The sequence below is a fragment of the Malania oleifera genome, chromosome 6, assembly GCF_029873635.1.
Source record: "Malania oleifera isolate guangnan ecotype guangnan chromosome 6, ASM2987363v1, whole genome shotgun sequence".
NCBI lineage: Eukaryota > Viridiplantae > Streptophyta > Magnoliopsida > Santalales > Ximeniaceae > Malania > Malania oleifera.
In genome coordinates, this window is record NC_080422.1 from 101,228,888 (window position 1) to 101,300,976 (window position 72,089).

Consider the following 72,089-nt stretch of genomic DNA (forward strand, 5'->3'; position numbering starts at 1 on the left):
AATGTAAATAATCAAGAATCCTAGATGTGCATAAATATTACAATCATAAATAATAAACAAAATCCCTAAATACCGTATGAACAATAAATATGACAAATATCCTAAATACATCAAAAAGCCTAAATAATGTCTACACGATAAAACATCCTAAATAATATGTAACAATAAAAATAAGTATATTACAATGATTACAAAACAAAAAAAAAGGAAAAAGAACCCCAAACATTAGATATTAGAACAAATAAAACAATAATAATACAATATATACACAAAATAACATTAAGAAGAAAAAAATATATATAAACAAATTACAAAAACATCACTCGTGCATGTGTGTGTTTGTGTGTGTGTGGACAAGTTGTCCAAGAGATGAAATTCAAAGAAATTAATAAAATCAGTAAATATTAACAAGGGAGAGTTAGAAACAACCGAGTAAGGTTTCAGATTGATCAGATAATAAATCGCCGCTCGATTGGCTTCATCTAGTTGAATGCGCATACACCGACGATTCCACTGCTGCGGCGGTGAGACAGCTGTGTAATAAATTAAAATGAAATTATAAAACTCAAAATAATAATCTGAATGGTGAGAATTAATATAAAAGGGTCAGAAACAACTTGATAAAATTTTGCATTGATCGGATAAGAAATCGCCACTCGATTGCCTTCATCTAGTTGAATGCGCAGACGCCGATAACTCCACTGCTGTGGCGGTGATACGACTTTGCAAGAAATTAACACAAAGGGAGAAAACTCAAAAGACGAATCTGAACGGTGAAAATTAAGAAAAAAGGGCTAGAAAAGACCTCGTAAAGTTTCACATTGATCAGATAAGAAATCACCGCTCGATTGGCTTCGTCTAGTTGAATGCGCAGATGCCGATGACTCCACTGCTGCGGCGGTGATACGGATGTGCAAGAAATTAACACGAAGGGAGAAAACTCAAAAAAAGAATCTGAACGGTGAAAATTAATAAGAAAGGGTTAGAAACGACCGTGTAAAATTTTGCATTGATCGGATAAGAAATCGCTGCTCGATTGGCTTCGTCCAGTTGGATGCGCAGACGCTAATGACTCCACTGCTGCGGCGGTGATACGGCTGTGCAAGACATTAACACAAAGGGAGAAAACGCAAAAGAAGAATCTGAACGGTGAAAAGTAAGATGAAAGGGTTAGGAAAGAGCTCATAAAGTTTCGCATTAATCGGATAAGAAATAGTTACTCGATTGGTTTCATCTAGTTGACTGCGCAAATGCCAACGACTCCATTGCCGCCGCACGAGACTGCAAGGTAAGGTTTTTCTTTCTTTGGTCTGTGCCTCCTCCTTTGGCTTGGCTATGCCCCCCTTTTATAAAAAAAAAAAATTCTGTAAACCCTAAAAAAAACTTCCTTTTTGATTTTATTTTTCTTTTTCTTTTCTTTTTTTTGCTTTTACTATTATGGTAATAATGAAAATAGTAATAGTAATAATAATTATTATAATAATAATAATAAAATCAATAAGGTAATAATAATAATAATAATAAATAATTGTAGTAAAAGTAAAAATAATAAAGATACTATCAATAAAATAATAATAATAAGACTAGTAATAATAATAATACTAATAGTAATAGTAAAAATGACAATAATAAAATAATAATAATAATAATTATAGCAAAAAATAAAAATAAAAATGAAGTAATAATAACAATGTAAATAATAATAATAATAATAATAATAATAATAATAATCATATCGGGCCTGGGTAAAAATGGGGTGTCTACATGGGGTAAGTTTGATAATTTAGGATTTTATTAGGCTATTTAGGGTATTCAAAACTTAGGGAAATTTTAAGGAAATTTGTTCTAGGAATTATGACAGATAATATGGTGAAATTTAAATTTCAAGATTTCAGGGATTTTTTAACGCCTGGGGAGTAGGCTGGGGTGTTAGCGGACTTTTTGCAGGAATCAGGTAAGGGGATAAACTAAGTTAATTTTGTTTTAGAAAATGCATGTAAATATATATCTAGCATCTGGTTTCAGGAAAAATAGATATATTTATATATACATGATTTATATTTGGAAAATACTATTTAAATAATGATATGTTAAATACGTGGAAAATATGTTCAGTGTGGCATGAGTATAAATGTAATGGAATACTATTTCTGGGAATGTGAATGATATGGATTTTTGTGATGGAAAACCGGCGTATGGGCCAAGATTTTTATATGATTTACTGGTGTACGGGCCGTGCTATGTGGATATGTTTGCCGGCGTACGGGCCGTGCTATGATAAGATGTGTCAGCGTACAGGTTATGCTATGTAAATGTGTAATACCGGTGTACGGGCCGATAATTTTTATGATACACGTATATATGCAAAATGATATGATTAATATGAAAATAAATGATATGAGATATCCATGTATCACGAATTTAGTATATGTATATGATATCAGAACCTGGTTGGCTTGGTCTAGGCTAGCACTTGCACGGTACCGTTGCTATGTGTCCATGGTCTTCGTGATCATGATATTTGTGTTAACGCCGCTGTACGAAGTGGTGTGAGATTGGATGGCTGATGTGGTTTATAAGAAGTGTGCTGATCGCCCCTAGTGTACAGACTAGGTCTGGTAGACCCATCAGACCTATAGACTACTATTTGACTTCGCAGTGGTCGGCCAACCATTGTCAGGTCCCGCCTTCGGGCTACACAACCCAGTCATGTGGGGGTAATACATGACAATAGCCAGTTAACCTACCAGGAATGTTTTATGTTATTATTATTATATGATATGAAATATGATTATGAAAAATGCAGTATGTTTTGCCATGTTTTGATGGTATATGTATGTTTTCCTAGATTTGATAAATAGTACTGAACATGTTATGTATGATATATGTTGAACATAGAATACTTATGTTGCCACACACTAGCATTAGTTTATTTTCCTTACTGAGAGGTGTCTCACCTCTAAATCTTATTAACTTTTCAGGAGCCCCAGATAGGAGAGCGGGAAAAGCCCTGCTGATCTAGTGCAGGTTAATTGCTTTTTTTTGAAGGGTAAGTTTTTGTAGGGACAGTTAGATTTTGGGAAAAATGTCCCTAGATAAGATTTTTGGAATGTATATACTGAGATACGGTAATTATAGTAACTCTGGTATATTGTGATATCTGGTATTGAGATGTATATATGATTGTATGTTTTCTGCTGCGTAGGCTTCTGTTTTGTGTTCTGATGTATCCCTGGTACCCACGGGTCCAGGTGGATTGTGATCTACTGAGCTGGAATGTATGATGATGATATTATTATATATATATATATATATATAAAATGAGAAAAATAAGCAGGTCATGACATTCAACCCGAAATTGAACTGAGAAGTCTTAGCCCTGTAAGTGAGATCAGTTCGGTTCAGCCCAAAAATTGAACTGGGGAGTCTCAGTCCCGTAAGTGAGACCAATTATGTTCATCCCAAAAATTGAATTAGGGAGTCTCAACCCCGTAAGTGAGACCGGTTCGGTTCAATCCAAAATTGAACTGGAATTTTCCTCGCCCCGTAAGGAGAGGATGTAAACGGCTTCTGCTCCGCCCGTTTAAGTGAGCAGTGTTAGTGTAATCTTGGGGGGTATGCTCAAGGCAGGGACGTAGGCTAGTTTGGCTAAACCTCGATAACAAACTGTGTGTCACTTTCTCTCTATCTTATTTAAATTTCTGTACTTTAATTTCAACATGTGTATGAATGTTTATTTGATGTCATAATTATTTGCATACACACATTTGATTTAAATAAGATATATTGCACACGTGAATGTCTTCATTTATCGTTTTATAGTTTTACATACACGCGTGTATATTGGATGGGATATGATTTGTGGTGAATCGACGAAGTGCTTAATTTAGCCAAAATGTTTTAAAACCCAATTCACCTCCTCTTGGGATCGCACCAATTCCAACAAGATTGCACCAATGAAAGGGGTGATGAGGTTTGGGAAGAAGTGTAAGCTGTGCCCTAAGTATATTGGACCGTTTGAGACACTGGAAAGAGTTAGTCCAATTACCTACAAGTTGGCATTACCTCCGGCTCTGTCTAGGATCCATGACGTATTTCATGTGTCCTTGTTGAGGAAGTACGTCACAGATCCTTCACACGTGATCAGATATGAATCACTAGAACTCAAAGATACCCTGACATATGAAGAAATGCCAGTTCAGATTCTGGACCAGAAGGAACAAGAATTATGCACTAAAAGGATCCCATTGGTAAAGGTAGTTTGATGCAATCACACAGTTGAGGAAGTTTCATGGGAGTTAGAAGAGAAAATGCATCAAAGATATCCACAATTGTTCAGTGGAGCTCAGTAATGAACAGGTTAAGATAAAGATAAATAATTGTTTTTGACTATTACCTTGTATAGTGTAGGGTAGTTAGTTATAAGTTAGTGTTTTTGGTTTAGGTTGTGAATGGTTTTGGGAGCGTTTTCTTTTTATATGATTGATTGTAATCTCCCAGTGTAAAGACCTGAAAATTTAAAATGATTAAAATAATTTAGAAAAAAAAATATAATGGATAAAATAACAAATAAATAAATAAAAGGAATGGCATAGGAAAAAGAAAAAAAATTTTAAAAATTAAATTAATTAAAATTAAAGAAATTAAATTAAATTAAGATAAATTAAATAATTAAATAATTAGTAAGTAAATTAAATATTTTTACATTGGATTAAAAAAAAAAAACTAAAAACTAATTGAAATAAGTATATCTATATATATACATCTGTAAAGTTAAAGTAAAAGAAGAAGAAAGAAGAAGAAGAAGGAGAAGTCAGACACGGCCCTCCCCCCCCACCTCTGCAAATTTCCTACAGCCAGCTCGCTCTGTCTCCGTCTCTATCCTTCTCTCAATTTCTCGACGAGTTTGCGGCAGATCGGGAAACGGAAGGTGCCGTTAGATTCCTGGTTCCGCTGCTGACATTTCTACTGGAGCAAATTTTTCATGAGAACGGCTTAGGCACTGCTCCTAGGGAAAGGTAATTTTTCCCCATTTTCTCAATTTCGCTGTTAATATGCGGTTAAATCGATGATCGGGTACCACCACGTAGTCCTAGTCGTCGTCGTCGTCATTTTGGCGTAGGTAATTTTTCAATTGGGATCTTCTAGGCCTTACTCCAAAGCGAGAGTGGGATTTGGAAAATTTGGTAATTTTGCTAAATTTAAAGGTATAATTATTTATTGGGTATCTAAGGGCCTAGGAAGTATTAAAATAATATTTTATTTAGGGTTAATTTAATGAAATTAGGATTTTTGATTCAGGGTCCGGGTGAGTGCCGCAAGTATTTTTTAGGATCCCTATTGGTGTAGTTCAAGAAACCAGGTAAGGGGAAAAATATATATTAAATTAGAATTTTTATGAATTTAATGGAAAAATAAACTGTGTTATATGTACGTATATATCTTTCAATATGGGTAAAATGACAACTATTTAAATTGTATTTTTTTCAAGTTTAGGGCTGTTTATTAGATATGTATATGTGAAAATGAACAAATGAAAGTGGAAAGAATTTTCTGATGAATTAAATATGAAATGAAATGTATTTTGAGCATATAAATGTTAAATGTGGGTTGGCTTACTTTATGAGATATATGTATGAATTTTACTACTAAATTGTATGGCATGAGAATTTGCGCAAATTATATGTTAAATATATGAGATGCAGGCTAAGTAAGTAAGACATTATGAATAAAATGTGACATGGACTATGTTGCTTGTGTGTGTTAATGCAACCATGTAAACAACTGAAAGATACTGGGTAAAACAGTTGAAAGATACTGGGTAAATGTACGACAGCTGAAAGCCGGGTTAGTAGATCTAGCTCATTTCTATATGGACTAACTGTTAGCAGATTCTAGCGCATTTCTATGTGGACTAACTGATGACAGTTAAAGAGTGGTTGTAGTACAAATGAACGAAATGAAAATATTATGAAATGAAATGACAATGAATGACAATGCAATGAAATGAAATGTGAAACGTGAATGATACAAATGGGAAAGAGTCACTTAAAGTGAAATGTAAAGAAATGTTAAGTTATGAACACGAAAGAATGTGAATGATTGAATAACGATGGAAATAATGATGTATTATGATATTAGAAGTTTCTATGTATGTAGAACATGATGTGATTGGGCGAGGCATACTCTTCGCCTGAGGGTTTGCTAAGCAAGGCGAGTGTACTAATAGCTACAGACGTGGCAGTTGCCGCATAACGTACTAGGGAAAAGGGAACCTACTTGTATAGGCGGGTAGATTTCCCTATCCTTAGGGACTTCGCCGATAAACTTTTATATGAACTGTGTGATTACAAGATCAATTTATCACTTGAGGGCTTACTGAATAAGGTAAGTGCCCTGGTATGCTTTAACTGCGACCTTTGGGTTGCCTAAATATCAGAGCATAGGGGTGCTACTTGTATAGGCGGGTAATCACCCCTATCCTCATGTAATCTTATGGGTTAAACATTTGCATGTGTTTGATTAGGTTCAGGGAATAATTTCAGAAATTATGTTAATGATTTTCAAATGTTAAATAATATGTCATATATAAACTCATGTTGGCCACACACTATTTTAATATATTGTTTCTTCCCTTACGGAGATGTGTCTCACCCGAATATGAAATTATCTTTTTCAAGATTTCCTCAAGATTTTATAGCATTATTGGTAAATAGAAAGAGAAAATAGTATATTTTTATGTTAATTTTGATATGTATATTTTATGTTTTATGTTTTATGATTTATGTTTTAAGTTTTATAAGATATGGATGATTGTGAAATATACTGGTATTGGTGGATAATGTTTTGGAGACACGTATATATTTGAATACAGGTGGATGATTAATTTATTATGGTTGGTAGTTAGAATTAGTAAACTCTGGTATTATGTTATATGAAGATTATGGTTATGTTTTCCGCTACGTATATATTGATTTATGGATTATCGGGTATAACGCGCCGGACTCGGGTTTAAGGGTTCAGGGCGTTACACCCAGGACCCTCTATTGTAACCACAGTATTCCTCTACCATAAATAAGGGTAATTAAAAAAATCAGCGATTCTCCTCAAATGTTAATACAAGCGCTAGGTAGCAGATTTCGAGGAAGAAACTTTTATAAGGTGGGGAGGTTGTAGAGACATGGAAAATAGAAGTAATAAAAATAATTAATATAAGAGGAAATCGATTCAGTGCAGGACCAAACCATCAACAGTTTGGTGAGCTCTAAGAAAATCGTCGACGGTTTTGAGTTATCGTGGCCCAGTAAAGGTAAAACAGTAAAAATCAGTTTCGTTAAAAACCAAACTGTCGATGGTTCCAGGAAAACCGTCGACGATTTTATCTGAGCAGCAGCTTATATAAAAGGGTTTAAGTCATTTTTGTTTTGGGTAAATTAAAACACTCTTCCTTTCTCTCTCTCTCTATCTCTCTCTCTCTCTCTCTCTCTCTAGGGCTGCGGCTCTCCTACTTTCTCTCTTCAATTTTCTCCCCAAGTTTAGCCCAAATCATAAGAGAAACATTATTTTGGGATCCCAACGTCAATTCTCTATAATGTAATCGGAGCAAATCAGCTATTTGGGGATCCTAGACACCATTCCATGGTTGAGGTAAGGAAGATGAATTTGTCAGTTGTTTATAGAATTTAACCGATTAAGTGTGTGAGCCTAGGGATGTTAGAATAGTTGTTATTTTAGGATTTAGCTAATTAAATTAAATATGTGACTGCAAGATTTTGTGCTCCGAACGCCATAAGCATTGGTTTAGGATTCTTACAGACACTTTCTTAGTAAACAGGTAAGGGGAATTGGTTATGTCAGCCAATTTCAAAAATTCAACCGAATAATGTTAAGCATATGTTTACAGAAATATTATATATGTTTTTCTGAATATTCAGGCATGTGAAAATGGAAATTCAGTATTATTATATGTTTATTTTTTAGAAAAACCTGGTGTTTGAAATTAAGAAAAACCCTAGAGATAATTATACTTCATTACAGCAAAATTTATATTTTCCTTAGCAGTTATAATGTTATAATTTATCAGTCAAAAATTGTGTGGCAAGAGGATGATTTTTATAGCTTGGTTAAATATGATGATTTTTCTATTTATGATATGACGGTTATATTGCCAAGCTATAATATGTTGTTTTATACTAAGACAGAAAATGACGGTTTTATACCGGGATTTGATTTGCCTGGCTTCATACAGATTTATGAAAATGAGGTTATAATACTGTTTGTTGTGAAAATCGCAATGTAACGTTGGCAGGATATGAGGAGGTCGTTATATTGTTGGTTATGAAAATTTCAATATAACGTTTGCAGGTTATGAGGAGATCGTTATATTGTTCATTATATAAATACCAATATATATAACGTTGGCAGGATATGAGGAGTTCGTTATATTATTATTATATAATACTATGTAAATTGCAATAAATATGAATTAAGAACCCTGGTGGACCAATTATGTATAGAGCACAGTACCGTCGCTACAGTGAAATAGTTGAGAGTGCAACCACATTGGTATGTTATGACAGTGTTGGTGGTAGACATATGATTTGGCTTATGGAGTGTTTTGGACCGCCCCTGGAGTCTGGACCAAGATGCGGTAGGCAAATCATACTACAGACATATGTTGAAGTTGACTTAGCCTGGTGGTAGGCCAGCCATGGTTAATTCTAGTCTTCGGACTGCATAACCCGGCATAGGGGGAAGCATGTCGTTAGCCAGTTAGCCCTATAGGGGAGGTTCTTATATCTATATATGTTGATTTATTTACACAAAGAAAATTTGTTAAGATAGAGCGCATTTTAAGAAAAGTATGTATTACCAAAAATATCTACATATATATATATATATATATATATATATATATATATATATGTATGCGTGAGTACAGTTTCCATATATGATTTCTCAGTTGAATTTTATGATTTAATGGGTGAGATTTTGATACACTAAAACTCATGTTGCCACACACTAATAATAACTTATTTCGTCTTACTGAGAGGTGTCTCACCCCAACAAACATTTTAACATTTCAGGACCTCGTGGGGATCGAGTTTAGCGCTTCAAAGTAGGGTATATATAGTGTTATTGAAAGTAAGTACTGGTGAGAATTGTTATGTATATAGCTAGACATGTTTTTGTGTAGTAAGATTGTAATAAGGTTTTAGGAATTTTATGGAAATATGATGGTATTAGAACTTTGGTATTGTATTCGGGATTTTTATGTTTATGATTCTGCTGCTTGGTTATGAAAATGAGATTTGGACAGGTAAACTCGGTACCCCTGATGTGGTATGATCGTACAGTTATGGCATCAGAGATTGAAAATAAATGGTAGAAATTTTGGGTCATTACATCATAATTCAAAAGATTGAAGGAAAAGAACATACAGTAGATCCGTTCACTAAGGTGCTTGGTGCCAAGGAATTTGACAAGCACAAGTGGAAATTGGGAATGAAATAGATGACCGATTGGTTCTAGTGCAAGTGGGAGATTGTTAGGGATAGAATTCATGTGCCCAAGATCCAATCTCGCATAATTTGAACACATTTTTTATTAACAGTTTTGGTTAATAAATGCCATTAGTAGTTTTATTATTTAATTATTAATTAACTAAATAAAGATCCTTGATTAAATTTATAGGCTTGTCATCATGATGGAGATTGTGATAATGAGAGTTATGTCTTTTGCTATTTAATCTAAATTATTCTTGGTCATAGGATCATTAATATTAGGACATTAATGATCCTGTTAGATCAATATATATATATATATATGGTGGTCTCTATAAGATAGAGATTAGTTGATCTCGTTAACTAAATTACATATATAGATGGTGTATATGAAGATATGATCATTGAACTAACTCGATTGAAAATTTCTAATCATTAGAATTACCATCAAATTGTCAATAGGATATTTTCTTGAGGAATATAATGAAAGAATTTTCTTTGACTTGAGATCTTCATAGTAATTAACACGTTATTTATCGTACTTTGATTCTGGACACCTATTGCCTTAGGGTGATAATTGAAAGGATATTGGGTTTGATTTAATACTTGTAGAATTAATAATTAATCAAGATGGAATCTGTCAACGCTTGGCAATGAGTTTGAACACTATCTTGTCATTAATTATAACGACAAAATTAAGACCTTGGCCAAGGTAATTGAATAAAAGAAGAAAAAGAGTTTCTTATGTCATTCATTAGTTAGTTATAATAGACATGGAACATAATAGGTTACCTATTAGGATTTGACAGTTGGACCATATCCTAGGGTATACCTGAAGCTGTAATGACAAAAGAAAGTATTGCATTATTCTTCTACGGGTTCTTGAACATAATTGTGTACTCCATGCTATCTGGTTATTAAGGAGTGTTGCTAGACGCCAACCTTGATTAGTAAATTGGTTTGACCAACTTACTACCAGTTTAGTACTGAACCTATGGGGTCGCGCACTAACGAGTATTCTAATCTTTGTTAGTGGATTATCTATTTATTATTTGATAATTAAATTGAAGAATTTAATTTAGTCAAATAAATAAAATTTTTAGTTCAAATGGAATATTATTATATTTTTTGCTAACAACGAGAATATAATTAATATTAGAGACAAACTGATGATTTCCTATTTAGAATAGAAAATTGATAACATCTCTTGGTTATTTCATGGACAAAAATAATTTATCGATAATATAGAAAATCCAACAACCACCTACTCTATTAATGGTGGAGTGTGTTGTGTGTGAATGCATGTTGGCCACATTATTGCAATATGATTGCTATAAAAATCCCTCCCCACATTAGTATACGAAGAAAAATAAAAAGGCTCCTCCCACTAGAGAACGAGGAGACGCAGAGAAATAGGGAAAGGAAAAGAGAAGAGAAGGTAGTTGCGCTTGCAGCAAGTAATTCTTTTACAAAGCCAATAGATATAGCACAGAGATATTTCAATTTGTCTACTGTTTCCATTTATCAAAGAGTTGATTACAAAGGTTATTTTCGATATGGATATGCATAGAATCTTCATGCTATCGAAGAATTTTTGTAGCTAATATTCGTTTCCAGGTATATTGTTTCAACATTTAGAATAATTTTTAAATACAAATAGATCCATCCTGGATTGTTTTAATCTTCTGCTGCGTGTTTTGAATACTAAATAATTCAACATCTACTTGAAAAAAGCAAATAACATATGAAATGGATCTATAGACTCTATTTCTCTCATTGTGATTTTCTATCACTTGAACTCGTAATGTCACTGACCCGTGATTAATTTGTGTAGGTTTGTTTGTGGGGGCTTTTTGACAAAATGACCCTCATGAGAGAGAGAGAGAGAGAGAGAGAGAGAGAGAGAGAGAGAGAGAGAGAGAGAGAGAGAGAGAGAGAGGGGTCCATAAGCTACAGCTAGCTATGCATGAGAAGTCACTTGAATATGAAAAAGCTAGTCATTAAACCTAGTTTTGGTCCCCAAGGATGTACATATTGATGATCAGTGAGATCATGAGAGTGATATGAATGTATGAGATCAAAATACAATTTTATTTCACTTTTATTTCTGAGTATATATAGTGGGATGTTGTACAAGTTTCAAGCTCAAATTTTGAAAAGGGCAAAAAAAGGGGAGTGGGGGAGGGGGAGGAGAGAGATTTCACTATTTAAGGACTTAAATTTAGTTTGCTACGTCTGTGGTGCCTAAATGAGGGGCAAAAAACTTCTAAAAAATAAATTTAGGAATATGTGTTATATTATTTGGGATTGATTAAAAAAAAAAAAAAAAGTTAAGGTCTGCTCAATTCTATTTTTTAATTTTATTTTTAAAAAATTACAAAAAAAATATCTCTTTATTTCTCAATTTTCTAACAGTTGTATTAAAAAAATTGGAAAACTACTTCTTATTGTTTTCCACCTTTCTATACAAATATTTAAAAATTAAAAATTAATTTGACATTTTTATAACTATTTGCAAACTAAAAAGTAGAAAATAAGAAATCTTTCCACAACTAAACAATCACTAATTTTAAGAAGTAACGAACAATTTTATAATATTTGAAATAAAAACAAATGATCCTCGTGAAATAAGATAATTTATTTTTAAAATTTTAATTTTAAGTTTTAAAAAGTTTCAATTCTAAACTTTTAAAAGCTCCCTACGAAAAACTAAGAGTCAACTTTTTAAAAGTTAAAACAAAAATTTACTAATTAGAAGAATGAGCTCATCTAAAAAAAACCTACAACCTTCTTAACTAAAGAACTGAAAAAAAAAAAAAAACAAATTGAAATTATTATACAATTTAAATTTATTTGAAAGCAGTTGCAAATGAATTTCAATATATTGATTTAAACAAAAAACCAAATAATGCAAATAAGAAAAAGTATATCTATAATCCTCTATTCAGTGGTTGAAACTTGACACTTTTATGTTCCAAGTCTCGACTTTGATATCTGTGAGGAGAGATGGCTATCTCTTGTTATGGGCTTAGGTTTTCCCATCAACAAAAAAAAAAAAAAATAGAAAGTAAAAAATATCCCCATGATCTTTTGGAGTCAAGCCCAAACTCAATGGCATGCATGAAAGCATTGATTTGGTCTAGTCATCTTCATAGGACCAAATGACTATTAGTAAGCGAGGGAGGTCCCATGCCTTTTCTTCTTTCTTTAATTCTTTCCTTTTGATAGTAAAATGACATTTTTAAATGAAAACGTAAGGTGAAATTGATTGATAGGCATTGGTGGGAATAGGGCATATTGGTTTTGGTTGGAGGGTTAAGAAGCAAGCAATGAACCAAGTTGGTCATTCATAAGAGCCCGGATATTAATAAAATGACAAAGGACAATCATGCCCCAATTGGTGAGAGTGTTAGGGCACCTCATGTGTTCTAGTGACAATTGAGGTCTCTCCCCCATACACATAAGTTAGGACCAATATTTGATGAGACTTGTCCCTCCTAACCCACTGAAAGTTGCATGTGAGAAGGACCTCTCTCTCTCTCTCTCTCTCTCTCTCTACTAAAAAAAATACCATCTTTCCTCAAACTTTAAATTATCACTAAAACAAGAGTTCTTCAGGACTTCAATGTTGGGATCGTGGATGAACCAAAACCAAATTAGGTTAAATTTTTTTTTTTTTTTTCAAAACCTCAAAAGCTCTCTCAAATTATTTGTCTAGAAACTCAATAGTAGGATTGTAATTTCACCCCAAAATTCTATCATTTTTGTTTGGTTATTGGTTAGCCAGCTCTTTTGCTAGGAGAAGCCACTGGCAATCCCATTCTAGAGCATCATGAATATGAATTACATCAAGGGAGTTGATAAACAACCTCCATGGTTCCTCCTGCCTCATGCTTTGCAACCAAAAAAAAAAAAACTCTTTTTAATGACATGGAATCTCTCTCCCCTCGCGGCAAGACATGAAATTGTTTGAAATTTTTCAAATTCTGAAAGATAGTATTTTGGAAGTATTAGTTTTATGGCCTCGATTTAGATTTGTGTGCATTAAAATAAATTAGATATAATTTCACATTACGTTTTATATAAAGACATCCAAAAGTCAAATTTTATACTTCAAAACATAAAAAAAAAAAAAAAAAAAAAAAAATTAAAATAAAATAAAATACAGTTAAGTCACTCAGAATTGTTGTGCATAAAACTCAATCCAAAAAATCTCAACACAATGAAAATGTGTGTGTATGTATGTGAACTAGATACTCCTAAAAAGCATGTCAACTATTCTCACACAACTTTACTCTTGAATTTGTAAAAAATTGCAAACCTGTCATTATTTTCAATTGAAACATTTATTTAGAATAATTCTTTTGTCTTCGGCTTGAGTTGAAAGGAAAAAATTTTGAATAATTCTAATTATGGTTTCAATTTTTAAAAAATTTTAGTGATATTTTAGTACTCACTTTATTTTTTGTAAAAAATTGTAAACATAAGGATTGATTGACAAAAACAAATTTTAAATATAAAAGTATTATAACAAGTTAACCCAACAACTAAAAATTTTCACCAAAAAAGAAAAATACCAACAAAAAGAAACATATTGTAAAAAGAAATAAAAAAAATGTTGCAGAACAGAAAATACTTCAAAGCACATTACAGTGTCGTTTTCTTTAAAATGTTATTTGCCCCCACTGGATCGGTCTGTATTGAATCAGAAAATACGTTTCCAGAATACAATGAAGTTCAAAATATAATCCAATATCAGTTTGCGTTATATACAAACGAAAAACTGATCACAAACACCCTTAGAAGAATCTGAACAAAAATTTGGAATTCTATTTTTGTAGAAAACAAAACCCAGAATTGAAGAAGATATAATTTGTGAAAGCCTTATGAAAGAAAGAAAATGAGAGAATGATTGAAAATTCTTGTAGGATTCTTGGAGCTAATTATGTCTTTAAATAGGCAAAATTATGTGTATTTCCAACAATTACATCTGTTCAAATTTAACATCTGACCGTTAGATTATTTATATGGTTCAGATCGCACCACTTGATCTTATAAAAAATATAAGATTAATTTTAAGTCATTTGCATGTGATGATGCGAAACACTGTCTTAAAATGTACTAGAGTACACACTAATACTATCTCTTAAACAACTTTAAGAGCATATTTTACCTTATCATTTATTAATAAATTTTCTTTTTTGACTCTTTCCAACGTGAGACAAACCTATAAACATTAAATGCTCATTATAAATACTTTAGAAAATATAAAAATGGAAGACTTTGAAAATCTATAAAATTGATTATTTTAGAAAATATTTCAACACATATTGTCTACACCTGTTTTTTTTTTTTTTTTAAACTTACATTGAAAGTTAAAAAAAAAAAAAAAACTATAGCTAATAACCCCTTAAATTCACAATATCAAATGACAATTTTATCAATATTTCATTTAGGAACATAATATTGGAAATTCAGGTTTTAAAATTTTGTAAAACTCAGCAAAACTCATTGAAATTTTAATATTGAGTTTTATATAATTTCAAGTAGCTTCGAGCTTATAAAAACCCAATTTATGTTCTCAAATACAAGCATAAGCATTAGAATATTTTTCCAAAGGGGACAGGTACTTCATATAAAAACAAAAATAAAAGTACAGATCAAGATTGGAGTTTGGATCACAAAGAGACATGAAAGCTCATCCACACATCAACCCTCCACAAACCTAAACCTAGACCCTCATAAGAGCCCACCTAGCCATAGGATGGACCAAAAAATTGTCTCCTCTATGAACAAGGAAAACAGTGACCATTAGCCCTAAAATAAAAAATGCTCTCTCTCTGGGGGGGCATCATCACATGGGAGCTCCCAATCATGAACATGTGTAAATGAGACATAGCCCGGGGATCTGGGTGGAACCACATAAATGAATGTACAACCCATTTGTAGGTTTCCCATCTGAAGGTGTTTGAAGAGCAGGGGACCTAATCCCTGTCAATAAACAAAAACAAAAGCACACCCAGATGCTCCTTTCACTTAAAATTTTAGCATATGCTGAGCACCACACAACTGTGTACATGAGTCCGCAGACAACAACTCCAGAGGCACTGCTCTAGTCCCTTTCAGTAAGAACAGGGGAAGAAGAAAAACACCACTTGGCACAAAGTTCAGCAGTTTCAAGTGAAAGTGTGAAACCCATAATGTCATTCTAAATCCAAAACATTCTTAATAAGAGCAGTCCCAAATTATTACTGATTAAGATATAATAAATATTTACTCTTAGGTCTCTTGGTTTGAGAAATGGAGTAGAACCAAATGAAATTTGAACAGAGAACATGAAAATAAAGACACCAAAAAAAAATGATGCATTTGATTCCACTCACTAGGTTCAACCTCATTCCTATGTACCAAGCATACAAATTGGGGATTTGGTAAACCAAAAGAGAGGGTTTTGCAGTTTGAATACTGCAGTTCTTGTGCGAAAATAACCCACCAAGGCAGTGTTTTGGCCTTTCACAGATTATACAAAGCATCACAAAAATGCCTTGGGTTTATATTGAGGTAGTGTTTAAGAGCATGGACAGTCTTAAATTTAAATTTGTGTAGATTTTTATGAATTTCAATACAATTTATTTTACATTTTGTTCAAATCTATACAAATCTAAATCCAAGATATAAAACCAAGCTCCCAAATGCAAAATGAATTCGCATCATGCATCCGCATGTTCACATTCAACACTTGAAATTGTGCACAAATTGAGATGGCAAAATATTGCCCGTACATCCACCATGATTCGGCTAGTTTCTTTTACATCTGCAGAGTTTGATGGGGTAAAAAAATGAAAATCTGGTTGAAATTCATTCACAAAGAAGAGGCTCAACACAAAAGGTCAGAAAGAGAGAACAGAAACTGACGATGTTTTATTAACCAAGACGAACATTTTTTCCTCAGCTTTGTTATACTTGGGGTGTCAGGTGACATGTTTGCAACTCTGAAAGATCCCCATAAGTCATAAGTCATTAAATTTCCAGTGCTAAATCAATTATGATGGGTTTTCAAAAAGGAATAATAATAAAATATCACAATTTTTCTTTCTTTGTCCTTTTATGTTTCCCTTTTTTCTTTTCTTTTTTTGGGTATGGCGGGAGGGGGGAATGGGGAAGTGGATGGTGTCAACCAGTCATGCATTCACAGCCTTCAGATCAGCTCCACGGGCAACTTTGAAATCAAGCCATAAATTGGCATTTTCCAACAAATATCTGCAGCAAAACACAAGCACATCACATAAGCATACACTAAATCTCTCTCATATGTAACGGTATGACACATTTCAATTGCAAGCAGGAATGAAAACATGAGATGTTCCAATTGTAACTCAAGAAGCAAATGAACGATGAGGAATACCCTTGTACCTTGAATATTCTGCATTGCACCATGTCCGTATGTGTAGCTGCAATGTATTCCAATTTGACATACCCAGCCTGTAGGGGAAAGAAAGAAGCGGGAGTATGGCAGAAAGCTCTCCCTACAAAGGATTACGGTAACAGCACCATTACCATGGTTGGCTATCATCTGCAAACCATCCAGGCACTGATCATGCAAGAAAATCACTAAAATTTTGGAGACAAACATTAATCAAGAAAACAATGATAATCAAAATATCACAAACATGCTTTTAATTCCTAGCAAAATTCTTCACTCATTCAACAGCATCAATCGGCAGCCAGTAGAGTTACGAGCTGTATCATCAGTTTGGTGAATAAACACAGATACGAAGCTTATCAACACATTTATCAATACATACACACAGCGCACACAAGAAAAATTCAGTAAGTTCATGTATATATTCATGTTACTTCATTAAAAACTTTTTCCACCATTTAAGTCTTACCTCTGAGCTTATGGATCTTATTGTTCAGAATTTGCCTTACCAAATTAGGAAGTGACAATATGATTGAGTTGAATCCCCGCCCCAACCCCGCCCCCCCCCCCCCCCCCCCCAAAAAAAAAAATATTTGCAATAGGAGTGCAAATAATCACAAGCTACACAGTGCTCAGCTCAAAAATTAAAAGCATTAAATTCAAAGCAATTTGTTCTGCGTAATGATCATCTTTAAAGAAAATCCTATAATAAAAGTCATTTCCATCAAAAATTTCTGCTAATAAAAAACATTAAATTTAATATAAGGCACAAAATGAAGAAATCCAACAAACGTAAAAATGATTAACTTTTTAAAAGAATCTACCTGAATCACGTATTGCATTGTTTTTTTCTTGTAAAGAAGAATATAAATTAAAGCTGAATATAATTACACCCCTTTTATGGTCAAACAAATATAACAGGGAACTACAGCATACAGCACCCCAAATTCTCTCGAATAACTCTACATACAGTACAAGGAAATCGCTCATGTATCGGCCCAACTAGTAACTTTGGCCGGCTAATATATCCACCATTCTATTTGCTTCTGTACAAACATGTCCAATAGATACATGATCAAATCTATCAAAAAACATGATTGATATCCTATGGCACCATAGAATCTGCTTCAATTTCTATCTTTTCCATTCCCTTCCTCCATGCTGCAAAGACACCTCTCATAAATCTTTACCTACTGAAAAGGATCTGAGGTTCTACTTAAATTTATAGCCTTTCTTTTCACCAGTATATCTTTATTATCTCTAATAATAAAATCCACTACTGCTATATCCCCATTCTCTCAAACAATGCCAACAAAGTTCAGAATTTAATCTGGATCAATTATGGAATTTTAGCATCCACTTGCAAAATACTAAACATGTTTTAGTTGAACACAATCAATTTTTGTTAGAGAACAGCACTGCCAATGGCAGTTACTACAACATTCATCTCCCAAATACAAATATCAGCAGCTAATGTTGATTCAGAGAGAGAGAGAGAGAGAGTTTTATTTGAGCTAAGGCTAGGTTTCAGTCATGTTTTTATTTATCCCCATTGTTTTTATGTCTCCCTTCCTTTCTCCATCCTATGCAAGGTTTCATATAACATGAATTAATATTTCTTCTAAATATGCGGAGTGTATCTGTTTCTTGTTAATTACTGTAATTGAGCAATAGCATTGGCAATAACAGCATCCTGAAATGTTAAAGGGAGCTCCTACACAAATGACCTAGAATACCTCCACTTAGCCTGCAAAAACATGGGAGAAACAATGGATAGGAGAAAATCATGTGCCAAGATACCCAGGCACTTGCCTTGGTGAGAATATGGAACACACTTCCAATGCCCTCGTTTTAATAAAACTTCATCAACTTCCTTTGTCACAATTTGCTGCAGTAGGAAAAACTTATACCTATGAGCATTTTTTTTCTTTGAGAGAGAATCAGAATTAATCTGCCCTAAGAAATCCTAAATAGCAGCAATCTTTTAGACATGAACCCCTTGTCAGAATGAACAAAAACCTACTACATCATGGTGCTATGTTGTTGCACCCTCTCTTAACATACAGCAAATCCTTCCACAGCACACAGAAAGAGAGCTTCCAGATATCATCTAACAGAATTGAGAATACCCAGGTCCAGCCTGAGGAACAATTCAATTTTGTCGAATAGCTTAATATACATTGTTGGCCCGCCACTAACAGTGGTGACTTAACATGATATTAAAGCTCCAGGAAACAATTCGAACTCCAGGAAACATGGTATTAGAGCCCAAGTCTTTTTATCTGCATTTTTCCCTGTTTCATCTATACAGTGTGTGCTTTGTTCTGTTTGTGTTTGTGCACCCATCCAAGTTCAATCTTTTTACCTTTTCACATGCAAGATGGAGTGACATGTTAGGGGGAGTGCTGGAAAGCTTGATATAATTGTTAGCCCACCACTCAACAGCTTAAGCCTTTAGATAAAGTGGTGAGAGAGCAAAATTTAACCTCAGACAATGTTCCAAGCATTATTTTCAACCAACCATGATTCAGCACAACTTGCAAACCAAAGTCCGAAGCCTTCAATGCCAATCAGAAATTACATCCTATAGATTTACTTGTGTATCACTAGGTCTCCTGAAGGTCTTCTGATTTCTTCTTCTTAGTTTGTGCATGCATGTGTGCATGGAAGGGGGGGAAGGGGCATCAATTCTCCAGTTATTGTTTCCAAGAATCTTCCCTGGATCCAAATACCAAACTTCTAAAATCTGTAGGGTCAAAGAGTGTCCTATATTTTCTAGCATACCATCAATCTGGACACGATGAAGATCATGCTATTTTACTAGTTGGATCGATTTTTTCTATCAATTCAATTGAAGAAGTCATGACTGGAAGAAACTGGAATGCACGAAAGGGAAGCCAAATTGACATATGCCCTATCCAAAAGAACTCAAATAAAAATAAATTTGCACCTTAATAAGAACCTCATAGTACCAGAAACAATGATATCTGAATACAACACCCCACCCCACATCCCCCACCTCACCTCCCAAAAAAGAAAATGCATTACCACCAACATAAATTTTTAACTTCATATTATTTTGCAGTATTTGTGACTAATGTTAAGTTATCGTCACAACCATAAAATGCTTCCATAGACATACTAATAAAAAATGTCACTTTTGACATGAATCAAAAGGTTAAATTGGAAAAAAGAAAATTGTTCCTAGAACTTGTAAAGAAAATACTCAAAACATGCTTGATGTTGTTGAATAGTAGTCACCTTTCAAATAGTTTATTTCCATGTACTTCAATGCTGTTAATATACAAATAGTCTTTTAACAAACTTTCAAGTTGCTTAAAATTTTCTATAACATCATTTCTACACTAAAGTCCTCTTCATTTTTATCATCATACATGACATATTCCTAAATGTACTGTTAGCAATAATGCCAGCATTGTTAATGATATCTAGAAATGATACATTCAATGGGCCAAGGGACACTGTCTGGATGCTTAGGCCAGGGTCAACCCAGGGCCATTCCCCAAGTCTTCTTAGGCTTTTTGACAATGATGATTTGCAAAAAACTGAAGGATTGAGGGTTCATAGAAGAACAAAAACAGTCAAGCTGTACACATCTTCACCAAAGTTCCTCATGCAACTAAACACAACATTCTCCATTCACTTGCAAACAACTAGTTTTCTGCACAGCTTAATCCTGAAATTCTTAAATTGTTTGACCAATGTCGAAAAGCAGAATTACTAACAGTCTGATTCCCTTCTGCCGCAAAATCTGCAAGGTTCACAGTGACCAAACATTTCCCAGTGTCACGGGCCAAGTATTTCATACCTTTGTGAAAGGACCGTGCGGCGCTAGCTAAAGCCCTCTTGTTTAACTAGACAGTCTATCATTTACCACAATTCACCCACAAAACACTTTCATTGTCATTCAATCAAATATAAGCGGAAGCAATAAGCAAGTTATGAAAGTAGTGGCACGCAAGCAGTAAACATTGAAGCAACGTAATTCATTAACACAACCTCCGATAGCATTGTGTGTCTAGCGAGGGAAGCAAGTAGGCAATGAGTTTTACAAGTTGATGAACTCTCATGCTCCCCTAAAGAGCTTTCTATGTTATTCTCACTCTGGCACTAGGAAACATCAAAGTAATTGAGGAGTCAAAATGCCTTTTTTTAGCATTGGGAGAAACTACTACTGGAAAATAAACCTACACTAGTATTTACATGATGGAAACTCATCCCAAACGCACGAGAGAAGCGGTCACAGGAAAGTATAATGCCCTGAACAAGCTCGGCTAATGACGCTCCCCAACTTATGCGGTCGACGTCCTCGTAGACCTTGATGCTACGTACACTTCAACTTTGTCCACGAATGGTTGCATCTTTTTTGCAGAAACCCAGCTAATTTCTTCGTCACAAGGTCTTTCCATTTCACTAAGAACTCTTGCCGCTTCTTCCTTAAGGATGTAAACTCTCTTTCTGCAAGGATGTCTTCAACTTCACATCTATCAGGTTGCACTGTCTTCAATTTTGGTATGGTTGACTGACTTCTACTTCGATCTTCGGTGTTGGCGTTGAACGACTTGAGGCAGCTGACGTGAAACACATGATGCACTTTCATCCAAGCCGGAGGGTCAATTCTGTAAGAGGCCTTCCCAACTTTGGCCAAGATGAGGACTGGTCCTTCATATTTACGAAGTAGTCTCTTATCTCGTCCCCGTAGTGACTTGATCTGTTCAGGATTAAGCTTAACAAGCACCAAGTCACCTACGTTAAAGTGTTGCGGTCTTCTCCCCAGATTTGCCCCCTTCTTTATCCGCTTAAAAGTTTTCTCTAGGTAGGCTCGGGCAATCTCTACATTCTATCTCCATTCTCTGGTGAAGATGTACGCCCTAAGACTCTTTCCTCTGTTTGGCTCGTCCACTGTGTGAGGTAACAATAGCTGCTAGCCTGTAACAAGCTTAAAAAAGCTCTTGTTGGTTGTTGAGCTCCTTTGGGCATTGAAACAGAACTGAGCCACATCAACTAGTTGCACCCAATTCTTCTAGTTGGCGTTGATGAAATGGTGTAAGTACTCTTCCAGTTGCTACTTCTTCATCCGCTTAAAAGCTTTCTCTAGGTAGGCTAGGGCAATCTCTGCATTCTGTATCCATTCTCTGGTGAAGATGCATGCCCTAGGACTCTTTCCTCTGTATGGCTCGTCCACTGTGTAAGGTAACAACAGCTACTGGCCTATAACAAGCTCAAAAGGGCTCTTATTCGTTGTTGAGCTCCTTTGAGCATTGAAACATAACTGAACCACATCAACTAATTGCCAATTCTTCTGGTTGACATTGACGAAATGGCGCAAGTACTCTTCCAGTAGCCCATTGAATCTCTCCGTCCGCTCGTCTGTCTATGGATGGTAGCTCGAAGAGATGTCAAGATGTGAACTGAGGATTCTGAAAAGTTTTGTTCAGAAGTTGCCAGTGAATGTTGAGTCTTAATCACTAACAATATCTTGGGGAACACCCCAATACTTCACAACATTCTTGAAGAATAATTGTGTTGTCTCCTTTACTAAACAGTACTTTGGTGCGGGTATAAATGTACCATACTTCGAAAACTTGTCTATAACCACAAGTAGAAACCCTACGTCTCCCACTCTGGGCATGTTGGCGATGAAGCCCAATGAGACACGTTCCCATGGTTTGGATGGTACTGGTAGGGGGTCCAACAGCCTTGCAATCTTCTTCTGCTCCACCTTGTCTCGTTGGCAAGTGAGACAAGTCCGAGTATAATTAACCACATCATCACGCATGTACGGAAAATAATACCTTTGCTTCAGTAAATCGAAAGTGCAATGCCATCCTGGATGTCCTGCCCACATGGTATCATGACACCCTCTCAACAGTGTCTTCCTCAGATCTCCAGCTCATGGCACAAAGAGCTGGATACCATTGGTCATCAGCAATCCATCTTTCATCCAAAACTCACGTACTTTCCGCTCTTTGGTCAGCTTCATAAGATTCTGCGCAATAGGATCTTTGGCTAAATTCTCTTTTATGCGCTCCCGCATCATTGTGGTAATAGTACTCATAGTTAAGTGTGTTACCATCTGCAAGGCCTCCAGCTCAGCCTTCCTACTCGGTGCATCAGAAACTTGGTTCAAGCGCCCCGCCTTGTGCTCAAAGAAGAGATCAAATTCTGCCAAGAATTCCTGCCATCGGCCTTGCTTAGGTGTCAACTTCAACTGTGTGAAGAAGTGGCTAACATCCGAGTTATCCGTTTTCACCACAAAACTTGACCTAAGTAACTAATGTCGCCACACGCAGAGACAATGTATCACTGCTAGCATCTCCTTCTCTTGAGCTATGTACTTCCATTCCGCTTCACTAAGCTTACAGCTCTTGTAAGCAACAGGATGTCCCTCCTGTAACAAGATGACTCCAAGGGCGAAGTCTGATACATATGTTTGCACCTCGAAGGGTTTCATGACATCTGAAAGAGTAAGTATCGGATCTCTCATCATGGCATCCTTCAAGTCATCAAAGGCTTTCTGACACTTCTCTGTCCAGTTCCACCCTTGACCCTTCGTTAGTTGTTTTATCATAAAGAGCAATTCTCCATGAGTACCCCTCTATGAACTTCCTATAATAGTTGGTGAGACCAAGAAACAAATGCAACTCCTTCACTATAGTTGGGATCTTCCATTCTTGAATCACTCTCACCTTCTCCATATCCATCTTGATATGACCTTACTCAATCACATGACCAAGGAATTTGATACTCCGCTGAGCGAAAGAGCACTTCTCTTTCTTCACATGCAAAATGTTCCCCTTCAGCATGTCGAAGACCTTCCGTAGAAGCTCTTTATGTTCCTCCAGAGTGGAGCTATAGACAACAATATTATCCAAATACACCACGACAAACTTGTCAAGATACTCTCGAAATACTTGGTTCATCAAGGTACAGAATGTCGCAGATGCTTTCGTCAACCCGAATGGCATCACCAAGAATTCATATGCCCCATATCATGTCGCACAAGTTGTCTTCGGCTCATCACCATCAGCAATCCTTGCCTGATGGTAACCTGATCTCAAGTCAAGTTTAGTGAAGTACTTGGCATGAATCAACTGATCCAACAGATCGGCAATCAACGGAATATGATACTTGTTGCGCACTGTCACCTTGTTGAGCGCACAGTAGTCTAGCTCCCATCATGTTTCCTCTAAAACAACATTGGTGCTCCAAACGGTGCTTTAGAAGGGCGAATATATCCCGCTTCCAACAACTCATCACATTGTTTTCTTAACTCTACTACCTCTGGAGGCGTCATTCGATATGGCCCCTTAACAGGTGGTTTTACTCCAAGCAACAACTCGATCTCATGCTCCACACCCCATCGTGGAGGCAAGTTATGAGGCAACTTATCCGACATCGCCTCCTTGTACTCATCTAACATAGCTTGGGTGGTCGAAAGCACCAGCTCTTGGCCTATTTCTTCATCTACCACCACCATGACTAGATATGTCTACTCACCCCTTCTCAACCTCTTTTCGAGTTGCATGGCCAAAAGGAACTTCTCATTGTCCCCTTTCTTTGCAAGGGCTGCCACCCTACAAAGGTGATCTCCCATCCGACATGGGGAACCAACAATAGGCATCAGCACTACCTTAGTCTCCCTTAGGAATTCCATTCCCAAAATGGCTTGTAAGTCATCCAATTGCACTGCTACGAAATTCGCATGACTTGCCCACTGCCAAGCTTCACAGTCACTTGTTTGGCTACTCCCAAAGTAGGATGGGCTACAGAATTTACCGCTTTCATGCATCCTGAATCCTTCTCCAAGGATATGTTGAGACTCCTCGCTTCTGCCTGTGAAACAAAATTATAAGTAGCCTCGGTATCCACCATAGCGCAGGTACTCTTCTCATTGATCCTCAAGTCCACAAACATTAGTCCTTTTGCTTGTGTAACTTTTAGTGTTTTCACATGCTTTTCCAATGCGTTCATCAGCCGCATTGCACCCATCCTCAGGGTATCCTCCTCTTCCCCATCACTTTCCACTACTTGCTCCGTAGTGGAAGCTTGTAAGGCATTAAGTGTTGCCCTGTGAGGGCTCTCAACAACTCTGTGAGGTCCTTGACACAAGTAGCATGAGATTTTAATCTTTCCAGTGGGTATGTTGAACCCTCGAGACGATGAAGCTTCTTTTGAAGTTGATTTTTTATAGTCGGCTCCCTAGCTTTTGGGTTTGCCCTTCTTGAAAGACTTTCCGTTGTTTCCCCCTATGCCAAACTCTTTGGACGAAGAGGTAGTATCACCAGCGTAGTCAGTCAAGTGTTCTGTGGTAGCTTGTGCGGTAGACAAGTCTTGAACTCTTTGCCTATGAAGTTCTGTTCTTGCCCATAGTTTCAACCCCTCAAAAAAATAGAATAGTTTATCCTTTTCCGACATGTTCCTGATACCCAACATCAAAGCAGAAAATTGTTTCACGTATTCCTTGATTGACCCAGTATACTTGAGGTCTCTCAGCTTCTTCCTAGCATTGTACTCAACATTCTCAAGAAAGAATTGGGCCTTGAGCTCTCTCTTCAAGTCTGCCCAACAATCCACAACACAACATTCATTTTCAATTTCATTGTACTTAATACGCCACCACAGTTTGGCGCCACCAACCAAGTACATTGTCGCAATGTCCACTTTCACATGTTCTGAGTTCGTCCTCAAAGCGCGAAAGTACTGCTCCATATCAAACAAGAAGTTCTCTAACTCCTTGGTATCATCAGCACCCTCATACATCCTGGGTTCTGGTACCTTGGTCTTGCTAAAAAGTTTCCCATAGCAAGAACCACCAAATTCACCTTTGCAGTCAAATCAACTATCTAAGCTTGCAAGGTTTCCACAGTATGGTGAAAGTCATCTAACATTTCACTTATCAAACTTTGTTAATGCTTTTGTGATCCCACCACTTCATCAACACATTCCGTCAGTCGGGCCATCTCTATGGCCACATTGTTGGTTGTCCTCTCAGCCTGTGCTTCCAAAGCACTAATTCTCTTATCATTGGTTGGCGGCATGGTCATTTACTAAAGCTTTACCAATCCCACAACGAAGGCAACTGAATTCACATAGTAATTAATCGAGCTTTGAAACCTGGTGTCACGAGTCGAGTATTTCACACCTTTGTGAAAGGACCGTGTAGCGCTAGCTAAAGCCCTCTTGTTTAACTAGCCAACCTATCGTTTACCACAATTCACCTACAAAACACTTCCATTGTCATTCAATCAAAAATAAGCACAAGCAGTAAGCAAGTTATGAAAGCAGTGGCACACAAGCAGTAAACATTGAAGCAACATAATTCATTAACAACACCTCCATTAGCATTGTGTGTCTAGCGAGGGAGGCAAGTAGGCTAAACACGTTGACAATAACTAGTAAATTTTACAAGTTGATGAACACTCACCCTCCCCTAAAGAGCTTTCAATGTCATCCTCACTCTGACACTAGAAAAGTTCAAAGTGACCGAGGAGTCATACTGCCTTTTTTAGCATAAGGAAAAACTACTACTAGAAAATAAACTTATTTACATGATGGAAACTCATCCCAAACGCACGAGACAAGCGGTCACAGGCAAGCATAATGCCTTGAACAAGCTCGGCTCATGACAAATACATACTAGAATCCAACAAAAGCAGATGCATTCCATTACTTCTGGGAAAAAGAGACCAGTTTCTTTTCTTTTCTTTTTCTTTTTCTTTTTCTTTTTTTTTTTCTTTTTTTTTTTTTTTGCTTTTTTTACTTTCTTTTCTTTCAACAACAAATAATTATTGAAGTAAAGTGCCAATGTGAGATAAGAAAATGAACACAAACCCACCTTCACAAATCTCACTCCTGCCTTTTGCATTGAACTAAATCCTGGTAAGAACAATGAATTGACATCAAAGCAAACAATTTAAGGTGACACTGCTAAAGTGAATCAGTGTTAGTTCCTTAACATTAATATGTGTGCATACACACAAAAATCATTCAGAATATAATGATATATGGGACATGACTCAAACAAACTTCATCATTTTTTTAACACATAATTTTTAGTTCATAAAGATCCTCCAATCCCTTCAGGTTTCATCACAAATACATATCATAAGCATGTTAACAAAGAAGAGATGGCATCAAGATATGAAGTTGTGAACAAAAAAAGGATGGTCGCACCATTACCAAAGTTTGTCTTAATCTCAAAAACAAGGACAAAAAACTATAATTTCATCAATTTCCTTTTCAGAATAAATATGCCTTCCAATTTGATGAAAAAGTTTGCTCACTTATCTTTTTAGCACATTTTTCACAAATTTTATTTTCTTCTAGGCTTCTTAAAGAAATTGCCAATTTGCCATACACCCAAAGGTTCATGTTTATTCAATTTAACATTTCAAGCCTCATTAACAAACTATGTATGTTTACGCCATATGTCCATTAATGTATTGTCTAATCTTAATAGTGCATTTGCCCTCAAGCCTGAGGATTACATGCCATTCACCATGCACTCTTCAAAGAATTACATTTCATATTTGCAGCATCCTCAGTCACATAATTTCCAATTTTTCAGGTTTGAACACTTCAAAGAAAAACGTGGCATTTAAAATTAAGAGCATTATGTTAAAAAAAACTCTGAAAATAATGGGAGAGAGAAGAATTTTTTTCCATGTGATGGAGAAATTTGCAGCAAATGTAAACTAGAACTTGTATATGGTAGGCTGAGCTACAGGTTCGAAATAAAACCTTTCAAGCATCCACATATCAGGACATCCCGTGGCAGCCACAAATCCTTGGACAAGGCAGACATATAAGGCTCATAGGTGGCCCAAATAAATTGAAGAATGCAGCAGCAGATAAATTAATAATACGAACTGCTCATCATAAGCTGTCCAATTTGTAGCCAAGTTGATGCCGATATTGCCCCACATCTACACGATGAAAAAGGTGGCAAACCCCAGCATCATCTTTAGGCATTTGGAAGCAAGATCTACAAGCCCCCTACTTTGGCCCTGGAAAATGTAGGGGAAGCATCAATAATGTCCTCAAATGATACTGCTTATGCTGCCAAATGTTATGGGGAATACTTGAACCATCACATATTCATAACAAAAAATAGAGAGCATGAAATGGCTATTTATAGCCCAAGGGATTCCAAAACAATGGAATTTTATGAATTCTGCTAATACAAACAAAATGAGAGAAGACACATGATGCATATGAGGAGAGCCACCATAACTTCCAGAGGCTAATTGTGACACAAAATTTTCAATATCACGAAGGTTCAAAATTTTCAGCAGTGTATTCAATGCATCCAATCTGGGTACAATTCATAAAAGACAACCTCACTCTTTGATATCTGCCAATGATTTGCAAATTTATGGTGTACCATGTATTTGACAAATTTTTTTATAACAGAAAAAGCATCCATATTAATGACAGAGATGTCTAAACAATAGAACTAAAGAAGTCCACAATGGACAATTAAAAAAAAGAAGAGAGTAGATACATGAAAATGAGCTGAGAATATTCATTGCTTGACAAGAGTTTTTGATACAGATATTTTAAACTACACGACCATAAATTGTTCAACCAAAATAGGCACAATGGAAACATCATTTCATCCAGCCTTTATAATTGTGCAAGGCAATTTGATCAATTGAAAGCGGTCCTATAGAAGAAAAAGAAAAGACAAAAAATCCTAAAGCCTTCCTTCCTATCATCTAATTGGAATGCTGCTATCTGTACAACCCAAGTTTCTAAGCTCCATCAAATGTTCATCATTTGATATATGGAGCGAAAGACGAAGGTTTGTCACCAATGTTTCTTGTTCCCAACTTAGAGGTCCCAATGCATGCAATGCCACCATAGTGCAATGGTAGGCATGCAACTCTAACCTATGAATTTCTGCCGCCAATTCCTCTTCTGTGGGAAGGAAAAACTCCCCTTCCTCATTCCCCCAACGACAAAAAGATTCAGCATCACTAAAATTACCATCAATATCTTCTTCAGGACCCATGAAAGAATGAGAAGGCAACTCATAGGGAATGTTACTAGAAGTACTACAACTACCAACAGAGCATGTAACACTATCAGCATCATTAAGCTCTAAGCTTATTGCAAATGAACTCCCCACAGCACCATTTGGTTTCAACCTCTCCACATCCATTTCAGAAAACCCAGTTCTGTTGTTAAAAGAAGCATTTTTTTGTTTTTCAGCCAGCATTTCTCGTGTGGAAGCAACAGCATCTACCTTTTCAGGTAATGAGGTTGGATATGCAGCAATTACTCGAAGCCGCCTACCGTCTCTCTCTGTGACTCTAAACTTCTGGGCAGCTCCTGCATATGGCTCAATCGGAGAATCATAATCTGGCATCCTTCTCTTCAGAGTTCGCATATAAACAGTTTGCATCTCCTGGGCATACATCTTGTTCTTAACAGAAACACAATCGCCTTTTGCACGAGGATTCATCACTGCTTCAATTAGTTGAACTTGGGAGCTCTTACTATACTTTGGAGTAGACTTCTTAGTCTGTTTGCCATCTTGAAAATTTCTAGAACCCTGTGTTCACAAGCAAAATATTTTAAATAAAAAATTAGGAAACTTCACAGAAACTGTTGACTTGCATATTACTGTATGTATGAATGTTGAACAAAAGAAACTAAACATTGCTAGATCCATAGAATGGATTAACTGCTTCAATTATCATGAATTATATATCTACACAAAATCAACTGTTATGACTCGAGTGCCATAGAATGGATCAATTGCTTCAGATATCAAGAATTATAAATCTAAACAAAATTGAGTGCTAAGATTCCACATGTTCAAAGAACTTTCTGAAAATATTATGAATTTATGATTGGATGAAAAAATCAGCAGCAAAAGTGCAGCTGACTTAATTACTTGTGAAATTTCAAATGAAATGCTCATGAACATCATCATGCACACGCAAAACAGGAAAAAGATTGAAATAATAATTAAAGGAAATCATGGAAAAAATTCACACAAGTAAAATCCAGGCTGCAAAAGTAGCAACAAAATCAAATGAAACTACCTTCCCAATCACGACCCATTTGTCATCTTGCCATGACAATCTTGCCCTGATGTAAACCTTCTTGACTTTAAATTCCCAGACGGATCCAAGCAGCCTAACCAAATAGAATTTCCTATCTAAAACCTTTGAAATTGTCGCCATTTTCCAGGAGAAATTGTCAAACACCTCCACAATGTCACCAGGAACCCAATTCTCTGAAAATTCCTTAGGCGGGGGAAAAGGCCTGATGGACTTCCTCGATACCCTTTCGACAACTGCCTCATCAGTTGAGCCCACATGGGCATCATATCTAACAGCGTAGGTGTGTCCATTACCGCTGATTATTTCAGCACTGCGCCAAGATCCGGATGGCACATCCTTCTGTGTTAATACCTCCACTTTAATACCTCTCTTGTATCTCATGATTGCAGCAAAATTATCCCTGAATCCCAATGCACAAGACCTATAGATGCAAAATGTCAGATAGAAATACAAAACAAAAAGTTCAAAAACTAAACCGTGAACTTATAAGGAGATCAAGAGCGACCCAGAATAACAATATTAAGAAAAATGCAAATCAAAAAAACAAAAAAAATTATGCATAGATGTTCTACATAATAAGTCATCACAACAAATATGTTGTTTGATATTGCGGGTAGAAACAAATGTGATCATATGAAACGTGAAATAGACATCATCAAACAAATTAAACATAAGCATCTGGCATCCAGAACATAACCCTAGCCCCAAAATCACCCAAATTATTCACCACAAAAGCAATAGTCCTCACAAGAATTCCCTTTGGCGGCTGACAAAATGTGAGGAAAAAAATCTCAACCCTCGACTCAACTCGACTCAGTTGAGCTGGGTCCGCTCTTCCATCATCAAAAATGAGAACACCAACTCAGAAACATCCCTTTCTTTTGTTTGGTTTTCCTTTCAACCGCTCTCTCAGGAACGGAAAATTATGAACTCAAAATCATCAAAGAAAGAAAGAAAGAAAGAAAGAAAAACATTTTCAGCACCCCAAAAAAAAAAAAAAATTTTCGAAAACACAAAAACAAAAACTACTCAACAGGTATTGATTTGCCAAACCAGAAGCATTTTTTTTTCTCCGAACAAGAGAAAACAAAAAAACAGGAAATTTGGGAACAGGAACAGATTCAAATTAGCGGAACAGAGATCGAATTCAAGAGATTTGACTGACCTTCGCCTTCCGATAAGGCGATGAGCGTTACCACAAGCTAATGCCAGTCTCTCTATTGTATTGTTGATTGATGATGATGTTAATGTTGTTGTGGTGGTTGTTTTTGTTTTCTTTGCTTCTGCTTAGGGGTTTTTTTTCTTCTTTAAATTTTATTTTGGGATTTCAAAGGGAAAATTCAGCTTTAAATTTCAATTAACAAAAACAAAAACAAAAGAATATGGTAAAGCTTCCCATGTTGAGTTGCCAACCGCCTAAGAATAGCTTGTTGAGGTTGGATTAACGGTTCGGTCTTATCCTGCGCCGGGTGCGCAGTGCGCATCCCTCACCCCTCCCCTCTTCCCTAACCTACACATCACCTTAAAATTCTGATTTTCTATTTTCAGTTTTTTTGTTTGTGTTTTTTTTTTTAATTTTCGAATGTATTTATCAGTATGTAATTTTATTCAAGAATTCATATTTTTTTTATATTTCTAAATTTACTATTTTTAGCAAATAATGAGAGGCGTAAAGATGAAAAGCTTTAATATTTCTCGCATTTTTAAATTCACTATCTTTTGGAAATAATGAATAGTTAAAAAAATAATTCAAACTATAAAAAAAATAATTCATTAAATTACTTTTAAATTTATAAACATAGTGATTATAAAATAATTTTTGAACCAAAGATATTTTTGCAAAGATGATCTAAAAAAAGAAGGACAATCAAAAAAATTACATAGACTCTCTTAATCAATATTATATATAATTAAGTTTGATAACAATTGGATTTTTTACCCTTTGGCTTTTTGGATGATTCGAACATATTTAAGTAATTACTCTATATGAAACTATATTGAAAATACCGCTTTTTTTTTCTAAGCAAAAATAATGTTGAGATCATTTTTTAAAACATAATTCATTTTTCAAATGAATTTTGTTATAATATGTGACTCATATCGAGTGCATATTGAGTGGAACATATGTATAGAGATAGCAGGTTGAAAAAAAAAAAAAAAACAGAAGAAACTTATCTGAAGAAAAATTGTCAATGATTTTCATAAACACATCGACGATTACATTAACGATTTCAACTAGAAGCCATATAGAAAGAAAAATGTCGATAGTTTGACATAGGTACATTGACAACTCCATAATTTTTTATTAGATCATCTTGGAAATACCCTAAAATAGCGAATTTTTTTAATTGATGTCTCAATAACTCGATATAAAGATTCATTACTTTTTATTTTTTATTTTAGGATTTATTTAGAACTTTAAAAATATAAAAAAAAAAATGAAAGAATTCACTTTTTTACTTTATTATTAAGAAAAATTTTTAAAATAAAAATATGGCAAATCAATGAGCAAAGGTTTTATGTGCTATTAAGTTTTGAATTTTTTAAATTTTTAATAATAATTTAATATATTTTTATTCCTAATTATGCTTGAGGTAACAAAATAATATATAAAAAAAAAAACCCTTTCATATCGCAAAATCATTATTCCTAACATAACTTTTGCGCTCAAAAAGAAAAAGGAAGTTCGATTAAATAGTTCGATTGGTGCCCCATAATTTTAGGGATCAAAAGAAAAGGAGAAGTTCAATTAACTAGTTTAATTGGTCCCTAGTAGAAGATAACTCAGTAGTTAAAACTTGTAACTTAATTCTTTGTTGAAGGCGTCGGATTTGAATATTGTAAGGGGTGAAAAAAGGTACAAAATAAAAGATAGTTGACACGTGTAGTCCTGGCTCGGAGTGAATGTTCAATGAATCAAAAGTAATAATTTGAATGGTTAAAATACATTGTAATATTTTCATGATACAAAATAGCTAGTTACAAATATCAATCTTCCCATTGATTGATCTTACTATGGCAATGTCTTAAATTTTATGAAGGAAAATAATGACTATCAAAAAAATTACAAAAAAACTGAACTTTCATTGTTTGATTTTTGGTCATTAGGAAATCGTATTCAATGCAGTCATTCAATAAAATGTGGACGAATAAATTTTGAGAAGTAACCATGTGATTCATGTACCCTTAAACGCATCATTAGTCGTGGTTAAAATTTAAAACTTTTAAAGGTTTCGTATTCCAATTTTAGAGAGAATGAAAAGGAGTATGAGATGGAAGATATATAGGTTACCTCCCGTTATGCAATCAAGTATGCATAGAACCTTTTTTTTTTTTTTTTTGTATTTTTGGATTCACGTGAAGCTGACATTATTTTGAACACCGCTTTTTTTTTTTCTAAGCAATAATAATGTTGAGAACATTTTTTAGAACGTAATTCATTTTTCAAATAAATTTTGTTATAGTATGTGGCTCATATTGAGTGGAACATATGTATAGAGATAGCAAGATGAAAACAAAAAAAACAAATAAAGGAAACTGTTATCACGCCTCGAACCCAACAATGGGATCCAAGGGTGAAAAAGTAACTTAACCTGTTCCTATATCATACAATACCAAGATACAGTACAATGGATAAGGGTATGACCCTGTGGGGTTTCTAAGCACCCTAAACATAGCCATACATATCACCAATATACAGCGGAAGACAAATCTTTTATACACCTTCTATACCATACCAGAATCTATACAAAGGAGTCAAACTCTACAAAATATAGCACAAACCCAGGTGGCAGCCAGGACTCCCAAAATACCGCCCAGCACAAGCTTAGGAGTTACCCAGGTACTTCCCGTAGTACACCAACACTACGCTCCTACACCAGGTAGCTAGTTCCGGTTACCCAAAAGACCTGAAAAATATGTACATACAGTAGGGGTGAGACACCTCTCAGTAAGGCAAATACATGTTATATCGGCGTGTGGCATTTGAGTGTTATCATGACATCAAAACATATACAGTTAAATGCAGTTCCAGTACTTTCATAAAACAATTTCAAAACAGTGCATACACACACACACACATATGATCAAGTAACCCGATGTCGTCACACCCTTCAGCCTGAAGCCGGCTCGCGATACCCGACGTTGGCCCGGAACCAGCCCGTGATACACAGCGTCCCTAGCACACAGCAAACCCCAAGCTCCCATGGCATCGTATCGGTACAAACTGGTGGATCTACACCCTTCGGTGATCGGCCAATAAGGCTAACGCTCTCAGATATAGAGCCGGACACTCTTTCCAAACATGGTAGGTGATAAGCACACGCCCTTGGATATAGAGTCAGACACTCTTTAGTACCTGGAATAACTTGGAACCTAGTTCCTATTGCATTTCATCAAAAACACAACCATGCATGCTCTATAACCAAACAACCCACACCCATTTGATGATTTATAAATCATGATTTTCCAAATGTACACAGTTTAATAAAGTCAAGGCACGATCATCCTCAACACAATACATAACACAGTATACCAAAAGTTTTCCAACAAAACCAAGGAATACAGCCCAATACCCCATTTTTCCCAAAAATTGTTATATGAAAAAACCCACAATTTTACCCGTTAGATTTCCCCAAATGAGTAACCAAAACGCACGCAAGACTGTGAACCATAGTTCTACCTAGCGATTTCAAAAATAACTGACATAAACTGAACCCCTTACCTTTTCCCGAATGACAAATCCCGAACTCCAAGGCCCCTAACCCGCGAATCGAGATCCAAAACCTACAATCCATAGTACAAAACTTGCTCACAACTCTGTTACCTACAAGACTATTGAATCAGAATTGAAAACCGAGCATTACCTCTATTTTGGGCCAAAACCCAATAATGCCCGAAACGAAAATCCAATCCGTAGAACTTGTAGAGAATCATTGCCTGATCCTCGTAGTAACATCGTATCTATGATTCCCGCTACATACGGCAAAGAAATCTAGAGAGATAGAGAGTAGGTTGAGTTTCTAGAGAGATAGACAGAGAATTTGAGTTTCCTTAACTGAAAAGTAATGAAAATATCTATTTATAATCCTTTTCTTAATTAATTAATTCCATATATCACAATTCGGGTTCTTACAACTGATTTTCAGAAAAATCGTTGACGATTTTTATAAACACATCGATGGTTACATCAACAGATTTAGCCAGAAGCCATATAGGAAGAAAACCATCGACAGTTTGACATAGGTACATCGACAATTCCATAATTTTTTATTAGATCATCTTAGAAGCACCCCAAAGTAGCGAATTTTTTTAATTGATGTCTCAAGAACTTGATATAAAGATTCATTACTTTTTTATTTCTTATTTTAGGAATTATTTAGAACTTTAAAAATATTTAAAAAAATGAAAGAATTCACTTTTCTATTTTATTATTAAGAAAAATTTTTAAAAATAAAATATGGCAAATCAATGAGCAAAGGTTTTATGAGCTATTAAGTTTTGAATTTTTAAAATTTTTAAAATAATTTAACATCTTTTTATTCCTAATTATGCTTGAGGTAACAAAATAATATATATATATATATATATATATATATAACCTTTCATGTCGCATAATCATTATTCCTAACATAACTTTTGCGCTCAAAAAGAAAAAGGAAGTTCGATTAAATAGTTCGATTGGTGCCCCATAATTTTAGGGATCAAAAGAAAAGGAGAAGTTCAATTAACTAGTTTAATTGGTCCCTAGTAGCAGATAACTCAGTAGTTAAAACTTGTAACTTAATTCTTTGTTGAAGGCGTCGGATTTGAATATTGTAAGGGGTGAAAAAAGGTACAAAATAAAAGATAGTTGACTCGTGTAGTCCTGGCTCGGAGTGAATGTTCAATGAATCAAAAGTAATAATTTGAATGGTTAAAATACATTGTAATATTATCATGATACAAAATAGCTAGTTACAAATATCAATCTTCCCATTGATTGATCTTACTATGGCAATGTCTTAAATTTTATGAAGGAAAATAATGACTATCAAAAAAATTACAAAAAAACTGAACTTTCATTGTTTGATTTTTGGTCATTAGGAAATCGTATTCAATGCAGTCATTCAATAAAATGTGGACGAATAAATTTTGAGAAGTAACAATGTGATTCATGTACCCTTAAACGCATCATTAGTCGTGGTTAAAATTTAAAACTTTTAAAGGTTTCGTGTTCCAATTTTAGAGAGAATGAGAAGGAGTATGAGATGGAAGATATATAGGTTACCTCCTGTTATGCAATCAAGTATGCATAGAACCTACCCTCAGGGTGAGGTTCAGGTGGTAGTGCGGGCTGCGGGAGTGCTTCTCACGTCAGGTGTTCAAACCGTCTCGACCTCGTTTCCGCCCCTGGACTCCTGAATTTACCCTCTCTTTGAAGTTTTGGGGTCGGCTTCAAGGGGCGCGGATTAGTCATGTGGACCGTAAAACGGACACGTGGAAATCCGGTGCGTAATCCAAAAAAAAAAAAAGTATGCATAGAACCTTTTTTTTTTTTGTATTTTTGGATTCACGTGAAGCTGACATTATTTTGAACTATACGTAAGAACTTTTATTTAACTATATTTAATAAAAGGATACACATGGAAACTATTGGAAACGCATTGAATTAGATAAGTTTTTCTTTTACTCCAAAACATCCATATCGCTACTTTCAACCATTCAATTTGTCATCGAGGTTGTTGTAGTTCCTTTTTATTGAGATTGAGATTGCTGTAGTTTTGTTGTCATGGAAAATAAAACCCATTTTGATATAATCTTGGGAATAAATTTTGATACATTTTTGTATTTTTTTAATTTAAAATTTTCTAGAAAAAACATACTCAATAGTTTGCAAAATCCCTTCAAAATTTCCAATATAAAGTGGTAGAATCAAATTTTTAATCGAATTCACTGATTTAAAACTTAATTCAAAGTTCAAAACTTCGCACTTCTTCTACCAAAACTTTAATTCAATGTTTAAGAGTTGAATTTTGATTTGTGCGAATTTGGATAAAACATCGTGATATAAAATTGTATTGAATTTCTTTCAAATTCATATAAAGTTTAATATTAAGTCTTGAAATTTATACTCTCAAACACTGCCAAAATTCAAAAAAGGGGGTTAAAAAACCTTCAAAACTAGTTATGCTCTCTTATGACGAATGTATTTTGCATTGAGTTCGCTTTAGTTTTGTTAGTTTGGCTTTTGTTTCCTTTCTTTATAATTTTTAATTAGATTTTTGTGCGACCAATTTATTCTACATTGTATTTAGTTTCATGGATTTTAATCTTTGATTTTAGTTGACTTGACAAAAGATCTATGGTTTAGCTCATGTTTGGGAGTTTGGAATTCGTGCTTTATATTTGGATTCTTGTGAAATTTTTTATAAAAAAAAATAATACAATTTTATACTACATAAAAAAATAAAATATATTTTCCTTTACATAACAATGCTAAAAAAAAAACACATTTGTAATTGAATATTAAGTATTATGCACTTAAATTTATTATTGATTTTTTATTTACTATTCATTTATTAAATATCGGTGTTCACATTTTATTTTTAAAATACTTATAGATAAATATTGTTGAAGAATACAAAATCTAAAAATAATGTCACAAGAAAAAAAATTAGGTAATTCATAAATAATGGATTAAAGTTTACACATAAATATGTTTTAACTAATTGATAAATAGTTTATATATATTTTTTGGTATCTATTTTTACATATTTCAATAAATTATAAATTTTAATAAAAAAATAAATTAGAGCATATTTTGTCTTAAAAATTCATGATTTGCTTAGTACACAAGAATCGAATGAAGTAGAATTAAAATTTATAAAAAATGTATACTATCGAATGAAGTAGAATTAAAATTTATAAAAAATGTATACTAACATTTTGAAAAAAAAAAATAATTCCTATTTTATTGTAGATAATATAACTATTCTAGTCTAATATAAAATAAAATAAAATATTATATTTAGCAGTTATGAATAATCAAATGCAAATACTATATTTATGAGCATACATATGCCTCGAGTCATAAAATCATCCCAATTAATGATCCTAATTTTCTTAGAGATTATCAAATTCATTTCTATAAGGACGAGTAAAGATAAAATATCATCAACCCGAATCATTTTACTTTCCCAATTATTAAGATGAGGTGATACGTGTGTACATTTATCTCCATCTCTATCTCACACCACATCAAATACCAACCACCACTAAATTTAGAAAAACTCAATCATCAAATTATCTTACATTTCCTATATTAGCAAAGACTGAGAAAGAAGTGGATGGTAGAAGACTACAAAAATGAAAATAAAAATTTTAATTAATATTTTAATTAATTATCTCAATTATTAATTAAGAAAAAGAAAAAGAACAATTAGCAACCTGTATTTCTTTCTTTCATTTTTCCTAAAAATATGGATTTTTTGCAAGTTTAAATTTTAAGAAAAAAACGTATTAATTAATGAATAATTTTTTATAAAATTAACCATTGAACTGTCTTTATTCTGATTTTTTTATTTATAATTTTTGCAAAAACCTTAAATTTAGGATGGGTTAAAAAAATTAAAATAAAAATAAAAACAAAATATTAGTGGGGTACGTGTGTAAAGGACTTCCTCCAAAACGCAACACGGTCAAAGTAGGGTACATTCAAAATTTGAATGGCAGCTAAGCTAGCTGGCTAACGGACCGTTAAAATTCTCTCTCGCAAATCAAAATGGAGAAGAGAAAAGTCTTCCATGGACAACAAACTTCAAGGAACTAGGAAGCATGGCTCTTCCATCCCATTCCAAGTCTTCTCAATGGAACAATTTTGACCCCATCAACTTTTGTTATTTCATTTATATATATACATACATATTGATTTCTCTTCTCATAGATTTTGTATTGAAAATTCATTTAATGTTTACTATCACAAAGTGACGATGTAAGAGGGCAAGAAGGATAATTAAAGAACCAGTATATATATATATATTTATTACATAGGAACTCCAGCCACTAACAGAAACCTACGGATCAGCGTCCTCCCCTAGGCTTCGCTGATCAAGTAAAATCCGGAATGCGGACACGACTTCCGTGCATCAGTTGGATGTTCGATCAACCCGACCCCCAGGACACATTTCCATTACCATCCACGATCCCCGCTATCTCACAGAAAACTCTCACCATCCATGGTTCCCGTTGGCTCATAGAGCGAACTCTTACCATCCACGGTCCCTGCTGGCTCACAAAGTAAATTCTCACCATCCACAGGTACCGCTGGTTCTGCGAGTGTATCTACCTAGAATTGAACCATCGATGCTCCTTCTTACGTGCTAATGTCTTTCCACCGCGTCATGCCTGAATTTTGAGTGAATTATACATTATTATGTTGTTGGTTGAATAATATGAATAGTCGCTTTTATATGTGTGTATTGTGGGCTTAAATGTTTATTGTGGGTGCTGTTACACAATGAATGTTTGTTATGTTTGACTCTTACCCATATGAATTCGTGGTTGCATATTATATTAATCCCGTAGTTACCGTTGTAGTCTAGGTGACTTATGTGATGTTTGTGCTTATAGAGTTTTTTCCCGGTTTAACGTTTTTTTTATAAAAAATATATTAAATAATACCCTATTCTCGGAAGTATTTTCCAAAATGACTCTGACGTAATCTCGCTACTTGGAGTGGCGAGATTTTCCTGGGAAAGATGGACGCATGGCAAATCTCGATAGTTCATCCAGCGAGATTTGCTTCGGAATAATAATGGCTCTCCATCTGCCGTTGGACGCGTGGCAAATCTCGTTGGTTCATGCAGTGAGATTTGTTCGTCCCTTACACAGCCATTTCTTCTTTCTTCTGTGTGCGAACATAGAGGCTGACATTACAGAGAGATGGAGAGGAGGACGAGGAGGTGCAGGTGACCGTTGCGTTGTTGAGGCAAAGGGCAGAGGCCGGACGCATTGTAGGTGACCGTTGTCGAAGTGAGTCTGCTTACGGAGTTCCTATATAAACAGAGGATGGGGTAAGATTTCCACCCATAAATATTTGTTTACAAAATTAAATTTAAATTTGCTGGGCATTGATAGTGAAGCCCTAGGAGAGAGACAAAAATATAGAGAGAGAGAGAGAGAGGGCTCAATTTTTGCTTCAGTTGCATTGCATTCAATGGCAATGATCTTCAAGGTTTTCTTGTCTTCTCGAACAAATTAGCTTATTAAGCTTTTGTTTTGTCAATGTGAAAATTTTTTTTTTCTCTCAGATTTTGTTTGTATTTGTGTTTGCCTTGCACTGCTTGGTTTGCTGCTTAAATGTCCACTGATTTGTTTGGTTGCTGAGAAAATGTGCAAAAGAAAAGTGGCTTATCTTGGTTCATTGTTGTTTTAGAAAATAGGCTAATAATACTATGAGCTGAAACACAAATATAATCTCATTAAATTAGTTTATTTCTGGAATAAAAGATTTGGAGGCTCTGTCAATCTCATTTCCAATATTTCAATTTTATATACTAATTTCAAATTTTTTATGTTATCACCGATTTACAAATGAAATCTTTAAAGTTAGTATTAGTATTATTGTTATTATCAATTTTGGCATATCCAAATTAAAACGCTTGAAATTTTTGATAGATGAAATTTTGTAATTTTGATCTTAAAAATAGTGAAAATAACAAATTTAGTCTTGTATGTCAATTATTATTATTTTATTCATTCAAAAAACTGCAAATGCAATTATTAGTTGAATATGACAAATAACACAATTGACAGAAATAATTAATATAATGTTGAACTTTTTTTTTTGGGTATAAATAATTGCGGGTTCCAATTAATTAATGGATCTGAATTTGTATTCAATTTAGATAAAAAGTATTATAAAATTATATTAAAATTTATCTAAATCCAATACCTGAAATTTATCATCCCAAATGCAGCATATATGTATGTTTAGCATATAAAAATTAACTCTTGAATTCGAATCCACAAATTAATTTAGACAAAAATTAATATAATTTTACGTACCATTTTATGTAGATATGAAAAAAATCCAAAACAAAGTTTGAGTTCTACAATATTCTCAATTTTAGAAAAATTGAAATGGATAAAGCTATATGCATATTGTACCCATGTGTCCATTGTATGATGATGTATGTTCCGGTGAAGACAAGGAGAGGCTTCCTTCAATATTCATTTTAATCATAATTTTATATCATAGTAATATATATATATTAATAACACGATTATTGTTAATTAAATATAATAATCTTCTATAATTTATTAACCAATTAATTATTAATAAAATATAATTAAATTATGGAATGAATAAAAAGAACCATGTATAAATTTAAATTTACATTAAATAAATAAAAAAATTAATTTAGTTATAGATACTATTTTTAACATAAATTAATGTCATAATCAAATGTTATAAATATATATTAATAATAAGATTATTGTTAATTAATAAAATCTATATACTAAAAAATATAAAAGCTATAAGAGAGTTTAATGATCATAATAGAGTTATAGGATGACTGAACGTGGTTTTGGTTAATTTCCAAGAAAGATTTATATAATTTTTTTAAAAAAAAAATATGACCAAAAAAATAAAAAAACACAAATTTCTTGCAATGCAAGAGCCGGGTTGTACTTACTTATTATTCCTATGATCTCCTTAATCTTCTTCTTTCTCGTGCATGCAAGAGTTGGGTTGTAGTTACTTGGTAATTTTTTTTATGTGTTCCATTATGAGAACACAAGTTCGCGAACATAAATTGTAGATTGTATGAATTTCAATCAATTTGAATGTAAAAGCATATATAATTTTACTCGAAGATACACAATTATAAATTGATGCATGACAATAAATTCATGTTGCAAAAATATATTAATACTTATTTTATTTTATTTGGGGCAAAAATTAATAATTTTGTTATATAATTAAAAATTTATTTAATTCACTCATTTGAAGAAGATATTTGTTTTATACCAATTATTTAATAACACATTATCTCTATTCTTTATTTAAATGTTGAGTATTCAGATTGTTAACCTAAGCAATCACAACAACTTATGAAGTAAAAAAAAGATCCTAGGTATATTTTAAAAGTTCAAGAATTTTCCTAACTTATGAAGTGATTTGTACTTAATTAAATAACATTCTGACATGCATATATAAATTATATATTTTTATGATTAAAAATATTATTACCTTATCTTTGGAGAGACATCAGATTTGAATGTGAATTTGCATTGGATTTAAATAAAATGTAATGTAAAATTATATTAAAAATTATTCAATTACATCCAAATCCAAACGTAAGGTCTAAAATTTTTTTAACAAAATAAAGACACTCTAAAATCTATATACTAAAAAATTTAAAAGTTATAAGAGAGTTTAATGATCATAATAGAGTTATAGGATGACTAAACTTAGTGAAATTAATTTTTGATTACTATAAGTAACATATATCACTTACACATACAATTTTATTTTGCGTATATCTTTTTTATTTCTCGAGCGCCGATCTAAATGGCAGAAAGTTCAAGCAGTGCTCCGGTGACAGTATTGTTGTATATAGGGAAGGGGACATCATAACTGGAGCAGATGGTATTAGTTATATAGTAGTCCGCCAATTCGACCAATTCGAATTGGTCATAGGTGTAAATTAAATAAATTATATAAATATTAGATATGAGAACAACCTTGTAGAGGACTGCAATATGCACTGCGGGTGACCATAAGATACCCATTGCGAGGGTTAAATAATACAGTCCTCTACAAGGTTGTTCTCATATCTGATGATTATGGTCTGCGCATTGTGTTGGATGCACACTGCGTAGGTTCGACATATTTAATGGTGCAATTATATGTCAAAATCATTCCTCAAATGGATTTAATCATGGCTAGGCAGCCAGAGGCGCCTGCCAAACATTTGGATGAAGTCAAGGAAGACACCCAACAAACACGTCATATCGATGTAAGCGCGGAGGTTGGTGGTATGCCTAGTGTCGATTTTAACGAATATTCGGGATCGTCGTTCGAGCTGCCGGTATATGAAGCACTTGTTCTTGACATGTATCCGCGGGGAGGTTGCAAAGAAGTCCCGAGGGTCCAGGAACGTTGTTCACCATTGCGAATGATGCATTGGACGAGGGCATGAACATTACGAACGATGTTCATCTTGAAGATGAAGACACGTACGAGCAGGAAATGGGTGAAGGGTTAAATAAGGCTCCCGATGATGTGAACCCACCCCCCAATGAAACGGATGACACAACATTCGACACCCAATTCATGGACGAGCCTCCAATGTACGGTCATATTGACCTAGATGCTGCAGATTTAACTGCGGTGGATGAGCTCCCTATACGCGTGACTCGTTGGGATGAATCCTCTGAGCTGAGTAGGGGGGTGCTCTTTAGGTCGAAGGATCAGTTGATTGCAGCAGTGGGAATGTATCACGCTCGAACCCACAATGACTTCCACGTCATACGATCTACCCTAGATTTATGGGTTGCTAGGTGTAAGGAGCACGATTGTGGATGGAGATTGCGTGCAATGTATCGGTTAAAACACCGATTATTCGAAATCACCCAATATGGTGGTCCGCAGACACGTATGAACGAACTTCTCTTGCAGGACCATAGCCAAATCACATTGTCCCTCATTGCTAGGGAGATAGTAAATGTGATATGGGTAGATGCGTTGACGTCCATCGCCATATTGAAGGAGTTCATAGATCATCGTTTCGGCTATTAGATCTCGTATAAGAAGGTTTGGTTGGGCAAATAAAAGGCAATTGCCCAAGTATTCGGCGTTTGGGAGAAATCCTATCAAACGTTGCCGAAGTGGATGGAAGCGATGAGCGCGTACAATCCAGGGACTATAGTTAGGTGGAGGTGGACTCCTGTTCTAGGTAGTGAGAACACCGCAACCTTTGTATCATATTTTGGTCGTTTACAACATCTATTTAGGGTTTTCGTCACTACCTTCTCGTCATATGTGTAGACAGGATACACTTGTACGGTAAGTATAAGGGCAAACTCCTAATTGCAACGTGCTCGGATGCAAATAGGCAAATATTTCCCCTTACATTTGCTATTGTGCAAGAGGAAAGTCTGGACACATGGAATTGGTTTCTGTGTTGTCTTCGTTCCATTACCAACAGCGACGAAATTTGTCTTATATCAGATCGGCATCCAAGTATTCTCACTACAGTGCAGCGCAATCCTGATTGGCAACCACCACGTGCCTACCACTGATTCTACCTTCGACATGTGGTCAGCAACTTTAATACGAAAGTACGGAATGTCAATCTTAAGCAAATGGTTGAGCGAGCGGGAAGGGAGCATCAAGTGAGAAAATTTGACATGTGGATGGAGAGGATATTCAATAAGGGTGGAGAACCCGCGAAGTCGTTCTTCGATCATACCCCTCCTCATATGTGGACTCAGTGCCACGACAGTGGAAAAAGGTATGGGAACATGACCACTAATCTTGTCGAATGTTTCAACGCCGTCCTGAAAGGCGCTCGTAGCCTTCCAATAACTGCCCTTGTGCAACTAACATTTTATCGCATTGCACATTATTTCAATAGCCGATGGGAGGCTGCTCGTAACGTAATATCTGGAGGAAATGCATTCACTCAGCATATATTACTAGTGATGGAAAGAAGGAAGTTGAAGGCGACCGAACATCGAGTCACGACGTTCAACCAGTCAAAGGGTAGTTTTAGCATCACAACCACGCAGTTGGGGCCACATAAAGGGAATAACGTCCAAAATTTGAGCATCCAGAAATGTGAATGTTCGTGTGGGAAGTGACAAGCTTTACACTTTCCCTGCTCCCACCTTCTCGCCGCCTATACGGAGACATGACTGAACGCAAACCAATATGTTGAGCTATGTTGGAGCACTGCCGAACACTATGTGACATATGTTGCAGATTTTCATTCGATTATGCACGAGGCATATTGGCCAGCACCCTCGTTTCCGAATTTACAAGCTAATCCTACTTATGCTCGTCATAAAGGTCGGCCTACGAGCTCACGTATACACAACGAGATGGACGCACGGGAAGGTAGGAAGAATATCGCGTGCATCATATATCATCAAGAAGGACATAACCGCACGAGGTGTCTGAGAAGGACACAACCAGGGGATGCAACTGGACCTTCGCACTGACCTATCACTTATAGGTTAATGTAGAGTCCTATTATTACCTTCAATTGTCGTAAAAAAGGTGAATGAATGATTAAAAAGATTAATGGAGTTTTGAGGTTCCGTATCAGACTTTGTATGCCTACTAATGTTGAAATTAAAAAGATTATTCTGGAGGAAACGCATCGATCCCTTTATACAGTGGAAGCACTAAAATCTACAGGGATCTACGGGAATATTTTTGGTGGGATAATATGAAGAAAGAAATCGATGAATATGTAGAGCAGTGTTTGACATACCAAGTAGTGAAAGCTGAGCATCAGAGACCGGTTGGATCATTGCAACCACTTCATATTCCCGAATGGAAGTGGGAGCATATGTCTATGGATTTCATCACAGAAATGTCATCGGAACTTCATGGATAGGATGCCATCTGGGTAGTCGTAGACAGGTTGACGAAGACTGCCCACTTTCTTCCCATCAAAGTTAGCTACTCTATGAGTAGGTTGGTGGAGTTGTACGTGCAGGAGATAGTGAGATTGTATGGAGTGTCTGTGTCCATCGTCTCTGACCGACTCTGACCGAGACCCATGATTTACGTCACAATTTTGGAGGAGTTTGTAGAGGGCTATAGGGTCTCAACTAACATTTAGTATGACATTTCACCCTTAGATTGATGGACAGACAGAGAGGACCATACAGATACTAGAGGATATGCTGCGAGCCTGTGTATTGGATTTTGGTGGTAGCTGGATCCGGTACATGTCATTGGTCGAATTTGCTTATAATAACAACTACCAGGTTAACATTGGGATGACACCATATGAACCATTGTATGGTCAGAGGTGCCGATCTCCACTGTACTGGGATGAAACTAGTGAAAGACAGGTTTTGGGGTCAAAGTTGGTACAACAGACTTATGATAAAGTCAGGCTTATCAAAGACAGAATTAGATCAGCTCAGAGTCAACAGAAAAGTTATGCAGATACTCGTCGGCGAGAGCTAGAGTTTGAAGTAGGGGATCACATGTTCTTAAGAGTGGCATCGATGAAAGGGATTATAAGATTTGGGAAAAAGGATAAGCTAAACCCTAGGTATATTGGATCATTTAAGATCTTGGGAAGAGTTGGTCCAGTTGCCTACAAGTTAGCGTTACCTCATGCATTGGCCAGAATCCATGACGTATTCCATGTAACTATGTTGAGAAAATACGTCCCAGATCATTCACACGTGATTAGTTGTGAATTGCTAAAACTTGAAAATACCCTGTCTTATGAGGAAGTGTCAGTTCAGATTTTGGACCGAAAGGAACATGAATTACGCATGAAGAGGATCCCATTGGTAAAAGTACTCTAGCACAACCGTGCAATTGAGGAGGTTTCTTGGGAACTAGAGGAAAAGATGTGTTAAAAATATCCGCACTTGTTTAGTGGGACTCATAGTTAGACAGGTAAGGTAGGTAATGATTTTGGATTTTGTCTTATACAGTGTAGGATAGTTGATGATAGAAATATATTTTGGTTTTAGGTTATGAATGGTTTTGGGAGAACTTTTAATTATATGGTTGATTGTAATCTCCCAAGACCCTATTTTAACCACAGTATTCCTCCACCACAAGTGAGAGTTATTAATAAATTTGGGACGGGGCCGCTATGTGGGTGGTTGCCGGCTCTTCTTAGAGTCGGATAAATATTTCAGTGATTCCTGGAGGAGGGTGCGGTAAGTGTAAGTTAGCTAATTTCGAGAACGAAATTTTTATAAGGAGGGGAGGATGTGAAGACCCGAAAAAGTTAAAAATAATAATAATAAATTAATTAATTAGATAATAATAATTATTAATTTAATAATATAATATAATATAATATAATATAATTATATTTATATTTATTTATATATATATATATATATATATATATATATATATATATATATATAAGAAGTTAACATATATCAGGAAGCTTAAAAGAAGCTTCTGATTGAACTTCAAAAGTTTCTAACCGCATTGCAACTCTCTCTCTCTCTCTCTCACCTCTCATCATCTCTCTCTCCACACCAACTCTCTCTCTTTCTCCTCAATTTCTCGATGAATTTTCGGTCGATTGAAGAATGGAAAATACCCCTATGTTCCTTTCTCGGCCACCAACATTTTAACCAGAGTGGATTCATGATTTGGGAGTCGTAGGCACCACTTCTGGGATAAGTCAAACTCTCTCTCTCTCTCTCTCTCTCTCTCTCTCCCTCCCCTCAATTTCTCTCAAATCTTCAGCCGAATCGACGATCAGACACCACCACGAGGTCCCGACTTCGATTATGAGCAAGTTAATCGGAGTAGATTTTTTATTTGGGGATCCTAAGCACCACTCCAAGGTTAAGGTGAGGAGTATAAATTATGTTTGTTGTTTTAAAAATTAACCAATTAAATTGTAGTATTTGATTATATTAGATTTTTGGAAATATTCTTGAGATTTAATTAAATTGCAAGATTTGATTATATTAGATTTTTTGGAAATATTTGGGAAAAAGATTAAACTGCAGGGATTTGATCATATTGGTGTTTTAAATATGTTAGAAATTAAATTTAAATATGGGAAGTGGATCATACCCGCATTTTTTGTTAGAATCTAACCGGTTAATTGGAGTACGTGGGCCTAGGAAATGTTAAAATAATTATAATTTTAGTGTAGAGCTAATTAAACCTAGGCATGTGAATACAGGGATTTGTACGAATGCCACGGGCGTCGGTTTAGGATCCTTGCAGGCACGTTCTCAGTAAACAGGTAAAGGGAATTAAATTATGTCAGGAATTTTTGAAAATTAATTGATTAAATTAAAGTATGATATGAAAATATTATATGTGATATTCTGACTTATTGGGTATATAAGAAATAATAGTTTTGGGACTATCCTATGATTTACTAGATAATTATTATATTGTTAAATATTACTGAAAAACCTGTGTGGTATGAGAAAGGATTTTGATTACTGTAAAATGAATATGTGAATATATTATATGACGAGACGTGATTTATGTTGAGATAAAAATAGATATGTTTTAAATAGATATGTTGATATGAGACATGTACAGTTATGTTTTACACTGATATAATGATATGAGTTATATACAGATATGTTTAATACAAATATGTTGAGATGAGTATATACAAACTAGTTTTATCAAATATGATGAAATGTGATATAAATACAGATGCGAATTTCATTGATATGTTAAAATGAGATATACACAGTCATAACGAGATATACACAAACATGATGAAATATAATGAACAGCCACGAGTTATAAACAAGATGTGTTATTTACACATGAATACTCATGAGTTTGAGCTTGTTTATGGGAAATGAAAGCTTTTGGAAAGATATTATTATGTATATTGAGTGGTGGAAATGAGAACCAGGTTGGTTAATGATATGAGAGCACGATACTGTTGTTAGTGATTGAGTTAGTGCAACCACACAGCTCGGGGAGCGTGTTGGTAATGGAAGTCGATTGTGTAATGACCCAGAAAATATTGATATTCAAATATTAAAGAGAGAGGAAAATAGATACAGAAATAGAAGGAGGCCGTAGACTTCGTCGACGAACACAGGGCTTCATCGACGAGAAAATACCGAGAGGAGTTCTAAGGTAGCCTGAATTTCGTCGACGAATACAGGGTCTCATCGACGAAATTTGTGAAGGACTCGTCGACGAAGAACGGGCTCGTCGACGAAATCCCCTGTTATATATATATATATATGAAAATCCGGGAATTAATTCATTTTTAAGAAACCTCTCTCTCTCTCTCTCTCTCTCTCTCTCTCTCTCTCTACGACTCTCTCTCCCTTCTCTCTTCGTTTTCGGCCCCACCAGTCGCCGGATCGACAATTCGAAGCTACCACGACGCTCCTGGCGGAGTTCTCTGCAAGTTTGCCAGAGCGGATCGTCGAGAAAACGAAGTTGGATTTCATCCCAAATTTAGGGTAAGGTCTTTTATTGAATTTTTGACTTTCTGGTAGTTATAGGAAATGATGTAGACTAAGAAATACTGATGTTTTGTTCTAGGACATTGTGTTTTCAGGATGTTGAGTTAGGAATCCTGCGAGTATAGAGCTAGATTTTTATAGGGGCTTTTCAAAGTTGAGGTAAGGGAAATATGCTATGCTAGGAATTTTAATAGAGTTAATAGAGATTTTATAAGCATATTTTTATGTCAGTTTATTATACAGCTTTTATAGAAAATGAGCATAAATGTTTGTGTGGCCTAAGTAGACTTTCATGTGAACAATGAATTTATACAGTTGTTATGAAACATCATACTATACTAAATACAAAAATATAGATAGTATATACATTTGATATAGTTTTCCAACATATAAGATTATACAGATATAGATTTATATTCACAAAGAAATGTACATGCATATACAGATTTATATGAATGGTTTCATGAAACAAATATATACATATATCCATATACATATATACAGATACTCAGATCATATTTTATATTACAGCTTTATACAGAACAGTATATATATATATATATATATATATATACAGTGTTATAGCATGCCATGTTTTCCTATTACCATAACATACAGAACACACAGACAGAGTATATATACAGAATACACAAATAGATATACAGAGGTAGCATCAAGATACTATAGATACAGTATTTACAGTACAAAAAGATAGAGTTATGGTAATTTCGAAATCATGATGAAAACATTAAAAGAGTATATATGTATATATGTATATAGTATCAAAATCCCTGAGGAAAGATACACAGATAGATACAGATTACAGAGCACGGTACCGTTGCTAGATACAGATAGAGTGCAACCATATATCTCAGATAGTACGTGGGTACCGTCAGCCGTGCTTGGAGAGTATGCAGCTCCCCAGTACACTGGGTTGAGGGGACCGATTTGACGAGGTAGTAGCCAGTCCCGAGCTTAGGAGAGGATGCAGTTCGGCCGGGCTAAGGTAGTGTAGAGTATGATGACTTATCTAGAGGTCTGACTAGATAGAGTCCCGCCTACGGGCCGCACAACCCTGTCATGAGGGGTCAAATCATGACGTACAGAGTCCCAAGGATAAAAACACAGTTATATATATATATATATATATATATATATATGTTTACAGTTTTACAGTATATGATGAGTATAGTATGATATTATCAGTATGAAAAGTAGAAAAATACAGATGATACAGTGTACTTTAAATTGAGAAAGAAAGATATGTTTGAAAGATATGATTTATAGATTGTTTATTGCATTACAGATCAGTTATATTTTAAAAAGCATACTTAACTTAGTTGTCACACACTAGTAATAGCATATTTCCACTTACTGAGCGTCGACTCACCCCATTACTCTAACATTGTTCAGGTGAGCCAGTGAGACGAGCAGATCAGGCTCATGAGTAGAGTGTAGCTCAGATCACCCTAGTTATAGGGTGAGTTTTTGTCAAAGTTGTATATCTTTTTGAGTAGATGATACTGGAGGGGCATTTTGTATAGTCTGTATATTCTGAAATCTGGTATTGTACAGTTTATGTATAAATGGTTTTTATGATTTGTATTTCCGCTGCATAGGAATGTTTACTTTATATAATTATATAAAAAAAATTATATGAATTTTGAGATCGTTACAATTTGGTATCAGAGCCTAGGTTACTAGGTTCTGTAAACTCTAGAGCGCAGCGGAAAGCAATACCAGAATATAGGAAAAAGATTTGAGGTTTTGACTTGTGATCTGGATACAGGATTTCATGATTATTTCTGTGTCTTTCCTGGGGTGACGATTCCAGGAAAATCATAGTAAACTGTCGACAGGTCATGTGTTTGGGTTGCAGGAGTGGATTTTGGGGCTAGGAGTAGAAGGGATAGTTAATAGAGGATTTGGAGTTTTAGTTGAGTAAGTTGGGTCTGTAGGAAAATAGAATTTTGAAACGGTATTCTATGTGTTTGCAGGATGGACCCAAGGGATAATAGTGCTCACGCTAGTGGGAATGATGGAGCAGGTCCTTCTGGCGCAGTTGGAGGAGATTCAGATGCTGTGCTATGCAGTGTAGCTCAGCAAGTTATGGCTGAGATAGGTTCTAGAGAGCAGGGAGGTCCATCCTCAGCTCAAGGATGTACCATAGAGAAATTTATGAAGATGAATCCGCCAGCTTTCTCTGGAGGGACTGATCCTGCAGTTGCTGAGAATTGGGTGCAGGAGATAGAGAAGATTCTGACTATACTCCATTGCACCGATGAGCAGAAGGTTTTATATGCTACATATAGGCTGGCTGGGGAGGCTGAGAGGTGGTGAACAACCACCAGGTTGTTGGAGGAGCAGAGAGCTATACCAGTGCAGATGACTTGGGCCCGATTCAGGGACATGTTCTTCAACAGATATTATCCTGTTTCAGTGAGAGACGCTCGAGTACAGGAGTTCCTAAGTCTGTCCTAGGGGTCGATGACTGTCCCACAATATGCGGCGAGATTTATTGAGCTATCTCGTTTTTGCCCTTATATTGTCCCAGATGAAGCAAAGAAGACTAGAATGTTTGAGAGAAATTTGAGGCGAGATATTTACAGGCAGGTGGCGGTACTGAGAATCTAGGATTTCTCAAAATTGGTTGACAGGGCCACTATCGCGGAGGAGAGTCTATCTGGAGAGACGGAGGCACAGAGTCAAAAGAAAAGGGCTGCGCCCTCGAGTTATTAGGCGAGTCCCAGCCGAGGGCCTTGGAGAGGAGGTAGATCTGGTGGAGGCCAAAGACAGATGGTAGAGCACAGGGGATTCCAGAGCAGTCAGCCTCCCGCCACTTGTGCCAGGTGTGCCCGAAGACACCTAGGTGAATGTCGATTTGGGGAGAATGTTTGCTATCGCTGTGGAAGACCCGGTCACATGGCACGAGCATGTCAGATGCCGTCGGGTTAGGCACAGGCTCCCAGACCATTTCGGGGTGGATATCAAGCGCCCCGCGGTGGTCAGCAGAGGAACACTGCGCTGGCGAGGGTTTATGCGTTGACACTAGGAGACGCTGAGACAGTTGAGGACGTTGTCACAGGTACTCTTACTACTTTACCATATAGAATGATTGTTTTGTTTGATACAAGTGCCACGCACTCTTTTATATCAGAGGGGTATGTGAAAATTTCTGGAATAGAGACACAACCATTAGATATAGAATTGTCAGTGGGCACGCCGATGGGATCTGTGATTAGATGCAGGAGGGTACTTCGGAATTTTTCAGTAAGTATTCAAGAGAGAGTGCTGTTAGCCGATCTTGTGGTCTTGGAAATGCAGGGGTTTGATATGATATTGGGCATGGATTGGTTAGCCATTTATCATGCTAGCATAGATTGCCATAAGAAAGAAGTAATTTTCAGACCCCCAGGTGAACCATAATTTAGATTTACGGGTTCACGTGTGCATGCTTCGCCACAGCTGGTGTCGGCTATTCAGGTGAGGAGATAGTTATAGGATGGTTGTCAGGGGTATGTTGCATACATAAAAGAATTGATTCATCATGATCGGATACTAGATCTCCATAACTACTAACATTGATTCCCTAGATTTCCTGTTCAACGCATCAGTTACCACGTTTGCTTTCCCTGGATGATAACTGATGGTACAATCAAAATCCTTAATTAGCTCCAACCACCTTCTCTGCCTCATATTCAATTCCTTCTGCGTGAAAAAGTACTTCAAATTCTTGTGGTCAGAAAAGATCTCACACTGCTCGCCATACAAGTAATGCCTCCAAATCTTCAATGCATGTACCACTGCTGCCAATTCAAGATCATGGGTAAGGTAGTTTTCATATTATTTCAACTTCCTGGAAGCATACGCCACCACCCTGTCATGCTGCATCAATGTACAGCCAAGTTCTTTCAAGGACGCATCACTGTAAATAGTATAACCCTCACCCCCTGACGGGATGATCAGCATCGGCATTGTAACTAGTCTTTGCTTCAACTCTTGAAAACTCTGTACACAGCTGTCGTCCCATTCAAATCTAACATTCTTCTTAGTCAATCATGTCAGAGGCCCTGACAATGCTGAGAATCCTTCAATGAAACAACGGTAATACCCAGCTAGCCCCAAGAAACTCCTGATCTCTTGGACATTCCTCGGTCTAACCCAATTCACTATGGCCTCAACCTTACTAGGATCCACAAAAATACCATCCCTAGAAATGACATGCCCAAAAAACACAACCTTCTCAAGCCAGAAGTCATATTTACTGAATTTGGCGTATAACTCCTTTTCCCGTAGCGTCTGCAGAACTTGCCTCAAGTGTGTCTCATGCTTCTCATAGCTCCAATAGACCAGTACATTATCAATAAAAACAACAACAAATTTATCTAAATATGGATGAAAAATCCTATTTATCAAATCCATAAATTTTGCAGGAGCATTTGTCAGACCAAATGACATAACAAGAAACTCGTAATGGCCATACCTGTTCCTGAAGGCCTTCTTCGAGACGTCTTCTGCTTTCACTTTCACTTGATGATAGTCAGATATGAGATCAATCTTCAAATACACCCATGTATCCTGGAGCTGGTCAAACAAATTATCTATACGGGATAGAGGATATTTATTCTTAATTGTCACTTTATTAATCTCCTTATAATCTATACACATCCTCATAGACCTATCTTTCTTCTTCACAAATTGAACTGGAGCTCCCCACAGAGATACACTAGGTCGTATAAAGCCCTTATCAAGAAAATCCTGCAGCTGATTCTTCAATTCTACTAACTCCGTTGGCGCCATCCGGTAAGATACTTTAGAAATTGGCGATGTGCCTGGAAGTAGATCAATGGGAAAATCTACCTCACGATCGGGTAGCAAGCCTGGTAACTCATCTAGAAAAACATCTGTAAACTTTTTTACTACAGGCGTACTAGACAATTTTAATTCATTCTTTGACACCTCCTTTACAATGGTCACAAACCCCTGACAACCACTCATTAATAGTCTCCTCACCTAAATAGCTGAAACTAGCTAAGGCGGGGATTGCACTCGCGACCCTACAAACCTAAATTCCACTCGTCCCAGAGGTCTGAATGTCACTTCTCATGAGTGGCAATCTATACTGGCAAAATTAGCTGCTAGCCAATCCATGCCGAAGATCACATCAAACCTATGCATGTCCAGCTCTATTAGATCGGCAAACAGAATTTCCCCTTGAATATCCACTGAACAACTTCGAAGCACCCTACTACATCTCACTACCGACCCAGTCGGTGTAGATACCAACAACTTAATATCTAACAACTGTGTTGCTACCCCACATAGTCTAGTGCGCTCCGAAGACACAAACAAATGTGTAACTCATGAATCAAACAATGCAATAACTTTAAAGGAAAACATACTAACCATACTTGTCACCATGTCACCGGCTATCTCAGCATCACCTGGCGTCAGAGCGAACACTCTGGCTGGAGTCATATTTCTCTAATGGCCCCCACGTGGTGCCTAATACCCTCCTTGGTATGGTCTAGGAACATGAGCTGCATCCGGTGGTGTAGGACAGTTTCGCACCATGTGCACCGGTTTATCGCAGTGATAGCAGACAACTCCACCTGCTCGACACTCTCCCCTGTGTCTCCTCCCACAATTCTGACAAACAGGAGGACCCTGCACTGCCTGAACCTCGCGTCCTCCAGTCTCCTACCTCCGTCCTCTTCCATGGTTTTCTCTCCTCCACTGACCCTATCTAGGACCCTGCTGGTAGCCCGAAGATGCAGATCTCTTCCTCTATCCCTGGTCCTCTGCATCTAGTCGCTCACCAACCTCTACCAAGGCTGCTTTATCGATTAACTCAGTAAAATCTTGGATCTGCCGCACCACCACCTATTTGAATATACTCCACTGCAAGCCTCTCTCAAACTGCCTCACCTTTTTTACCTCATCAGGGACAATGTATGGGACAAAACGAGAGAGCTTGATGAAGCGCACCGCATACTGCTGGACTGTTAACTGTCCCTGCTTCAAACTCAAGAACTCCTCCACTTTAGCCTCCCTGACAGTAGCTGGAAAATTTCTATCAAAGAACAATTCCCTAAACCGATCCCAAGTCATGGCTATCGGCGTTGTCCTTTGCTGCTCCAGAAGCCTCACAACAGTCCACCATCTCTCGGCCTCTCTTGTCAGTCTATAGGTGGTGAAGAGGACCCTCTATTCTTCCATACACTGCAACACGGCCAGGACCTTCTATATTTCCCACATCCAGTTCTCAGCGGCTGCAGGATGGACTCCTCTCGAAAAGGCTGGAGGATTCATCTTCGTAAATTTCTCGATAGTGCACCCATGGCCAACCGACTAACCACCCTGCTCCCTCGAGGGCCCTACTCCATCACTGCCACTCGCATGGGCACTACCTCTTCCTTGATCCATCCTGAAAAATAACAATTGCAACTCAGTAATCTATCCTTATAATTTACCCACTTAACTTGACCTCTTATCCCAACACTCTCAACTTATTCCTAACCCCAGTCCTATATTCTAGGAACATAATTTGACAATAGTTTACAGTGGTTTTCCTGAAATCGTCACCCTAAGAAAAACACAGAAACCACCACGGAAGTCCTACCTCTATACTGTAGAATAAAACCTTAAATCATTTCCTATACTCCGGTATCGCTTCCGCTGCATTCTAAAGTCTACAGAACCTAGCAACCTAGGCTCTGATACCAAACTGTGACGACCTGCTTAATTTCCATATATATTTTTCACTTCCATAATATAATAAAAATCATAATAACAAATTCAGCAGATTATAATCAACATGCACCCGTGGGTAACAGGGATACATCAGAAACACATCACAGAAGCCTATGTAATAGGAAACATAAATCATATATACCTCATTATACCATACATCACAATACTAGAGTTACTACATCCACTGTAATTATATTTACAACCCAAAAGGAGTCCTAGGATCATACCCACAAAATACATCCGACCCTATCAAAACACTTACCCTCCTAGAAGGTCAAACCAGCTGTACTACCTCAGCGGAGCTTTATCCGCTCTCATATCGTGGGCTTCTGAAATATTTATGAAATTCGGGGTAAGACACCTCTCAGTAAGGAAAATAAACTAATACTAGTGTGTGACAACATGAGTATTTCTGTGATATACATATAATCATATATATAAACATAACCAGTAAAACTGTATGTAATTATTTCTGGGAAAACATGTATATCAAAGCATAACAGAACATATAGGATTCTCATAGCATATTTCATCTCATATAAATATAATACGAAAACCACTCTGGTAGGTTAGTTGGCTGTTGTCATGTATTACCCCCACATGATTGGGTTGTGTGGCCCGAAGGCGGGACCTGACAATGGTTGGTCAACCACTAACAAGTCAAAAGTACAGTCTGTAAGTCCGATGGGTTTGCCAGACTTGGTCCGTACCCCAGGGGCGCTCACACTTCTTAATACCACATCGACCATCCAACCCCAGGCTATTCCGTACAGCAGCATTAACACAAATATCATGACAAATCATGAACACATAGCATCACTACCGTGCAAGTGCTTAGCCTAAACCAAGCCAACCAGGTTCTGATAACATATAGCATATAATCAAATTATGATACATGGATATTTCATACTATAATTGCCAAATCAATATCATCGCATCATTATTGTTGAGCCGATGGGTCATACCCTGTGTTGATTATGACAAATACTTAAGTATTTAATGACTGCCGGGTTGATGTGCAGGTTTATCTTGGTAGTATCCTAAGATGGCACTCGGAGACCCGGAGGAAAACGAAGATCCTGAAGACCCTAGATATATTTTATTTGTTGTAATTTATATTCGAGTCTGTAATATTTAAGTAGGAAAGGTTTGTAATAGTAAATAGAGCTTTGATTGTAATAATTGCATGCATCACCCGCATGAGAATACGTAAGCTCAAAATGAAAATGACCTTAGACAGATCTTAGGGACCACCCTTCGGTCGACGGACACCGGACTTTTTCGGTGTCTTAATTTTGGACATAAATGACCTTAGGACACATACATTTGCACATATGTTTGTTAGGCACTTGAATAGGGTTTGTTTATTTCAAGACGGGACCGAAATGCACACTTGGTGCACTTTCGGTCGACCGGCCAACTCAGTTCATTTTGGCCTAGTCGACCGAACCAGACCTGGGTCAACTGTTGACCAAGGTTCAGGTCGACCGAACCAACTCAGTTCAAAACCCCCTGGTCGACCGAAACCCCCTCTGGTCAACATATTGACCAACTAGTCGACTGAGCCAGTTTTGTTCTCCAACTACCTGGTCGACTGAGGGTTCTCGGGAGAAATCCCAACGGTCTGGTCAACCAAACCAGCCAGTTCAAAATGGCCTGGTCGACCGAACCTCAAAAAATTGAAAAATCACCCTCTCCTGGTCGACCGAGCCTTTAGTTCAAAATCCTTCAAGTTAACCAAACTATATGAGACCTAGTCGACCGAAACATTTTTGGTCGACCGGACCTCTCGATTTGCCCTGATTTTTACCGTGGTTAAATATTTTTTAAACAGGGTTAAAATGTTTTAAATGTTATTAAACTTTCTTAATTATACCCAATAGGTCCCCAACGGTCATATTTCCTCCTATGTCTATATATATGAGTTCATTTGTGAAAATTCATGATGGATTAACTACTTTGATTAAGGGAAAATTCTCTGAAAATCCAAAAGCCTATACTGCTCATTTTTTAGCCTCATTCACTCATACTTACCTTCTATTAGTGCCTACATCACTTGTAAGTGGATTGAGTGTTTGTTTCCATAGGTTTGCTCTCCTTGTCTTGCTTGGTTGATACGATTTTATTGAGAGCAAAACCTAAGTGCTCTTAGGGGACTTCATTTATAAGTCTCTCCTAAGAAGACTTTCATTTGATCTGCTGAGGTTGTATATTCATTGCAATATCTTGAAAAGATCATATAGTATTTTGGTTGCAAAATCCTTTCATAATCACTTTCAAATATCTATTGTGCTCTATACTGAAAAATATATTTGAAGAGATATTTATTAATGTGATAGTGATCTTTGGTGCAATATTCACTCACTCATATATTTTGCTGAATACAAAGATTACACATCTTTTGCAAACCAAGCATATACTTCATTTGACACTTGCATGCTTGAGACATCCTGCTGATTGAAATACTTGAGACTTGACATCTTTGTGTGAACTTATTGGCTGAATATATTGTGAAACAAAGATTGCTTGTTTGACACTCTCATGTATGCATTACACTGATAGAAAATACCTTTGAGAGTTGAACTATCTAGACCACACTAAGCTTACATATTGAATCATATTGTGGTGTATGTTATTGCGCGTATTTGGGTACATATCTGCTTTACACGAAAGCACAATCACTGTACCATTTGATTAAATACACATTTGTTGTATTTCCAGGCATGGGCCTGAAGAGGGAGACTAGCCCTAGAATAGTCCCGGATTGGCTTAAACCCGGTTAGGAAAGCTAGGTGCGTCATCCTGTTAAGGCGTGTAGGTTGAGGTCAACCCCGCTAATTGACCTGGTTAAGGTTGAGGTCAACCTTGTGTTAATTTGACCTGGTTGTAAATGGTGCCGCTCCACCCTTAAGTGAGCCATTAGTGGAATCCTTGGGCTTGCGAGCTAGAGGCGAGGACGTAAGCACAGTTGGCCAAACCCTGATAACATATCGTGTGTTTATTTACACTTCCGCACTTTACATTTATCGCACGCATATGTTATTATGTAAATGATGCACTTGATTTAAATTTCCAAATTTCTTTTATATCTGCGCATTTGGAATTATATAGACCGACCTTAGGTTGTTTTATACGTGTATTTTATTTAGCCTAGGTGATAAATTTGAAAATTCCAATTCACCCCCCCTCTTGGGAATGCACAAATTCTAACAATTATGCATATTTATACATATATCATGAAAATCATTGACCCATACGCCGACATTTCATATTTTACCATAGTTCGGCCCGTACTCCGGCAAATCATATTCATAGCTTGATCCGTATGCTGGAAAACATATCCATAGCACGGCTTATATGCCGACAAATCATATCTATAGCATGGCCCGTACGCCGGCAAATCATATCCATATCATTATCATATTCTTAGAAAACAGTATTTGATTATAAAATTCCACTCATGCCATAAAAAATAGGTTTTATACATATTTAAATATACCATCTTTTACAGCAGTATTTCCCAAAGATAAAGCATATATAAATATATTTATTTTCCTGAAATCAGATGCTGTAATAACATACATACATTTTCATAAAATAACTAACTTAGTTTATCTCCTTACCTGATCCCTGAAAATCCCCTAAGACAAACAGTCCTGCACCCGCAAGATTCCCCGCTTAACACCCTAAAAATGATATTTCCCAGAACTAAAGTTCAATATTTCTACACGTACTACAATTCCTACAACTGTCAAGAAACCAAATATTGAGTAGAAAGTATTATCTTGGATTTGGGATGGTTTCCAACTCAGCCACACCGTCGATCCACTCCAGAAGATTTGAAGAGAACTCTCCCAGGAGTGTCGTGGTGGCTTCAAATCGTCGATCCGACGAAGAAGGAACCCAAAAATCTAAAGAGAAGTGAGAGAAACCGAAGGGAGTGAGAGAGAGAGAGAGAGTTTCTGCGGTCAGTTTATGCTAAAAAATCGCATTTAACACTATTTATACACTAGCCTTCATCGACGAGCCACGTCACCTCGTCGACAAGCTTATGAAGACAACTTGTCGATGAACTCTCTCCTTGTCAATGAAATTCAGAATCTCCCAAAACCTCTCTCGGTATTTTCTCGTCGACGAAACGTACCCTCGTTGACGAGCCCAATTGTAATTTTGTCGATGAGCGCGGCTTGTTGCCTCTTTCCTTTTCCATTTCTATTTCCTCCCTCTCTATTATCATTTATTATTATAATTATTCGGGTCACTACACTATTGAATTCCCTAGTAGCGTCTCATGCATATGAGAACTTGGTTACGACTCTGACATGAGACAAAGAAAGCCTAAATTGGGAAAAGGTAACAAGTGCATTGCTCGATTTTCATCAAAGAAAAATGGTCAACGATGAAATTTCACATGATGAAGGGCTTGCAGTGAAGAGTAACTATGAACGTAGGAGAGGAAAATTCAGGAATGGATTGACTGGTAATAAATCTTGGTCATAGTCTGGGAAGAGGAAGGACATAAAGTGTTTTAGGGGTGGGAAAATTGGGCACATAAGACCGTAATGTCCGGAGTGGAAGAAAGAGAATGCTGAAAATCATGAGAGTTCGTCAAAATATGAAAATGTAGTGGAAGGAGACTCAGGGGGCAGTGATGGTGATATGCTATAAGTTTCATTAGGTTCAGAATGTCTTACGAATTCTTGGATCCTAAATTCCAGATGCACTTATCAAATGACACCAAATAGAAATTGATTCAACACTTACAAGTCAGTAAATTCTAGTTCAATTATAATGGGAAATTATGTTGTATGCAAAGTTATTGGAATAGGAAATATCATAATAATGATGCATGATGGTGTTGTGAGAGATTTATGTGATGTAAGGCATGTACCATATCTAAGGAAGAATGTGATTTAATTAGGCACTTTGGATTGTAACGAATTCAGTTACAAGTCGGAAAGTGGGAAAATGAAAGTGTGTGAAGGCGACTCGATGGTGATGAAAGGACAAAAGGTAGTGGGAAATATTTATGCACTGTAGGGTATTACAGTTATAGGTGGAGCTGGAGCTGTAGAATCTGAGTCAAATATTCTGTGGCATATGCAGTTAGGGCATATGCATGACTACATATATTCATATGTTAGGGGACCGGTGAGGATGGCATCGCGAGGTAGACATATGTATTTCGTGGGTCTTTTTGTATCTAATGTGGCACAAGTCTGAGATATTTCCCATGCTTAACTTGTGGTCGAGGTGGAGAACTAAACCGAGAGAGAGATCCTCAGGTCAGACATTGGAACTGAATACACTGGTTTTGTTCAAGGAGTTTTATGAGCAAAGCAGGTTGTATGCAGGGCTTGCAAGGAATTTCTTGGTGAAGTCAGCTAGTATGGTGCGTTTCTCATTTGAACGATCTCTAAAATTATCACTAGATGGGAGAGTTGTAGGAGAATTGTAGGCAAGTTTTGCAGTAAACTACTTGGGTTTGAGTAGATGTCCACAGGTGCATATTTCTAATGAGGTGGGATTTAGGCTTGGTGTTATGTTGGGACAGTACATCTTTCTGAGGTATAAGAAAGGTGGGTTCAAGTTAGGTGAACCTATGGCAAACAAGGTGGTAATTAGTGGAGACATGACTTTTGGTAAGAAATCTATGGGACAACGTACTCAGGTAAAGGAAAAGAAACAAATACTAGAAAACTACAGCAGCAACAAACATGTGGTTCAGGTGGAGTTAGATACTCAAGGCAGAAATGCAGGGAGTTCTATCTCGGATCAACAATATCACAATATAAATTGCACTAAAAATGGGCATGTGATGCAGGTGGAGGTACATACTCAGGGCAGAGATGACATTGTTCATATTGCAGGGAGTTCCAGCTTGTGAGAGCAGTAGAATCACGATGTGCTCAGGTGTACTATCAAACTACCACTCATGTATAAATTTGACATTCTGGTGTTTTATGCATTCATTACTACCAGCAGCATGGTTCTTACTATTTTTCAAGATGTGGTACACACCAAAGGGAAAAATATATGGATGAGTGCTATGATGGAAGAGATGAAGTCCTCGTATATGTACTAGATGTGGAAGTTGGTGAAACTTCCAGTGGGGAAGAGGGTGATAGGATGCAATTGAGTGATGTATCTATTATTTGTGAATGACATGTTATTGGCTGGGAAGGCTTTGACTGAGGCTAATTAGTTGGAAACTCTATGGAAAGGTTTTGACATGAAGCTTTTTGGTACAACCAAGAAGGGTCTTGGTTTGAAGATTAGCATGGTCAGAGTTGCAGGGAGATTAGTGTTATCTCAGGGTGGCTTTGTGGACAAAACTGCAGGAAGACTTTGTTTTCCGTCTCAGGGGAGTTTTTATAGAAAATCAATGTAAAATGTCTATCGCTCGGTACCCAAGGACGGACAGTGAAGTCTGAGATATGTCAAAGGTCCCTTATGTTGGTACAATGGGGTGTTTCGGCAGGCAATAGAGTGATCTGTCAGTTATAAGATTTGTTGATGACTATGTAGGAGCTTTGATGATAGAAGACTTACATCAGATTTTGTGTTTACTGTTGTTGGAAGCCTAGGGCGCAGTCTCAGGGTGTTACATCTACAACTGAATTGGGATTGTTGGCAGAAGCCGAAGCTACCATGGGCAAGTTCAAGTCTTGCTTGGACTTGGTGTTTGTCTCTAATTGCTAAACAGGAGGCAATCCCAACCTAACGCCCAAGGTCTAGATGGAGCAGTAGGCTATATTTTCGGTTTCTCCTAAAGGGCGTATATTCGCCAAAGTGGAGATTGTTATGATATGTAACTCATATACTGAATGTGATGCATGTACAAAGAGAGAGAACATGTAGCTCACCTCGTCGACGAGTCCAAGTTGTAGTCTCGTCGATAGATACACCATAATCGTCGACAGTTTGGCACCTAATTTCAAACAATTTCCATTATGTTTGAAGCAGTCAACGGTTTGGGCCCCCAGCACAGATTTTCAAATTTTGAATAAAGGGACGTTAATTTGGTTGAGGTGTGGAGGGAAAACCTCTAGGAACTTTACATATACGTTGTATTAGATGTATATGTAAGAAAGTAGAGAATATTGATGTATTGTTCATGTCCTTTGGATAAGAAGATAGTGAATTATTGTCGTTTGCTCCCGTGGATGTAGGCATTGTCGAGCAACGTAATTCCTTATTTTATTGTTTTTATTGCTTTCATTTACAATTAGTATGATTGTCATTTCTGTATATTTTACCGTTGAGTGCTCGCTTGTATGATTGCAAATTTCGCTATGCATTTGATTTATACAACACAATTTAATAGAAAAACTTCATTGCAATGACCATACATGAAGCTATGGTCAAGGAAAAGACACATATTACATTTGTGCTTTATCCAAAATAATCAAATTACATAATGATCAAAGCAAGTAGAAATCATTAGGTACCATTTGCAATTTAAAAAATTTTGGGGACACAAAGAAGAATTTAAAAGAATTCACTTTCAGTGAAAAACAAAATATAATAAAATATTTAGTAAAGACAATTTTTTATTTAATACATTATTAATCTTTGATTTTTATTGATTAATAATAACATTGTTTCATTCTTAATAAAATTTAATATACAAAGAAGATAAAATGAAAAAGTGATTTTTTTTATTTTTATTTTTTAAGAAAAAATTATAACAACAATAATAACAAGCCTTAAATTTAGGTGGGATTGATTACATGAATTCTTTTCTACCAATTTACCTTATGAAGAGTGTTTTCCTCTATTAGATTAAGGGTCATTGAATCCTTTCTCGCTACCTCAAGAGAAAATTTCCTTAATCTAAATGAAGCTAAAAATAAAAAATAAAGTAAGAAGAAATCAACTTTCCACTTTATTCTCTTTGTATCAAAGCCAATTAAGAAAGAAAATTTGTTCAAATATTATAAAAATAAGAAAAATTAAATGTTAAGAAAGAATACGTGCCTTAAGCAATAATACTGGACGTACCCTTTCAATTACATTACATCATTTCCATATTTTAATTTGGAATCTCCTTTAATTTATATATATATATATATATTAATTTTCGGAATGCCGGCTTTCATTTTTCTGATACAAGTGTTGCTTGTAAGCAAGGCTCCTACCTGAATTAACGCCTTGTTCATTTATGGCCAGCTTGCTTTCAAATGTGGGAAAAAAACAAATGTATAAGGTCACGTTTGGGGAACAAAAATTTCTAATTTTTATATTTAAATGTGTATAAATTTAAATCAAGTTTAATTTAATGTACATTATAATTTATTTAAATTCACACATTGGAATTAAAAAAAAAAAAAAAAAACCTAGAGTTAAAGCTCCTAAATACATAGCAGGCTAATAATTTTTTGGACAAAAAATACTGAGCACCCCAGGTTTGACAAAAAGACAATGATCGTCCTTAAAATTATAAAATTTTTAAGAACCTTCCGTGAAATTTCAAAAATCTCAAGGACCTCCCCTGAGATTAGTCAAAAAGGTCACAAATATTTCCTTATTTTTTACAAAAAAGACAAGTTTTTTAAGAGGAGGCATATGTTTTTTTGGCAAATTTCACGGAAGGTCTTTGACATTTTTAAAATCTCAGGAAAGATTTGTGACATTTTTTAAAATCTCAAGGAAGATATCTATCTTTTTACTAAACTTCAGAAAAATTAAATGCCTTGTACCCTAATTTTTTTTTTTTTTTTTTTTTACACAGTTTAGCCGTTTATAAAGTTTGGAATTGTTTCCATGGATCTATCCATCTACCTTTGTAGGAAATGATGAAAAGTTTAATTTCGGTGTAGTTTCACTTAAGTAGTAAGATTTTTTATTATATATATATTTTTTCTTTTCGACACTTTTACCCTTCTTTTGACTCAAAAAATAAATAAATAAGAATTATAAGTCCTAATTAGTAATTTCAAAAATGATGAATGTCATGAGCCCGTAACATCATAAATCCATGTGACCTGAGATGATTGGATGAAGCAGGGCGCACGTGCATTTGATTTTAATTCACCAAACAAAACAATTAATCAACTTTTTCCCTTTATTTTCTCGATTGTTTGAATGCTTCCTGTGTGATTCAAGTGAAAAGGACCCAAAAGAAAACCATTTTCTTTTCTTAAAACATGGTAGCATATGAGGTAGAGTTAATTCTGTGCCAAAAGCCTCAAACCATTTAGGTGATAGGAGGCAGATTTTTCACGTCTCTTAGGTCATGAGATCAAGTCGGGTCATCAATTGATAGTGTGGTGGGGAGTTTTTTCCCATTTTATTATTAAAAATAAATAAAATATCAAATAATATTCTGATTGGGAAAATTTTTCCCAAATTAATTCTCACGTAATCTCGCAGCTTGATGCTGCGAGATTTAAACTGATGGGCCGCTGGAAAGACGACGCGTGGCAAGGAGAGAACCAAATCTCGCAGCTCCAAGCTGCGAGATTTAAAGAGAGCAACCAGCGGGGAGTTGACGAGTGGCGCGTAAGAGGAGAAAATCTCGCAGCGCCAAGCTGCGAGATTTAAAGGGAGAAGCTAGTGTCACCTTCCTACTGATTGAGTTATGCAGGGAACTTAATTGGATGCTGCCAGAGGTGGGTAGTCAGATACAGGTTGCTGCGAGGGGGAGAAGGCTGGAATGCGACGGCAACGAAAAAGGATACGAGCAGCGTGGGCAACGGCGCCAGCAAGGATGGTGAGCGACGACGGAGGCAAGGGGTGTTGGCGATAGTGGCGGCGAGGACTGGTTCTGCTTCAAGAGGTGTTGCAAGGTAAGGACGGGGAGGTTGCCTGAGGTGGTGATGCGTGGTGGTTGTGTTGGTTTTCTGGTGCGATCTGGAGTTGATAACGACGACGATGACGGTGACGATGGTTGCCGAAGTTGTTTGCAGTTGTGTGGTGTCGTGGCCGGATGTACTGGTTCGTCGGGTGAGGAGGTGAAGTTGCCACAAGGGAGGCTAGGCGAGTGGAGCAGGGGGTTGTGGTAGTGCTGGTGATCGCGGCTGCGGAGCAGAGAGCGACAGCGGTGGCTATTGTTGCTGCGATTTGCCGAGAGGAGTGGGTTGTCATCGAAGTTGTAGAGGCTTGAACTGACGACGTTGGTGACGGCGAGGCTCGACTTCTTTAAATCTCACAGCTTGGTGCTGCGATATTTGCTCCCCTCCGCCACGCGTCACCTTCCCGCTGGCTATTCGGTTTAAATCTCGCGACACCAAGCTGCGAGATTTTCTTCCCTCCGTGCCACGCATCACCTTCCCGCTAGGGTTCCTATGATTATCCTAGGAGAATTTAGAAGAGGTTCCCTTGTGTCATCCAAGCTGGATATGGCTTGGGCTGCTAAGACGACAGAGAACTCAATTAATTGATAGAGAGATTAAGGATCCGTTTGGATGAAGGATTTTATGTGAGAAAAGAAAAAGAAAAATGCACAGAAAACTCATTTTCTCTTTTTTTTTCAGTATTAAAAACTATCAAAAATAAAAATTTATTTTAGTATGATTAAAAATTAGAAAAAAAACTAAATATTAATGACGTGTAAAATCAAATTTTTGATTGTTTATAGACTTGGTATATTTTTTTATTTTCTTTCTCATTTTTCTTGATAACCAAATATGAAAATGAGGAATTCTTATATTTTCCTTAATATTTTTTAAGTTTCAAACAGGCCTAAAGGAAAAGGGAAAGAGAGGGAAAGGGGGGGGGGGGGGGGGAGTGTTTGTCTCTTAACACCCAATTGAAATTTGTAAAATATTGGGGAGGTAAAGGAAAATAGGAAGAGCTTCACTTTTTAATGTTTGGTTATCAAGGAAAGTTATAAAGAAAATAAAAAATATACCAAATCAATGAATAAATTTTAATTTTACACATCCTTAACATTTTTTTTTCTTAATTTTTAATTTTATTAGAGTAATTTTTCATTTTAATGATGTTTGATATAAAGAGAAAATATAGTAAAAAATAAATTTCATTCTTATTTTTCTTTCCTTTCCTTTCTCCAAATAAAATTCTTGATCTAAGCCGATCCTAAGTAAAAAGTGAAAGTATATGAATTACTTAGACTCATCCGAAATTTAAAAAATATTATAAAAAAAAATATGAAAGAAACATTATCTATGTTTGATTATCAAGGAAAACGAGGAAAAAATAGATAACAAATTAATGAAAAAAAAATTAATTTTCACAACATTAATTATTGAATTTTTCTTTCAAACAAAGGCAAGTATTACTTTATTACCTAGAAAACACTATAGAAAAAACGACTAAACAAATGACCGAAATCATGTAGTTCAGTCAATCTCTGCATCCAAATTGTTTTATGTACACCACTTTTTTTTTTTTTTTGGAACCGATGGTGTCTGAGGCCCTCTAAACACTCGACTAATCTACTGAAATAATGGATCCTCTTACCTTTTCTATTTAAATATCAAAGTATTATCTCAAATGAAAAGTTGTAACACTCAAAACTTAAACTCTGATCATTTAATCAGGAGAGTCTTGAGTTTACCACCTAAACCACCCTTGAGGGCATGGATACCACTTCTTTTGATAGCATAATTATTTTTTTATGTTTAGATTGTTTCTTCCATGTAAGATATTCTTTTGACACTCAAATTCTTATATTTATTTTTTTAATGTCTCGCTAAAATCTCAAAATCCAATCCTTGATTGTTTTAAAAGGAAAAATCAAATTCTAACACTAAGTGTTGGAGGTGAAGCAATAAATCACTAAGATCGATGGCTAAACATTAAAAAAATAATTATGATATTAAAATGACATGCAAATTTCATGAAGCAATTCATTTATAGATAATTAATCACTTTCTCTAGAATATTAATAAAGAAAAACAGAAAATAACGAAGTAATAACCCCCAATTCTATGCCTGCTTATATAATGTTATTAGCAAATGGGTTTTGGAGTTAGGGTAGGGGATAAGAATTAATCCTAAGGCAAGAACACTAATTTTTTGAAACTATAGATTTAGGTATGAATGATAAGGGTGCTTATGCAAAATGTCCATTTCATGTGCCAACTCTTATAATAGCTTGTCTGGACCCTATAAATCAAGGAAACAAAAATAGTAAACAATTTAATTTTTTATATTTAGTTATGAAGAAAAGTAAAAAAAAACAGAAAATATATTGGTAATATTTAGTTTTTATTTGTGTTTAAATTATATTTAAAATGTTCATAACATTTGATATGTGTAGACACTTCATTTTATCCCGTCATTATACAACTAAACTTTAATACTACATTTGGGAGTGTGGATTTTGGACCTCGGATTTGGATTTGGATGAATTTTTGGATAAATTTTAATACAATTTTCTATTACATGTTATCCAAATTCAATATAAATCTAAATTCAAAACTTCTCCAAACATAGGATGGGGTTTTTCTATGTTTATTTCTTCTTTTTAATTTAATTTTAGTTCTTTTTAGCCTTTAGTTAGAGGTTTCATCTAAGGTCTTCTCCTAATTAAATCTCTCGTTTCGACTCTCTCGACCTCATCGCCTTGAATTGAGAATTCATTAATCAGGATGTTTGTATAAAGTGTTTTTTTTTTTTTATATTTCAGTCGTATGCTTTACAAGTACAATATTCAAGAGAAAAAAAATAAAAAAACACAAAAAAAAAAATTAGTCTTTATTTTTTTTATCACCTTCATGCACAAAAGAACTTCCATGTTAGTTTCACACGTCCAAGCATTTTGGGCCCATTTTGGGATTTAAGCCCCACTAAGGGCCTTTATGTGGAAAATAGCCCAATATGGGGCTATATGGTAATTTTGCCCCATTGTTGGTCCACTACTTGCATTATAGCCCAAGTTGGCCAATAGAGTGATTAAGGCCCATTATGGGTCTTTCTTTTAAATTGGAGCCCAATTTTGGGCTAAGGGCATTCAAAGGCCCAATTGAGGGCCTCCAGTTGGAATTGGTAGCCTCTCTTATATGGTTGTTCCCTATGAGCAGCCTTAGCAGGCCTTCTCCTTCCCCACACATTACTTATCTATGAGGCTAGTTCACATGGTCAGCCATATTCTTCAAGTTGGGATGCAAGTTGGTGCTCAAAGATGTGAGACATGTACCCGATATTCGACTAAATTTGATATCTACCGGAAAGCTTGATGATGAAGGGTTTGACAACTATTTTTGTGATGGAAAATGGTAGCTCACAAAGGGTAATTTGGTGGTGGCTAAAGGCAAGAAGACTGGTACACTTTATATGATGCAAGGTAAAATTGGTAATGGTGTTGTGAATGCAATTAAGAGTCACTCTTCGACCGATTTGTGGCATAAGCGGCTTGGGCACATGAGTGAAAAAAGAAATGCAGTTTTTGTTCAAAAAGAAGCTCCTACCCAGGATGAAAGGTACCTCTCTTAAAACTTGTGTTCATTGTTTGGCCGATAAGCAACATAGAGCTTCTTTTCGTACAAAGTTTGTTACTAAAAAATCTAATGTTTTAGATTTAATACATTCAAATGTATGTGGTCCTTTGAAATTTAAATCTCATGGTGGTGCACTTTATTTTGTTACCTTTATTGATGATTGTTCAATAAAAGTTTGGGCTTACACTTTGAAGACTAAAGATCAAATTTTAGATGTGTTTAAGCATTTTCAGGTTAAAGTTGGGAAACTGGAAATAAGGTGAAATGTGTGCGCTCAGATAATGGCGGAGAGTACAATGGCCCATTTGATGCATATTGTTACAGCCAAGGAATTAGACCTCAAAAGACAGTCAAGAAAACCCCTCAACAAAATGGTATTGCCGAAAGGATGAACCGCACTATACTGGAGAAAATGAGATGTATGCTCTCTCATGCGAAGTTGCCAAAATCATTTTGGGGTGAAGCAATGAGAATGGCTATGGACTTAATTAATTTGTCTCCTTCAACTCCTTTATTTGGTGAAGTTCCCGAAAAAATTTGGTCGACGAGGAGAGAGTTCGTCGATGAGTCTTCTTCATGACCTCATTAACGAGGTGACATGGCTCGTCGACGAAGGCCAGTATATAAGTAGGGGTAAAATTCATTTTTAGCCAAAAACTTGTGCAAATCACCTCTCTCTCTCTCTCTCTCTCTCTCTCTCTCTCTCTCTCTCTCTCTCTCTCTCTCTCTCTCTCTCTCTCTCCTCTACGCCCCTCCTACCTTCTCTCTACGATCTCGGGCTGGATTCTTACCGAATCGACAATACGAAGCCACCACGACGCTCCTAGGAAAGTTCTCTGCAAGTCTGTAGGAGCGGATAGTTGGTAGGACGAGTTTGGAATTCATCCCAGATTCGGGGTAAGGTTTTCTACTCAATATTTGACTTCTTAACAGTTGTAGAAAGCGTAGTACGCGTAGAAATACTGAAGTTTAGTTTGGGAGAATGTCGTTTTCAAGGCGTTGAACGAGAAACCCTGCGGGTGCAGGACAGATTTTCTTGGGAGCTTTTCAAGAATCAAGTAAGGGGATAAACTAAGCTAGTTATTTTTTGGAAATGTATGTATGTTATTACAACATCTGATTTCAGTAAAATTAATATATATTTTTATATGTATATGGTTTATATTTGGAAAATACTACTGAAAATGATGGTATGTTAAATATACGAAAAACCTAGTTCGTGTGGCATGAGTAGAAATTATAATGAAATACTGTTTTCCGAGAATGTGATAAAGATATGAATTTTTATAATGAAAAACCGGTGTACAGGCCGAGCTATGGATATGTTTGTCAGCGTATAGGCCGAGCTATGGATATGATTTGTCGGCGTACGGGCCGAGCTATGTGTATGATTTGTCAGCGTACGGACCAAGCTATGTATATGTTTGCCAGCGTATGGGCCGAGCTATGGATATGATTTTTCGGCATACGTGCTGAGCTATGTGTATGATTTGTCAGCGTACAGACTGAGTTATGGCAAAATGTGAAATACCGGCGTACGGGCTAATGATTTTCATGATATTCGTATATATGCAAAACGACATAATGATATTGATTAGGCGATTAATAGTATGAAATACCCATGTATCACAGTTTCATTATATGTTATATGCTATCAGAACCTGGTTGGCTTGATTTAGGCTAACACTTGTACTGTATCGATGCCATAAAAAATCCTTTATATTCTGCTTTTGAATGAGTATATATGTTTTCCCAGATATGATACATACAGTTTTACTGGTTATGTTTATGTATATGATTATACGTATAATACAAAAATACTCATGTTGCCATACCTTAGTATTAGTTTATTTCCCTTACTGAGAGATGTTTCACCCCGAATTTCATAAACATTTCAGGAGCCCCTGATAGGAGAGCGGGTAAAGCTCCGCTGATATAGTACTGTTGATCTGCCCTCTGTAAAGGGTAAGTTTTGGTGGGGACGATTGGATTTTTGGTGGGAAATGTCCCTAGGTCTTTATTTTTGGGATGTATATACTTAAATACAGTGGATGTAGTAACTTTGATATTGTGATGGATGGTCTTGTGTTTATGATATGATGATTTTATATTTCCTGCTACTTAGGCTTCCACATTGTGTTAGTGTTATATCCCTGGTACCCACGGGTCCAGTGGATTATGATCTGCCAAGTTTTGTGATATTGGTTTTATTATATTATGGAAAAAAAATATAAAAATGAAGCAGGTCGTTACAGAAGAGGTGTTAATACCTTCCCTTTGCATAACCATACATCCGTATCCGATCTAGTAATGTAGACATTGACCGCTGGTTTCCATGGACCTAGGAATAACTTAGTGACCAATGAATTAGTGGCATATTAAATAGATATTCTAACTACACTTAGGATGAAATAGGTTAGTAGTGACTCCCTTGACTTATAAATTACCCATTTCTTAGTATATCATTCCAAGTCCTACATAACATATTGAATTTGCCACTCAATTGAGGCGATTTGGATATTCATCATCCTCTCCTTTCCGGGGTTGGCGCTCTGAGAAAACAAGATCTTTAATCCGAAAAGAGTGATAGTCTTCCTAGATACAAACAAAATACCCATAAACCTAAAACTTTTAACAGCCATATCCTATAAGCTAATTTTAGTAATTTTATGGCGCGCTTGATGCATGGCTTAAGAATAGTTAAACTTAACTAAGTAATTTTTATAGAGTGGCAAAT

General features: G+C 36.0%; 2 protein-coding genes across 3 annotated transcripts; both read right to left on the minus strand.

Annotated features, from left to right (window-relative positions):
- Positions 1–16,199: 16,199 nt before the first annotated feature.
- On the minus strand, positions 16,200–27,875 carry LOC131157823 (uncharacterized). Its single transcript, XM_058112223.1, has 4 exons — positions 27,691–27,875; positions 26,786–26,826; positions 16,917–17,076; positions 16,200–16,763 (listed from the first exon to the last, which is right to left on the minus strand). Exons 1-4 carry the CDS (start codon positions 27,752–27,754, stop codon positions 16,702–16,704), a joined length of 327 nt encoding a protein of 108 aa, XP_057968206.1. The 5' UTR covers positions 27,755–27,875; the 3' UTR covers positions 16,200–16,701.
- Positions 27,876–28,450: 575 nt separating this feature from the next.
- On the minus strand, positions 28,451–31,425 carry LOC131157822 (uncharacterized). 2 transcript variants are annotated; one of them, XM_058112221.1, is made up of 3 exons: positions 31,189–31,425; positions 30,003–30,444; positions 28,451–29,506 (listed from the first exon to the last, which is right to left on the minus strand). In XM_058112221.1, the coding sequence occupies exons 2-3, from the start codon at positions 30,402–30,404 to the stop codon at positions 28,664–28,666; spliced, it is 1,245 nt and encodes a 414-aa protein (XP_057968204.1). In that variant the 5' UTR covers positions 30,405–30,444; positions 31,189–31,425; the 3' UTR covers positions 28,451–28,663. The 2 variants fall into 2 exon arrangements, with proteins under 2 accessions (XP_057968204.1, XP_057968205.1); XM_058112222.1 differs by having other exon boundaries at positions 30,772–31,421.
- Positions 31,426–72,089: the final 40,664 nt, after the last annotated feature.

Coding starts and splice junctions, on each gene's coding strand:
- LOC131157823 (XM_058112223.1), bottom strand. CDS start 27,754: ATGTCTGCCTTGTCCAAGGATTTGTGGCTGCCACGGGATGTCCTGATA. Junction 26,827..27,690: donor GATATGTGGATGCTTGAAAG/GTTTTATTTCGA, acceptor TGTTCTTACCAG/GATTTAGTTCAATGCAAAAG. Junction 17,077..26,785: donor CAGGAGTGAGATTTGTGAAG/GTGGGTTTGTGT, acceptor GATGGTTTGCAG/ATGATAGCCAACCATGGTAA.
- LOC131157822 (XM_058112221.1), bottom strand. CDS start 30,404: ATGAGATACAAGAGAGGTATTAAAGTGGAGGTATTAACACAGAAGGAT. Junction 29,507..30,002: donor AATGGGTCGTGATTGGGAAG/GTAGTTTCATTT, acceptor TTGTGAACACAG/GGTTCTAGAAATTTTCAAGA.